At 36.2% G+C, this 60,948-nt stretch overlaps 1 protein-coding gene across 1 annotated transcript; it reads right to left on the reverse strand.

Annotated features, from left to right (window-relative positions):
• Positions 1–13,073: 13,073 nt before the first annotated feature.
• LOC106064795 (prestin-like) lies at positions 13,074–43,048 on the reverse strand. Its single transcript, XM_056044113.1, has 3 exons — positions 42,786–43,048; positions 17,111–17,287; positions 13,074–16,264 (listed from the first exon to the last, which is right to left on the reverse strand). The coding sequence occupies exons 2-3, from the start codon at positions 17,204–17,206 to the stop codon at positions 13,736–13,738; spliced, it is 2,625 nt and encodes an 874-aa protein (XP_055900088.1). The 5' UTR covers positions 17,207–17,287; positions 42,786–43,048; the 3' UTR covers positions 13,074–13,735.
• Positions 43,049–60,948: the final 17,900 nt, after the last annotated feature.

Genomic DNA, 60,948 nt, shown 5'->3' on the forward strand with positions numbered 1-60,948 from the left:
GTTTTGATTTCTATAAACGACATATATACATACATACATACATACATACATACATACATACATACATACATACATACATACATACATACATACATACATACATACATGCATACATACATACATACATGCATACATACATACATACATACATACATGCATACATACATACATACATACATACATGCATACATACATACATACATACATACATACATGCATGCATACATACATACATACATACATGCATACATACATACATACATACATACATGCATACATACATAAATACATACGTACATACTCTTTACAGTCTACGATATATATTACATTTTTAGGTTGACATCTTTAGCGAACGTCCCGATTCTGTACGATGTATATGTGATCAAAAAAATTTATGTTCCTCTTGATGGCTTACTTTAAATGTTTTTCATATGTACGCCCATGGATGATTTCTAAATCTTACTGACTTGGTAGTCTTGTTTCTATTCACACACAAAATAGAGCAGTGAGATTCATAACAAACGAATATTCACATTTGACTAGAGTAACACCTTTAGTAAAAATCACTAAATTAATAAAAACCTTCTGGAGAGAAGATTCAAAAGTAAATTACCAATTATACATAAAACACTGAACCAAAATCTTCAAATACAAAAACTAAATCAAATAAAATACTTCGAAAGACGCAAAGCTGAAGGCACATTCCTCGTCCCATATGCTAGGACAAATTTTTACAAATGCTTCTTCTTTCCAAGTGCTATTACAGCATGAAATGGGTCGCCTGAGCCAGCCAGGAAAACCAATGACTAAGCAGAATTTAAGTCATTGATTAACATGCATGACTAGATGCATGAATAGTAGGATATAATCATCTTCTTTTTTGAATTGATAATAGAGATATATAAGATGAGAAGCTAAGATTCAATGAATATGTTAAAGAGATGTAATATCTCTGGTATATAAGATAAGAAGATAAGATTCAATAAATATGTTAAAGAGATGTAACTCTTCTTGTTTGTTGGGATATGACTGTACGTGATTATTGTCACGACACGCTCTCCGCCGATGTAATACATTTTCCTTATAAATTAGAATCAATCAATGACGACTAATTGATTAGATAATCGGTTAATATTTCTTTTTATTGGTTTACATGTTGTCACCGACTAATTGTTTGGTTTACATGTTGTCACCGACTAATTGTTTGGTTTACATGGTGTCACCGACTCATTGTTTGGTTTACATGTTGTCACCGACTAATTGTTTGGTTTACATGTTGTCACCGACTCATTGTTTGGTTTACATGTTGTCACCGACTCATTGTTTGGTTTACATGTTGTCACCGACTCATTGTTTGGTTTACATGTTGTCACCGACTCATTGTTTGGTTTACATGTTGTCACCGACTAATTGTTTGGTTTACATGTTGTCACCGACTAATTGTTTGGTTTACATGTTGTCACCGACTAATTGTTTGGTTTACATGTTGTCACCGACTAATTGTTTGGTTTACATGTTGTCACCGACTAATTGTTTGGTTTACATGTTGTCACCGACTCATTGTTTGGTTTACATGGTGTCACCGACTAATTGTTTGGTTTACATGGTGTCACCGACTAATTGTTTGGTTTACATGTTGTCACCGACTCATTGTTTGGTTTACATGTTGTCACCGACTAATTGTTTGGTTTACATGTTGTCACCGACTCATTGTTTGGTTTACATGGTGTCACCGACTAATTGTTTGGTTTACATGGTGTCACCGACTAATTGTTTGGTTTACATGTTGTCACCGACTAATTGTTTGGTTTACATGTTGTCACCGACTCATTGTTTGGTTTACATGTTGTCACCGACTAATTGAAGGGGGTTTAAATGTTGTCACCGACTCATTGTTTGGTTTACATGGTGTCACCGACTAATTGTTTGGTTTACATGTTGTCACCGACTAATTGTTTGGTTTACATGGTGTCACCGACTAATTGTTTGGTTTACATGGTGTCACCGACTAATTGTTTGGTTTACATGTTGTCACCGACTAATTGTTTGGTTTACATGTTGTCACCAACTCATTGTTTGGTTTACATGTTGTCACCGACTAATTGTTTGGTTTACATGTTGTCACCGACTAATTGTTTGGTTTACATGTTGTCACCAACTCATTGTTTGGTTTACATGTTGTCACCGACTCATTGTTTGGTTTACATGTTGTCACCGACTCATTGTTTGGTTTACATGTTGTCACCGACTAATTGTTTGGTTTACATGTTGTCACCGACTAATTGTTTGGTTTACATGTTGTCACCGACTAATTGTTTGGTTTACATGTTGTCACCGACTAATTGTTTGGTTTACATGTTGTCACCGACTCATTGTTTGGTTTACATGTTGTCACCGACTAATTGTTTGGTTTACATGTTGTCACCGACTCATTGTTTGGTTTACATGGTGTCACCGACTAATTGTTTGGTTTACATGGTGTCACCGACTAATTGTTTGGTTTACATGTTGTCACCGACTAATTGTTTGGTTTACATGTTGTCACCGACTCATTGTTTGGTTTACATGTTGTCACCGACTAATTGAAGGGGGTTTAAATGTTGTCACCGACTCATTGTTTGGTTTACATGGTGTCACCGACTAATTGTTTGGTTTACATGTTGTCACCGACTAATTGAAGGGGGTTTAAATGTTGTCACCGACTCATTGTTTGGTTTACATGGTGTCACCGACTAATTGTTTGGTTTACATGGTGTCACCGACTAATTGTTTGGTTTACATGGTGTCACCGACTAATTGTTTGGTTTACATGTTGTCACCGACTAATTGTTTGGTTTACATGTTGTCACCAACTCATTGTTTGGTTTACATGTTGTCACCGACTCATTGTTTGGTTTACATGTTGTCACCGACTAATTGTTTGGTAAAGTTTCAATTTGATCCAAGAATAGAAAGTGGGAGAAACAACGTGTTCAAGACTTTGAGCTGAGACACAGAGTGACTTGACTGAACAAGATTAGTCTAACTCTTATTTATGGACGTCTTATCGTTCCCAAACCCAAATAACATCCATAAAATTAGCAAAATAGTTTCAATACCACATGGAAATAGACCGGTGTGTCGCCCATGAGTCTCTCTGACATCTATTCATCATCTCATCCAGACCTAACCACATAAAAATACTCTCTGCTTACATTTATTCCCGGTCAATAAAAAAAAACGAACCTTAAAAAGTTTGGATGATTCTTTACATATTCCGAAGGCATTTGCATTATAATGCAGTTATATATTGTTGTTACAAATGAACAGTGATAGGTAGAGTTTACTACGTGTGACCCCAGCGAGATGACACAGCAGCGAGTGTTCTCTGGAATCTACGCGTATAAACAAAGACAGGATGTGACGTTTTCTCATGTGTTGTTCCAGAAGATACTAGCAGTGTTTGTGCAACTTTGGAGGAGCGATTAAGGACTCTATATAAGCTAGATAGAAAGTTAATGTGAAAGTCAGTCGTGAGTCAGTCGTGAGTCAGTCGTCGTTACTGTTGTCTACTGTGCGAGACAGTAGAAGAGAGATGTGTACGACTCGATGCAAGTTAACTAGGGTAGAGTTAACTGGAGTGGACTACTGTCGTTAAAGTCTATACAGCGAACTACAGTGGACTTGAGCCGTTACAGTCGATACAGTCGATGTAAGACGTGTACGGCTCTGATTCGGTAGACTTGAGTACGACTTGGTTCAGCTTTGGGATACCTGGAGCGACACTGGGAAGTGTGTCGTTGGTCTGTTCTGTGGAATACGGCTCGATGCAAGTTGAGAAGAGATGAATTGCAACGAAGTGAAGAGATTAATTGCAACGAAGTATAGCTAACTGTAAACTGACAGATATTGTACAGTCTTCTACGCTACATGTTACAGTGACGAATTGTTAGAGTTAATAGTCAATAAAGTTATATGAAGCTGAAAGTTTAGTGGTCAAGTTCTTTGCACTGTTTTTATTTGTGTGCCTACTAGTACATTTAGCCAGAAAATTCAGAAATACGTAACATTGTGATAAAGATGTCGTGCATTTCAAATAACCCAGTCTACAAGATTTTCTTTCTAATGCAAATTAGCTAGACCACATAAACTACATATTTATTATATTTAATTTTGTATTAAAGTAAGATCATCTGGGCAATTATAAGGAATGTTTTTAAAATAACCATTAAAAAGTGGTTTCCTATTATTAAAAATAATAAAATAAATCGGAAATGCCTGTAAATTTGAGAAGAAGAAAAAAGATATTAATAGGAGTAGATACAAAGTGCCTGTAGAAAAGCTGCCATAAATAAAGAATGGGTCCATGATAAGACCACACGGCAAGGTAGAGACTCGTTATGAAGATGTCCTTTAGTTTCTGAACAGATGATGTCCCTGTAATCGTTGACCATCAAACAAACAAAAGACCCCTTTCCCCCATGTACAGCAAGGTCTGTTAAAAAAATATTTGAATTAATTTAAAATACCTCTTGACCATCTGAACTATGAATGGACCCTGCTTTTAATCACTTGGCTGTGCAACATTTAGCTCCTCCGCTATTCAGGGGGAATAATCCTAGAGGGATTCTGGGCACGGCGTTGCCTAAATTGTGCCGATGTGCCAAAACCCCAAAATATTAAATATCAAAATACCTCTTGTCAAAGCACAATGACAAGAGACTGAAAGTCTAATATTTATAAACATGAATTGTTCCTTGTGAGTTACACACATACAGACACAACTCCCCTTATCTTTCTGACTACTGTACTCTTTCCTAGGCGATAGCTGGACATGCCGAGGATGAAAGAAGAATTCAAGCCTTTGAGAGTGAATGGTACAGAAACATGCTGGGTATCAGGTACCAGGAAAAGAATACTGCTAAGATTCGAGAGCATAGCTTGCTTGGTCCTAGTGTAAGACAAGACTCCCTGCCAAAAGTCATCCTTCAAGACACTGTGGAAGGTGCAGGAAGAGATGTCCAATTAAAAGCTGGCTGGACGACGTAATTCATGATGGACCGGCCTCTCTCTTGATATCCTACCAAGAACAGCTGCTGACCATGAAAGTCGCGGGGGACTTGGTTCTGTAAACTATCACAATACCGCAACAGCGAATGTCAAGTGCCAGTTGATGTTAATGATGATGATATGATAAACTCTTATTAGAGTCCCCGCCTTGTGTCTGTATGCACGTGTACCAAATATAACAATAATTATCGAGCATAATTTGATACATTATAAAAATAGATTCTTATTACAATCTTATAATAGTTTTCTGTATCACAATAAAACACACGCGATTTATACAGACAGTATTAAAGGCTCTATGCTTATACACACGTTGTTATATAGGGACACTATTAAAAGCTCTATTAGCTCTATTAGTATAAGCCTGAACTTCTGATGGCGTCATTCATACATTCATCATCTTCAGACGTACACCATCAACATGTAACGGTTCAAAGTATCCTCTCCTTTCATGTAGTTAACATCTAAGTCTGTCACAACACAGTGGTGATATGTCGTCTTACTTCTGAAGACGTCTGTTTACTGTGCCTACACCAATCCTTTGTGTAAGTATCTATAATTAACCTACCGAAGTCTCCTGATCTATATTTATATGAAAAAGACGGCTTGGGATTTAGTTCTCACATTAGTAGTCCAGAAGAGTGACTGAGTGGTAGAGCGCTTAGCTTCCGAACAGGGGGTCCTGGGTTCGAATCCTGGGGAAGACTGGGATCTCTAATTTCAGGACCAGCTCTGATGGGTACCTGACATTACAAAATTCAGATATGGTTGTTACGGTTCCATGCTTTAAGTAATGGCAGAGATTGAAATGTTACTTCAGTGTTCAATGGGTGTAAAATAACCTGAATAAGATTTCATGGATCTCAAGATCCAAATGTTTGTTTTTAAATCAGGTGGAAGTTAGGTATGAATATTAGATTGTGTTGGCAAAGTTTAGATTGTGTTAAAAAGTTCAGATAATGTTGAAAAAAGTTTAGATTGTGTTAGAAAAGCTTAGTTATTGTTGGAAAAGCTTAGATTGTGTTGATAAGGTTTAGCTTATGTTGGAAAAGTTAATATTTTGTTGAAAAAACTTAGATTGTGTTGGAAAGTTTATATTGTATATGGTGAGAACCAAGCAGCCACATAAGCATGTTTATATTTATACAATCTGATTTGTAGAAAGGTAAGGTATTGAGGTTGGTCCCAATGCGAACCCAGTTGACTAATGAACCCCAACCCTGAAGAAAATACATGAACGTTTTGTTTTATTTTTGCTTTTCGTTTGTGCATTAATGGATAATCTAAACTGTATCCTTTGAGCTCCATGACCATTACATTGGTATTATATTACGTACCCATCTTCCTCTCAATTCAATTTAAAATTCATATCGAAGAATAGGTCAGCAATCTTAAAATCACAAATAAAATAAATTAGCAAATATAAATTTATTAAGATGGAACCTGTTGTAGAGTTTCAAATCCACCCCTGACTCAATTTTCTCTGAACAGTTCTAGGCCTAGTTGTGATTAACCACTCAGTGGTTTCCTTATCAGCTTTTTCCCACATAGTTTCTTTCTTAAAGTGGTGTCTCAATTGGGTCTCTTGATCAAGTGTGCATCTTTATAGGACGAAGTCAACATTATTCGAAGACATCCTACAAGGGCGTGTTTTCCTGGTTCCATTTTTATACCGAAATTCAAAAAGGAAGTCTTGTCTTATCTTATATGATACAGACGTTACTTTAAAAAGAAGATGATTACGTCCTACGCGTCAAGCATTTAGTCATACATAAGTCTTCAATGAGACTCGAGCTCGACACCTTCTCTTTTGGTATATTCCGAAGCAGTAGCTGCTTGGTCGAGATGTAGGCACTTACAGTGGAAGCGTGGAAAACTATAAACGGGTTAAGAAGGCCATGTTCATTTAAACTCCAAAACAATTTAAATAGGTGAAGGTCTACTATACCACAGAAACAAAACAAACGAATAGTCTACCTTATACCAATCAATACTGTCGTTTATACGTTAATTAAAGTTTTATTTTTACGACAACACTTTTCAAAGTGATGTGTCACTTGTTTCATAACAAAACATGAGGTGCAGTTTTATAATAAGGTGTAAACTCCAGCCCCCCCCACCCTTTTACCCATTTTTTAATGTGGTTTTTCTCAATGGCCGCCCCTGCAGAGTAAAAGTAAACAGGCCGTAGTGTCACCCCAAAGTGGTAAGATATCTCGTCAATCCTCCTAATTATGCAAGCACTGGGTGACTTGTGCAGCTTTTCCCGCCCTGCCCCACCAACCACCCACCTCTCGCCTGTTTCTGACGTGAAGCCAAAGTAAATAGACGCCCCTGACTCAAACCGCTAGACTCATATTTAAATAGGGGAAGAGGATGACGGGACGGGTGTCATAGGCCAGCTGCGAGAGTAGGGAAGGGGAAAAAAAAGGGGGGGCAGTGACGTATCAAAACATAATCACGTGATTCGAGGCTTTTTAAGTGGGCTCTACGTAACGAGCTGAGATGCAGGAGACACAGCGGAGTAGAATAACAAGGTGTGGCCCCTCACAGGGGTGTCAATTAGTGTTTGTGTGTGTGTGTGTGTATATACATCGCATGCTTGATTGTGTCAGTCAACAAAGGGTCGATAGTGATGTGCATTGGCATCAACACACACTCACACGGATGCTACTGTCACAGATACACACACACATCTATGACAAATACTATCTTTGTAGTTTACAGATGTTTCCTGCTGGTAGAGGACTGTCACGTGGATGCCCAGATATTCTGATTTCATGAAAAATAGAAAATGAGAGCATGTGAGATTTAAGCCCGGCTGTCGTGCCAACGGTTTGAAGAGCATACGACTCAATCATTCGTGGAATTCTTCTTCTTCCTTTTGTTCTCATTTTACTTGTCGGAGGGTTCAGATCCCTAATCCAATATCTGAAAAGAACCGCGGTTTCCAGATCAGGCAGTTCTTCGTATAGTTTTTCTTCTATAGGAGGATTTTGAGGCCAGAGTCTTGTTCGGGCCTCCTCATATAGTTTGCAGCTTTGAAGGACATGGTCAGCATTCTCTGGTGATGCTCTACAAGGGCAGGTTACGCTCGTCTCTACTTTAATCTTAAGGAACATATGTTGTCTGATTCTGTCGTGTTTGTATGGTGTGTGTACCATTATGTGTTGATCTGCCCAGATAGCTTATAATACGTGATGTCGAGATACTGATTTAAAGAGTGAACTCAAAACTGAAATCTTCTTTTAAATAAATACAAAGCTTTGATTCTGAAACTAGGAATCACGTTGATAATATACCTACTACATAAATGTACTAAACTATTTAATTCACATTCTTTAACTCTAGTCGTCCCTCTCCACCAACTGAATATATCCGTCATTTAAATGCTACCTTTTGCCCCTTTCCTTGTTAAGTCAAAACTATTTTTAGAGCCTATGGAAAAACCTTCATTGTATTACATGACCTTGTCATTACTCGTCAACAACATACAACCACGACCTTGCGTTGCAGAAATACAATTTAAAAATAAACTCAACACAATAGCTTCACGTTACGTGACAATATTGAAATTAAAATTAGCTAGTATTTATTCATTTAAAAACGGCTTCGAAAAAAATATGAAAAAAACAACATGATAGCTAGGACGTACTATTTGCTAGACCTTAATTTCAACTGTGGACTGTGTTCTTCTGAACGAATGTAACTACATAAACTCCTTCTACTTCAAGCCAAATTTAATATCAACCAAACTAAACCAAGTTATTATGAATGCTCTGTTAAGTTAGCATTGCTCTGCCCCTCTCTCAAACGTCTGTTCTTTTCATCGTTGCGCCGCCTCTGCAAGAAGTATAGGTTTAAGCGTCCAGAATTTCACCAGCTCATTGTCAAGTGAACAGGCAACTATGCAGGCGGCTACGTTTCTTTGAAGCCTAACTGAAAGTCAACTAACGTTTCCCGTCAATGTTTCCGTTGGTCTACCCCAGGCATTGAATGGTTAACAAAGGGGAGAGAGAGAGAGCGCGAAAGAGAGAGAGAGAGAGAGAGAGAGAGATTAAGAGTGCTACAGAAAAAAAGAGTGACATATAGATTGAAAGAGAGAGAGAATGTGAAAGGAAAGCTAGCGAAGAAGAAGAGAGAGAGAGAGAAAGAAAGAAAGAGAGAGAGAGAAAGAAAGAAAGAGAGAGAGAGAAAGAGAGTGAGAGAGAAAGAGAGAAAGAGAGAGAGAGCGTATGTGTATGGTCGGCGATTTTCAACATTTCACATTTAGTTTTGTTTTGTAAGTGGCCGACGCTATGGGTTTTGTGGTTCATTGTCTGTCAAAAACTATTTAAAAAAAAATAATCCATTGAAATTTCAGTATCAACGTCTCCATGTATTATTCTAAAAATTGTTCTATAAGCTACATTTAGGTTATCTAAAAATGAACTTTTTTGTTTTGTTTTAATTAAATATGCTAAATGTCTTTCTTTCTTTTTCATTTAAAAAAAAAAAACGATTACAAATAATAGAATAGTTTCATTCTCTACAGCATTGATGTACAACAGCATTGTTAGGAGCATTCATCAAATTGATTGTTCTTTGAACACTTGTATCCACATTGATTTCTTCTAAGCATTTAAATAATAATAATGGGAGTAAGTATATATACCTAATGTTCCTTGAGGTTAAATTATTATTATTATAGCTTTTATATAGCGCTACTTTCATGCTTATAGCATGCTCAGCATGCTTTTGGTCCAATCTCATTATGTTTACCAGTGGGGGGAGGGGGTATCTAGGAGTTGGTTTGCTGTGCTGCCTTAAGGCACAACTCTGCTCGAGTCGGGTGTCGAACCTCGAGCCCCCTTAGCCAAGCCATGCCAAGTTCAAGCGCACTTGCCTCTCGACCACGCTTCCCACAATAAATCACGAAGAGACTGATAAAAATGGTTATAGACAATTAGATAACTAAAAATAAGATACCACAGATATATCTTTAAGTGTGTTGAAAGATTTAGTATGATTATTTTTATTTTGTTCTGCAACTACGATAAACTTCACACTAGCCAACATACTAACCACTGTGCCAGGGAAGTGCTTTTGAAAATAGAAGGTTTTGTAGTTACCTATTGTTATTTTCAAATTTATAGCAGCCACATTAGTCAAGTAAAATGACTTTCCCTTGTTTGATACCAAACAAAATAATTAATTACGTATAGTTTATTAACTAATTGTTTATTGTTGCTGTTTTTTTTTTGTTATGTTTATTTATTCTTGTCTTGTCGGGTAAAAGAAAATAACTATGCAAAGTTTCAGCTTCATTCGAGATTGGGTGTGTAAAAAATAACGCGTTCAAACGTTTTACCAAACAGACAGAGAGAGTCAAAAAGAAATCCACCATATCAACGCCACTCGTTGATCAGGAAACATGAATAGGACCAAGATGCCTGTGTAGTCGCTGAATGAACTTTCTATGTTGTGTCTGTTGTATTTATGTGTATGTTTCTGTTGTGTTGTCTTTATATGAGAAAAGAGTCCTTGTAATGACAACAAATTTCCATAAGGATCAATAAAGAAGTCTTAGTCTTATTCTTAGACTTAGTCTTGATATAAGCTTTGTAAAAAGATTGAAGTCGTATACTTGTCAGCTCCAGATAAAACCTACTCGGATCCAAACATCACTCTAAATGGAAAGGAAACAAATGCAGTGGATACATTCAATCTACATCAGCAGCAAATTTTCCAGAAACGGAAACATCGATAGTAAAATCTACTTGCGAATCGCCAGGGCAGTTGCACCGTGCATCCAGTGGTAGACTGTCTTAAAATGCTTGGAATAGATGAACCTTTAAGCTAGATAGGGATCTATCGAGCTGCCATCCTCCCCACATTGCTCTGTGCCTCAGAAACCTGGACAGTATTTAGAAGACATGAAGAAAAAAACAACTGAATCCCTTCCAAAACTGTGTGCTACAGAATAATACTGAATGAAGACAAAATACCTGACACTAAAGTCCTTCGCAGAGCGGGCATGTAAAGCATCCACGCAATCTTGGTGTAGTCTCTGTTGCGTTGGGGAGGTCACGTATGCAAAATGGAAGACTCCCACGTACCTATAAGACTCCTTTATGTTCAGTTAGGGAAAGGGAAGCGATCACAAGTTGGGCAAAGAAAGCGCTCCAGGCAATCAAGGCAACCCAACACACGCTTCAGCTGGACTAACCCGCGCCCATTGCGCAGCCGAACATTCCTGGCTCAAGTGGGTTTCACCAGCAACAACAGGAAGCACAAAAGCCCAAAGCATAGCTCTCAGCCCCCCCCCCCCCAGGATAACATAAGTGTCATCGAAACACGATGGACGAACTATAGATAGATAGTGTCTCGTAGCTGGAGTATATTCTTACAACGATCTACCTATAAACCAGTGATTCCCAAACTGTGTTTCTGCAGAACCTTAGTGTTCCAAGAGGCCTAACTAGGTGTTGAACGAAGCACTGCAATATTGAACTAGTTGGTCACCATGGGAAATAAGCCAAGTGTTCCGCTAAATGCTCTGAATGTGAGGAGTTTTTGAAACACTAGAGTAGATGAATCAGATTATAAGGTAACAGTAACACTATTATACAGCTGTAAACAAAGAAAGTCAACATGTTTTAAATATCAAAATATAATTTATTTTATTCTGATTTAATAAATAATTTCCCCTGCCCAAACATGTCACAATTTGTGTAAACTATATAAAGTAAACATTTGTTACATAACATAATGCTGAACACTATTATTAAAACGAAACATATTCACATAATTCGAACAATCAAATACATACTTTTAAACCAGGACTCACGGGGACTAAGAGGGAAAAGGGAAGTAAGTATTAAATGTTTAATACATATTCTATCACTTGATTATGCATAGGTATCGTCCCTTTCTTTACATTTATCTCTGCTCTGAAAGGTGAGCAGTACAAATCAGCTATGAGAGGTTATATCGTAGCTATATTTGAATACAATAAAAAAAAATCCAATAAAATTTTTTTCAGTGTCATATTTTAAATGAGGTTTCAAAAGGAAGCAGCTGATTGGATACCTGGTTTTTAAATGTAATTTTGCATTGTGACGAGTATAAATATATGCAGAGCCATTGTTACCTATTCTGCAACGACGGCGTTGCTCGCAGGCGGCAACAACCATTGCGATGGCCCTGGATATTTAATACTGAATGTATACTTTCTCTATAATGAGGTTTAAGATGTTTTTGCATTAGCGGATCAATACATGATTTTGAAAAGCCTTACTATGTTGCACTTTAGAAATGGACTTTTGCTGTGTGATTTCCTGAATGGTTGTCACTATTTTGTAGGACTCGGAAATGTGTAAAAAAAAAAACTTTTAAAGTTTTTAAAATACTGATTTAGACTCTACCTTGACGATAAACACAATTATTTACAATTATTTGTAACATATGTTATTGAAAAAAAAACATGCAAATTTCCCTTTTAAAACCTTGTGGACTATAGGGCAGATGATGTAAAGGTCATCTGTTTCTGTGGCCTACGGTTAACGAGGGTGTCATGTAGCCAGCACAACGACCTACAGCCTTAACTTTTCCCCAACTTATGTCAGGTACCCATTAGAGCTGGATGGACCCAAAGATCCCGAAATTAAAGATCCCAGTATTCACCAGTATTTATCAGGATTCGAACCCAAGGCCTCCCTGGCTCAGAAGCCGATAGTCAGCAGAAAACAATGTTAATGAACTCAAATAATTACAATTTTATGTAAAATAGATGGACATGTTTAGAAGTATAAAACAACAGAATAATTGTGTCAATTAAAAAAACATGACTAGTTTATACCATATATGAAATATATTTTAACAATTTTAACTTGTTTCTTACCATAACTTGACTAGCAATAAATGTATGTACTTTATATTTTCAACATTTTTAAATTGTCTAAATTAAAAAAAAAGCACAAATAAAAAACAAATATGAATTATTATACTTTTTATTGCCCAATTCATCATAACTATTTTTAAAAAAATATTTACTATTACTTTTATCACTGTTAACGAATATTGTATTAATTAAAATAATAAACACCTTGATCAGAAAATATCATACTTATAGCATGCAAATAGCGAAATGGTGTAATCTCATTTGTGGACTAGTGGGGGCAGAGGTGTTCTTAGACAACGATTTTACTCCTGCCTTTGGGCGGTGCAATATTTTAGAGCACCACCAATCAGGCCGTGACATATATTATGCTATAACAACAACACAACCACTGCACAACAAATGTTATCACATTTTAGTCATCTCTAATAAAAAAAAATACAATTTTAATAACGTATAATTCAAATTTTTTAACAGCGCGGAAGAAACAATATGAAGGAACTATTCTCATTTCCGAATGTACTAGATGGTACCCTATCTGGTAGTTATCTCCACCGCCGCGTTATAGGCCTACCTAATGTTACATTCCTCAATATAAACAGTACGCATATAACGCAGTTGTAGTTACCCTTTCCCTGAATAAATAAATATTTAGATATTTAATTCTCAATAAGTAAAAACTATTTCTTTTTAAATCCCACATATAATTTAAAGGTAGATAATAAAGTAAAATTATTTTAAAATTTTGTAACTATGGTAAAAAAAAGAGTAGTCTCGCTTTAAAACTAAAATAAGAGTAAATCCCATTTAAATTTTAGTAATGTAAGAGTCTTCTGTTGCTTCTTCATCAGAGAAATCTTCCAGGGCTTCAGCCGCCAAAGGTAAAGTACGCAAAGGCTTAGCGACTGCTATGGCGTCGTGCAGGTCTATGAACAGATTGTCGCGTGGAATCTTTTCGAAGGCTCCCGCGTGCTCCAAAGCTCTGCGCATGTCAGCTGAGCACCCCGCAAGGAAAACCTTGATGTTGACGTGACCGTATTCCGTGAAGATATGTCCCAGAACGTTGGCTCCCGAGGCGTCGATGTAGTTGATGGTAGTGCAGTCGATGATGATGTGGTGAATCTTGCGCATCTGCCGCAGAGCGTCGTCCGTGAAAAGTTCGTCGCCATCCTCGGGATCTTCCTCAAATTCATCAAAGTTGATCGAGATGGTTGACATTCGTCTGCTGGGGCTAATAGAGGTGTTGCTGTTATTGTCTGGCTTGATTGATACTTTTTCCGGAGTAGTAGGAGATGAGTTAAACCCATTGGTCTGTGAGGGAATGCCTAGGTCTCCATTACTCAAATTTGTTTCCTTTTCTTCTTCTTCTAAAATAGAAAACTTGGGTTTCTCCATATTCGGTAAGGAAACTCTGCGTTTGCGCTCAGCTTGAGCGCTGTCGGCACTGACTAGTTTGGGGATGCTGGTTCGCTCTAGGTCAGTCAGTGGGCTGAGTGGAAATTTGTTCAAACTACTGGACGAGTTCTGGGATGCGAGTCCCGGGTCTCCCATCATGATAGAGTTCCTTCTCTGTTCTGGAGGTAGACCTTGTGCGATTCGTTCATTGTTGTCCTGCATTATCCTCTTTTCTCTTTTCTTTAGTCCCTTCAATAGTTTCCGAGGGTTAACCGTGCAACGGTACAATAAATTTCGGAAAATTTCCGCCGTTGCAAAATATAAAGACGACTGAAACCGGAAAATTTTGATGCCTGGAATTTCCGAGGAGTCTTGATACTTCTTATGCTCCACAAAGCAAGGATCACTTTTCGTGTAGCCAACCTTGTAGCCTCTAGCGAACTGTGTTTGGAAAACGACGGTCACCAAGGAAACTCCCACGCCTATAAACAGGCCCAGATCGATGTCGAGAAAGGTAGTTCCGAAAAATGTGAAGAACCAGATCACAAAGTCAAACTTATTGATTCGCCAATATTTTCTGCCATCAAAGATTTGAATAAAAAGTCCTTTGAGAGCGATGAAGACGATTGCTGCAAGCACGGCTTTGGGGAGCTCCTCAAACAAGCGAGAAACGATTAGAATCACCAGAAGCATAAGCAAAGAACTGAAGATCCCACTGATTGTGGTCTTAGCATTCATACTGCTGGCGACCATTGAACGCGGAGGAGCCACTGCAGAAGGAAAGCAGTTAAAGAAGGCACTGACTGCGTTGCACATCCCGTAGGAAAGCATCTCTTGATTGTCGTTCAGCTCGTAGTTGTGCTTCTTTGCGCAGACTTTACCCATAGCGATGGTGTTGGCAAATATGAGTATAGCCAGAATGAAACAATCAGCCAAGTAATTAGACGTCAGCTTCAGACCCTCAACAGGTACACTGGGAGGAGGAATGGTTGTTGGGATTTTACCGACGACATCGACTCCGTAGTTGACACGGAAATCTCCGAAGTAGGACGACATCGTTCCGAAGATGACGACGAAGAGTTCGATGGGAATCGGTGCAAAAAGTTTGTGTTTAAACCGCTCATTGACGCAGTCTTTTACTAACAATATGACCACGCAGCATATGATTGAGCACAAAATCGCCGCCACGTTGGAGAGTGTGATGTTTTTACACACTTCTATGAACGTGACCACAACCTTATAAGACCCGCTCGCCCGAGCAATTTTCAGCCCCAGCATTGCTGGGAGCTGGCTGATTGCGATGTGAACTGCAGCCGCCGAGGTGAACGCCACAAAGAAAGACTCCGACAGGTAGGCCGTGATGAAGCCAAGCTTGAGAAATCCCATGGCTATCATCATAATGCCCGTGATGAGAGTTATCGCCATGGAGAGATTTTCTTTGAAGTCCAAATACTCGGGGACTTCGTCCAGCGTGGTGGCGTTGTTCGTCTGGTTCATAATCCACGGCCTGGACGCCGCCCACGCGTGGCCTTCCCTGTCAATGGTTGCTGCAGCAAGTATGGATATCACTGCGCTCGTACCCATGGAAATATGAGCAGAAGTACCGAAGATTGTGTAGATGATGACAGGCCAAAGAGAAGTAAACAAACCATTTTCAATTTTCACAGAGGTCAGCTGGCCGAAAGCCAATGCTTGCGGGATGTGGACGATGCCTATTGTAAAGCCTGCCAGGACGTCAGAGAAGAGATTTTCTTTCACTTTGTAGTATCTGATGTACTTGATAATGGGTACGTACATGGAGAGTAGCTTCCAGGTCCTGCGTTTGGAGCAGTAAATATTCTCTTTGATCTTCTGAGTGATTGGTTTCTTTTCGAGATCAACTTTTTTCAAATGGAGCTCGTCAAAGGCTAACTGTGTGAACGGCGCCCTGGCTACCAGAACCTGGCAATGAAGAGTAAAGGATAAAACATTACATAACTTAAACAATGTTTAGTACTGTATGTTTTATTGCTCTTATTCTAATTTGTATCTTTTCCACATGCATTGAATTCATTGAAAAAGAAATACATGCTCTATTTGAAGATCATTTAGAGCTAGACGAAGAAGATCATTTAGAGCTAGACGAATTAGAGTCTGTAAAGAAATCTTATTTACAAGTTACATTTCAAATTTACTGACATTTTTTTTCTTATTTTTTGAGTAGAGAAAGTTAATTAAAATTTCAATAAGTTTGCCGTTAATCCAGATATGGCTTCTTATTTCTTATATATTGTATACATTAGCAGCGAAAATGCGTTGACCTCAGCTCTTGGAAAACAGCGAGCACATGGAAAAATGACTAACTACAGAGCAAGTGTCACCTTTGACTATGATGTAAAGGGCTCTCTAAAAATGTTCTCCACGATATTTATTGGCGTCCCCGTTTTCATTGTTGTCACTACTTACGTTAAAAAGAATATAAATTATTACGTTGATTTCTCTTGCACTGATTTCGGTGGAAATGTTTTTGTTTATCGGCCAGAATGAGGAGAAATCCTAGATTCAAAGGTGTGAAATACGCACAAGAATTGCATACCTCAGTCCTTACTTAAAATATAATGTTCTTTACATATTTTATGTGCTTAGCAATTAGCTATTTATATATGATTCATATGTCAGACTAAAAGTTCAGATGCCAAGACATAAGTAGATTTCATACACGCTGAAGTATATTATTGTGACGTAAGAGAAAGGAACTTGCAACTTTTTGATAAACACTAAGACAAACAAGTTGAACCCCCCACTGACCTGGGTTCCCCCACCAGCCACGGTGGGCGCAGAGAAACGGCGTCGCTTTTGCCCCATGTACACAGGCTGGTATTTCTCAGTGTCCTCACCACTCATGATGGTCGATAGCTGGTAGGTTGCCTCCTTATTTGGACACGACTATCGTGGACTGACTCTTGAATAGTGAATAGCAGGAACCTGGAGTAGAATAAAATTAAACGATATTATCTATGTATATATATATATAATTCTCTTCATGGCCTAACCATGCCTTACACCACGATAAAGTCATGGAAAATAACTCTTTTTATTTCTGCAAGTCGGACTAGAGTTACCCCACGTAACTTTCGAGGCGACAGAGAGCACGGCTCAGAAAAAAAAAGGGGGAGGGGAGAACAAGTAATACATATAATTTTATTTCTGACTTTTTATACATTTAAAAGAAACAAATTATAGCAAGATCCGAAACAATTTTAGGGTGTATGAAATCTGGGTTTGCTTAAAGAAGCAATAAAAACACGAGACAAAAATGAATATTGGAATTTCAAACTCTAGCCCATTCCTTAGCACCCCCCTCACAGCAACGCCCATTCCCACCTTCTATCTTCTGGACACATTTTCTGACTAATAGGAAGCTGGCGTTTCTATAAAGACATTAAGAGCAATATTAGAACATACAGGAAATATTTAGCACAAGTTAAATTGTTTCCAAAAAAAATTCAAAAACTTTTTTTTAACAAATATGCATACTATATATAAACAATAAGAAAAGAGACATTACATTTACAAATGCACATAAATGTAATCAGTATAACATGAAGTGTATTTTCATTAATGTCTTTTAAAAGGTTGGTACCTCTCTTTCTAGGATTTCCAGTTACCTGTCTATATCAATATTATTCTTTGTTTCGTGGGGAAAAACGCTCCTAAGGAGGTCAATGCAAGCGCTATAAAGACTCGCAAAAGGTTCCTTCAATAAATGCGATATCGACATTCACGGCTGGGAAGCACTAGCTCTCGATTGCTCCTCATGGCGTGAAGCTGTGAGCCTCGGAGTCTCAAGATTTGAAGCAAGAAGAGTGGCAAGGGTGAAAGAGCGCCGAACCAACAAAAAACTGAGAGAAGAAGCAGGCCAATCTGCAACCGACCAAACCCACCCATTCCGCTTATGCGGCCGGCTTTTTAAAGCGAGGATTGGACTTTACAGTCATCTTCGAGTCCATAGGAAATGAGAAATGTGCTCAATTACGAATGAGAAGCTATATCCTTTGCTTCATGGGGATTATAAATATTGAATCTTATCTTATCTTATATATTACAGACGTTACTTCAAAAAAGAAGATAAGATATAGACATGCCTAAAAGATAATACTTTAAACATTTATAGCCCATTATAAATATAAAATTATAATAAATATATAATCATAATAAATATATAATCATAATCTTCTTTAATAGAAGAATTAGAAAATCGGACTTCACAGAAATTAATTATAATATTCTACAAAACTTATTTTTCTATTTTGTCTTTTTTTTTTCTCTAACTGTCGAGTTCTTCTATTAACATTAGGACAAAGCAAGTAATTAGAATAAATTTTCTAGAATAGGTAAATGGCCTTATCAGACATTTTTAATGTAATTTGTAAATCACTAATCATAGTCTTTCTTAATTGAATCATTTATAAGTGTTTCCAATTTTTATTTAGTTGTTGAAAATGAAGAATAAGATAGACGTGTGCTAAGTAACAATACGCGTTGTATTTATTACGAGAATGAAACTTACTTAAGCTAAAATTGATAATAGTAAGCTTCATGTTGACACGAATGCAAAAAGTGTGTGTGTATATATATATATATATATATATATATATATATATATATATATATGAAGTGGAGTGGATATCTTTTTAGAAAACACCGGCCACCCCGATATCCACGTGACCCTTCACCCTAGATGGCACCTTGTGTCCGCGCATGACAAGGCAGACCAACGTGGGCACTGTCCATTCGACCGGCATCTCGTATCGCTGTAATGTCCGTATGTTACTGGACCTAAGTCGTCTCCACTCCCTTTTGTGCTTGGTTCTACACCATGTGTTCACGTATGGCTGCAGGTCTTTAGTGTATAGTAAAGTTTGGAATCGTCCTACGAGTTGCCTTTCATCATTTAGAATTTAGTTGTCTTCTGTGCCAAACCCACTACATATATATATATATAAAGTAAACAAAAATACAACTATTTACTTGTTCTCGAATGTTAAGGTACTTGGTTACCTGTATAAAAAAAATCTCTCGTCACAGGTAAGAAGACACTGGTTTAACTTAAACGGACGTTGTTAATAGCAGCCTCACATAATCAACTCTAGATTAGAAACTACATTGAGTTACGCTTTTATATCCTTCATTAAATATTCATCTTTTTATACATACTTATATGCATATATGTATATATACACACATAAAGCGACTCCGCCCATATATAAAAAAAAATGCCAGATGTCCTAAGCGTAAAGCCATCTTACAGTTTTATTTAACCTAGTTTTAGCGTTGCAGGTATTTCTTACCAACACATGAACCAAAAATAAAAAACATGACCATCTGTTTGTTCTTTCAAGTATCCAAACCGGACATGAAGATGGACATTTATTAAAGAAAGGGGAGATGGTTTTTTTTTTCTTCTGGAAGTAAAAAGATTACATCAGACGTGTAGTTGTTAAAGAAAAGACGAACACGTTTAGTGTCTGGTGAAAGTGTGTTGTTGACTACTGTGTGTTAATTAGAGCGCGTAGACAAACAGTGTGTAGACCAAACTCAATTAAAATACTAGGAGTGATATATATATATATTTATATATAATATGTATTTGCTACGAAAATATCTTTTCTTCTCTGCCTAATTAAAGAATGTTAAGATGGAAATTGCTGGAAGGTTTTCGAGCGTCAAACTGGAGAAATGATAAATAAAACAAGAAGAAAAAATATTTAAAAAAAAAAAAGCTTCTACGAAGTGTAATTGTGTCAATTAGTTTTCATTAGTCATGTAATTAAATTTGTAATAAATCTAGACCAACAACAATAAATCTGTGCGATTAATAATATTTTTACCAATTGTGTTTGTTTAGCGCTATTTCATGCTTTTAGATTTCTCACTACGCTATGATAAAACCACTTCTCTTGACCAGCTAGACAAATGGTTTGGGGGAAGAGAAAGAAATGGTAGCGACATGGATTCGAACCTGTGCCTATTAATTTATGACTAAAGAAGATTGTATAAATATATATTGTTTGATACAATTAAGAGCTATAAAGGGAACTAATTTAGCTTATACCACCACTTCTGTCAAGTACAATTTCTTTCCCTTGTTCGAGATACCAAACAAAATAAGTAATAATCAATAACTAATAGGCTAATTTCTTTGTTATTGATTCTTGTGTTGTCAGGTAAAAGAAATAATTGTGCAACAGTTCAGGTTGATCAGCTGAGTGAGTTGATATGAAATAAATTAAAGGTCCCCTTTCTATAAGGCAGATGATGTAAAGGTCATCTGTTTCTGTTGGCCACGGTTATCGAGGGTGTCATGTGGCCAGCACAACGACCAAGCGCCTCTACTTTCCCCAATATTGTCAATACAGCTGGGTGGAGTCAGAGGCGCCAAAAGATCTCCCAGTCTTCTCCAGGATTCGAACCCCGGTTAGGAAGCCAAGCGCTTTACCTCTCAGCTACCGCGCCTCCGAATTGATATAACATTTGTAATTTTGTTATCATGAGAGCCCAAATTTCATATCAATAATTAAATACAAACTTCTAATTATGTCTATGTAAGTTTGTTTGTTGAATGTTGTACATGTGCACATGAAAGGCAGTGGGCAGGTTAAGAACCCGGGACCACTTAGACGACCGAATTACACTGCAAGGCGCATACCGTACGAGCAGGCAGACATTATACAGATCACATTTCCGACTCTGTGTGTCTTTTTTTTTTTTTTAAGCTGGTCTTTTACCTTTCAAAATAATATTTCTGGTTCTAGTTCTGGTTGTAATGTCCTTCATGTTGGTGTGTTGTTTTTGGTCTGTCCACGTTTTTATTCAAATGTGGAGCTCGCCAAAAATATCAAATATACAGAATAGCAAGAACGAAAAAAAAAAACGGAAATCAATCTGTAAAAATGTTCATTACATTTCTTTAGATCACTGGGCCTCTAATATCACTGCAAAATACTCAATTATTTACTGCTGAGGACAAACCGAATGAGAACTTATACCGGTAGAAAACGGTTATGTCTGCGTTAGATTTGGTAAAATAAGTAGATCATAATATTGCTTTTTATTTTATTTTTTGAGTTATTTTAAAAATGTATTTTAAAAAACGTAACCAGTATCTAAATAATCAAGTTGTAAAGAGTAGCAGAATTCTGTGATAAACTTTAACTTGAAGGCGAAATAGACGCACAAATCTGTATTAAAATAACAACACACTGTATTAAAATAACAAAGTAAAATAAAAATGGTTTGGCAGAAACAACAGAAACAAATAAACATATAAAGAAACAAAAAAACAACATAGTACGCTTAGGTATGTTTAATTAAAAAATGCTTTTCTTAAGGAGTCTACTTATACACACACACACACACACACACACGCGCGAGCGCGCACACGCACTCACACATACTCTCTCTCTCTCTCTCTCTTTCTCTAATATGTCAGGGTGATGATCTATGAAACACGCAGCCTGTCTCTTGTCTTACCAGATTGTCGCAAGACGTCTGCTTTGCTTAAGTTTTTTAAAACTTTGCGGTCACATCTGAGGACATCGTCTGCACAAAACGTGTAACTCTTTTGTTTATGTCAACTTTCTGTCTGACAAATGTACAAGCACACCCTCAGTAACAGGGGGGATGGTAGGAGGGGGGCGAGCACATTCTTTTAGTGCACTATCTCTATTGTTTTTTTGTTTTTTTTTCGAAATCTTGAAATACTTCTATGATTTCTTTCTTTTTAACGTGGTGGAATTTGTGACAGAGGAGCTGAAACCGCTGGACTAGGTCTTGGCTAACTTACAAGATCTAATTCGAATCCAAACTGGAGCAGAGCAGTGTTTGCTGAGTGCCTAAATACAGCACGGAAACTTTCTCACAGATACCACCCAAGAGATTGGATCATTACGCTCTGAGCATGCTATAGTCATGAAAGATGCGCTACATATATAAGCAATCATTTTTAAAAGAAGTGGGTTATTTTTCTATGTTAAAAAATTAAAACACGGCAAATTGTTAAAATAGGCTTCTCCCGCCTCTCTGTGGACCGAAAAGCTTTAGTTGGCATGTGTGAATTCCGAGAAAATGTCCAGGTTTTTCACTCTTTCTATGCTAAAAAGGAGAGGGGTGGGGAATGCATATCAAAACGGCTGTTTCTTTATGAAAAAAACATAGAGAGATAATAGAAAGGAACAGAGCACTGTTCATTGAATCCATACACTTTGATCAAACCAGCACTTGTATTTTACTAAAGGAGAAAAGTAGTCAGCTTTTATTGAAATTTGTTTATTCCAGAAGCTTTCACAAAGGCTGGCTGGACGCACTTTTGAGACTGAAGTGCACAGACAGACCCGTGCAATAGCATAACCAGCTGGCTGCTACAATTCTCCTTCCCCGGTCCTTGGACCACTATCGTAAGCATGTATAGACTACAAGTAAGGGCAATAGTGGCTCATGTCATGGTACTAAGAAACTTTAAACAGTCTTTTTTTTTTATTCGCTAGCCTACTTCAAAATAAGCCACAATTTTATTTCACATAAGGCTGCCTCAGTAAGTAATATTTCACATAAGGCTGCCTCAGTAAGTAATATTTTACATAAGGCTGCCTCAGTAAGTAATATTTCACATAAGGCTGCCTCAGTAAGTAATATTTCACATAAGGCTGCCTCAGTAAGTAATATTTCACATAAGGCTGCCTCAGTAAGTAAGTGATTGACTCCCCTCACTTAAAAACTGGATATATTATTAATTACCCGGATGTGTGACCCCTTTTCAGCCGCTTGCACAAACCATGAACAAAAAAGGGCAGAGAAAAGAGATTTAATGCAAACCCCGCTATTATATACCGTACTCTCCACAACTTAAAGAAACTATAAAGTTTATCAGGGTCCAGACAAACGAGCAACATTGTTGATCTAACTATTGCCCAATGAGTTTTTAAACAATGACTTTCCAAAATGTTTAACAGACGTGGCCTTGCCTCGGAAAGTGCGGGGCCTAACCCTAACCCTAACCCGCAATATTATGCTTACAACTTCCATGGTAAAAGGTTTCTACAATATTGAGTAACAACTTGTTTAGGAGAATGGCTTTCTAATTAACCCATCACAATGTGTTTCAACCTATAGAGTTATAGTACGCTATATAAGAATGAGTTGCAAAGGCCCGCATGTTTGCATGTAGAAAAAGAGTCTTAAAAAGGCGCGGGTCCTTGGGTGAACAGACCTAAAAGTCGCAGAGGTAGCTAAGTACTTTAATTACTAAAAACGTATCCTATTTTAATTAAAGCAAAATATTTGTTTAAAATCCTTTAAAAAAAGCTTATCTAGAGGTGAAGAATACCGCCCTCAAAACAATATATATCAATAATGTACAAGTTATTTCGCTTATTCGAAATCAAACAAAATAATTAATTACCAATAATTAATTGACTAATTGTTTTTTTTATTGATTCTTATTTTTATTAGGTACAATAAATCATTGTTTAAAATAAGTAAATACGTGATCGAAGAATGTGGGAAGGAGAAAAAGCATTAACATTTTTTTAATGGGACTAGACCCAACAAATTTATCCATATATATGTAAATTCTGAAGGATTAGTTTCCCTTGTTGGTAACAGAAAAAAATAATTAATTACCAGTTTTTAATTCACTAATTAATTGTTTTTGTTTTTTTTTATGTCCTATGTCTATGAATAATTGTACGAAGTTTCAACTTGATTAGATAATGGGTGTGGGAGAAATAACGTGGACACACTTTTTACAAGACAGACAGACAGATGTACAGACAGACAGAGTGAGTTGATATGAGCTTTGTAAAAAAGGGTGTTCATATTAAAATTGTCTTTGTCTAGATACTTTTTAGGAATATTTTAAAACTTTTTGTGGCGTTAAAAGTTTCAAATTTTAATAACCCCAACCCCCCACTCCTCACCCACGTCGGAAAAAAAAAAACACACCACTTCCTTCCAAGTACACCGGACGGCGCAAAGATTTCCTGTACTTTGTCACCGATAAGGTTTCCGTCAGATGTTGGTGACAGTTAAAATCGTAAAATGTGTTTGTTTTTCCTTCATCACTCCTAAGATAGATTTAAAGAAAAAAATATTTTTGCCCTGATAAGCCCCGCCCCCTTCCCCATAATTATGTTTTAATTTTAAACCAGAGTGAGATATACAATAATCTACATGGTTTGAATTCTAATTGCAGTACTGTTTACTCTTTAAGTGTCCGGTTTTTTTGTGTTTTTTTTTATATTGAAAATAATCATTATTATAAAGTATGTATTTAATGTAAGTTTAAAGGATATAGCACAGTCTGAAAAAAAATATTATAAGTACCTTGAATAAAGAGAACCATTATTAATTAATAATCACTAATTAATTAACTACTTTTTATTTATATTCATGTTTCGATACTAGAAATGAATAATTATTCAAAGTTTGAACTTATCTGAGAAGTGGGAGAAATAACGTGTTCAAAATTTGAACAAAACAGACGGATAGAAAGACAGACCGATAAAGTTATTTGATATAAGCTTTGTAAAAACTACTCTCTCTCTGTTCCCTACATTTCTCTCTCATCTCTCTTTTTCTTTCTTTTGATCTCTCTCTCTCTCTCTCTCTCTCTCTCTCTATATATATATATATATATATATATATATATATTATATATTTGTGTTTATGTGGATGTGTGAGTGAATGCATATATTTATATGTATATATATATCGTATGATCACCTGAAGAAACTAATAAGTAGCGTCCTCTCCTTATTTAGGTTTACATATGCAAGCGAACAATCTTTTTCAAACATGAATTTTATTAATTGTAAAAATTGAAAACTTGTAACCGTCCCCAAAACATACAAACCTAACTTCTCGTAACTTTCCAAAGAAATGAAAGTCCATTGTTTTACGTTCAGAAAATATTTATAACATCTAAAGATACCTTTCATTATTTATCGTGTCATATTTTCAAATAAATATTATCTTGTTAATAACTAAGGTCCTAAGTTCTATTTAATGTACAGTTAGTTAAACTAAGACATTAGCAAAGGTGAGCTGGATATAGTAATTCTAATTCTAATGAATTTCATACAATCTTTTTAAGTAAAGCAAAGTAAGTAAGTAAACACTTCCACTTTCAGACCTTGTGGTCTTTAGTACACATGATGTAAAGGTCATCTGTTTTTGTTTTTTTTTGTGGTCTAAGGTTAACGAGGGTGTCATATGTCCAGCACAACGACCAAACGCTTTTACTTTTCCACAACAAATGTCATTAGAGCTAGGTGGATCAAGAGACACCCAAAGATCCCGAAATTAAAAACCCCTGTCTTTACCAGGATTCGAACCCTCGACCCTCGGTTCGGAAGATAAGCGCTTAACCGCTAAGCCACCGAGGTTTAAGCAATGTTAAAAAAAGATAATCGCTCTTGGAATTAACTCTTTCGGATGACGAAATAGGCGGCCACTATGTTAAAAGTATAGTGTAGCTGTCGCCATTCATTACACTATTGATTCTTTTAAGGGTACCCGAGTAAAGTCACTTACATATGTAATAATTATAAATATAAATATATACAACATATGTAGACTTAGACTTAGACTTAGACATGGTGTTGGCATTGGAGTTTGATTTTGTCGGTTCTATGTTTGAGTTCAGGGGTGGCCAACCTTTTGTTTCCGTGCGCCATTTGTTCCTCTTCTAATGCAGATGCGCCACACAAACTTATAAACCCTTTTATACCTTTGAAATTGGATACTTTGGAAATAGTTGGCAGTTTTATGTACCCTATATAATCGTTTCTTTCAAAATCATAAACATTGATGATAGTTTGGGCACAGGTAGCAGCTGTAGAGGAAGGGAGTTCACACATACAGATTAAATTTTAATCTATTGACATTTCTGAATTAGCATTGAACATTTTAAGGATTATTTCTGAATATACGACTTATTCAATATGAACACTGTTGATGCTTTAAATTAAAAAAAAAAGGTTGGATAGTCGCTTCCTGGACTGGTGTTTGTGTATTATTTTCTGACAGTGATATAAATGTGTGCTTTATTTTGATATTAAAAAGTTTTTGGTATTCATTGACAGTTGGAGTTAGAGTTGAAGTATATTGCGTATTAATTGTTCTTATTTGTGAGTAATTTGTAATTGAGTATTGAAGTAACCCCTAGGAGCCTAAGGAGTCATGTCGAGTCAAGCTAAGAAATGAACCCTGACAAAAGTCACAATCTCAATTTTGTTTTCGATTATTTTCATGGATAGAAATGTTTGCTTGAATCTGTTACTGGCTAGTGTTCAACTACCTCTACCAATCATTGGCGGTGCTCCATCACTGCAGACACGAAAAGAGTTTATTCAAATTTAATTGATAATTTTCTAAACATGAGTCTGCTTTCTAAAATATGTTGGGCTCTCTTAATTTGTTTTACGAAGTGAATCAGGGTTCAAAGATGTTTTGATCATTATCCATTCCTCTTATAAAATGCTTAACTGGGCAACATCACAAATACCAGCAGCTTTGTTTAAGGAAACCGAAAAAAAAAAGAGCATGCTCAGATAGATCGTGAGAAAGTTCCTCAATGTGCTTTGTGTTTGCATTCAGAGAGCGATTTTATTGGATATTTTTGTTTTTCAAAACTTTGATCACATTTGGTACAAGACAAGGACGATCTCGTAGGACGCTTCAAGTATTCCTTCTTTCACAACTTCTCTTAAAGAGAATTCGCATCTTTTTTTCTTCACCACACGAAAATGAGAGTCGGAAGAACCTAGGGTTGACTTGTTTTATATTACAATCGATAAGGTTGTAAGGTTGTCAGGTTTCAGTGTAACTAAACTGTAGCCAATAAAGCATTCCTGTAGTTTTTTTTTTTTTTTTATTCATGTAATGAAAAACACATTTCTACCAAATATAAGTTTATTCAATTATAGTAAAATAAGACAGAAAAAGCACATATGTATCGTTTGTAGACTTTAGACATTTGTTTGAAATTAAAGCAATGTAATAAGTTAAATATCTGTGGTAGAAGTCAAAGTGATGTAAACGAGTTGATACCTAATATACTTAAAGGGACATAAGCTCAATAATTTAAAAAAAAAGTAAGGTCTTTGGTTACAGACCTGATTACTAGTAATTTGAAAATCAGAAGCAACATTCTTCACCACATTTCGTGTTCTGGGTTTGGGGCTTATCTGACATCATACTAGCTAGTGAATTACATTCCTTTGGTCTATTCATTTTGTACGGCTAGACATTTTGTGTCTGTGTATCATCTCTGGGGTGTAGTGCGCCACTTGTTAGCTTGCAATTAGCTACCTTTGGCGCATGCGTCATATGTTGGCCACCCCTGTTCACTTGCGTATCCGAAGGTGGGGGGTGGGGGGGTAGGGGCGATTTCCCCCCCCCCTCACTCGGCAGACTCCCCCACCCGAAGGGTTAGGGTTTGGAAAAAAAATCGCCACCCCACTCCAAAGTTCTGGATCCACCATTGCCCCTGTTTTAGTTAAGTTTTAATTTTTATCAAAGTATTACAGTCATCCTTTTTTAGACTTTAAATGCGAAATGTTAAAATCACAAATTAGAAAATAAAAACTGCCTTTGGTCTAAAGAAAACGGCTCTTAATATCACTCTAATGCTTTGTGACGCCTTTTTAGCGGCCCCCGAAAGGGGAATAGACACTATTAATTTTGTTTTTGTGTGGTCTATCCGTCTATTGCGTCAGTCCAATTTAGATCTCAGAAACTAGAAGAGAAAATGAAAATAGCACATCATGATATTTTAGATCATACAAAGTTCTAATGCAACGGCTACTTTTTTTCTTTTCCGAAACTAAACCATTTTATTTTTTTTTAAATTATATATGCAAGCAGATTTTTCAAAACAAATACATCACTTTTAAATGAAAAACTTCAGTGGAGGTACGTTTTTTTTTATTTAATTGATGAACTTCTTCATTAATAACTTAAGCTCCATTCATAGATTCGCACATTGGTAAAAACAAAAAACAAATTGCATTTAATGTCATAATGGAAAAAGTGTCAATAGATCATTATATTTTCCAAAAAAACAAATTGCATTTAATGTCATAATGGAAAAAGTGTCAATAGATCATTATATTTTCCTTTTATTAACTAACTTAGGGACGCAGATTTATTCATTATGTAAACAGTAGTATCACAAGAAGAAGAAGAGGCAGACAGAAAAAGCGATGGGAGGACAACATTAAAGAATGGACAGGCCTGCCATTGAGAGAGGTTCTGAACAAGGCAAAAAAAAGGGAGGAATGGAGAAAGACGGTCGACAAATCTTGCCTGGTGCACCAACGGTCCAACAGACTAAGGGATAGGTAAAGGTAAAGGTAAAAAGTATCACATTAAGTTACACGAAGAAGCTATTGTCTTTTAAAAAAAAAGGATTTGTAGCGGCCCCCGAAAGGGGAAAAGACGCTATTAGTTTTGTGCGAAATGTCTGTCCGTCTGTCCCGTTTAAATCTCGTAAACTAGAAAAGATATTGAAAATCCGACATACAATATTTTAGATCATTCAAAGTTCTGATGCAAAGGCTACTTTTTTTTTCTGAAAGCGAAAAATCTAATTTTTAAAATCAGTTATGCAAGCGGTAAAGCGGTTGGCTTCCGAACCGGGGTCCCGGGTTCGAATCCTGGTGAAGACTGGGATTTTCAGCTTTGGAATCGTTGGGCGCCTCTGAGTCCACTTAGCTCTAATGGGTACCTGACATTAGTTGGGAGAAGTAAAGGCGGTTGGTCGTTGTGCTGGCTACTTAACCGTAGGCCACAAAAACAGATGAACTTTACATCATCTGCCCTATAGACCACAAGGTCTGAAAGGGGAACTAGTTAGTCCAGGTTCACATCTAACTTTACTTTCACCTTCACCTATCCTTTGATCTGCGGGACCGTTGGGGCACTACGCAAGATCTGTTAACCTTCTTTCTCCATTCTTATCTCTCATTTGTCTTTGATATGATTTCATTCGGATGTTCTTTCTGAAAATATTGAAGCCTGCCTGGGTGGACTACTTCGGGGGCCGATTTTGAGCTTGTGTTTCCACACAGTACAGTAATCACACAGATTTATATACTTTGAAATCAAATGAAGAGCAAAGCCAAGTGAAAGTCATACTACATGAATAAAAGTTCTACACTTAGACATCACGCTTCCCTAGGGATCGTCAGCAAGATCTAACCGTGTCACCTCCTGCCTGAAGCTAAAGGATAAACTAAATGTCATGCTAGTAGATCAGCCCAAAACAAAAAAAAAAGAAATAGAAAAGACCGCACTGTAAGTTTAGATTAATGTCCATACATCTGTTGTTAACTTTACCGTGATATCTTGGTTCACTGATCTCATCCTGTAGCTCCTTCCAGGATCCTGTTGAGTAATGAGCTACTTCAATTCCAAAAATAACCTAGTTTGACATGTGAAACTTATGACCACTTGATTAAAATACCGACAATTCACTTCTATCTTTAAATGTAATTATTATTAGGATTAGCTATGCCAACTATAAGCTCAGACTTTGTGTCCTCTGCCCTAACTAAGACTAATCACGACAATGTCACCTATCTTGCATCTTGGATGGCTGCCTGGTCGTCCGGTTTGCGCGATGCATTGTCGTTAGGACTTATCGGTGGTTCTGGGATCAAACCCTGCCCGCTCCCATTCCCCTGTCGTCCTGTGGGAGGTTTGGACTAGGAAGTAAATTATCAGCAACTCTGAAGGAACATCCAAAACATGTCAAACATTTTACATCATTTACAACCAATAGCTAATATCTTCCCACCCTCACCATAGAAACACACACACTTACACTCTATAACAAGTAATCATTACAATTTGATTTTTTTGATACAAAAGAGAAAAAGAAGCTTAAGAAACATCTTTCAGAACTAGATAAGAAGTCTTAATAGCACGACAGAAGTAATTTAAGGATCTGGCACGGGCCCCGCAATTTTCATATAGCATATCACTATCTGTCATGGCTCTTGTCACAGGCTTGAAAAGGTGTAGGACTTAAAGGGTAAACATATTTAGTGTATCGTTCGATTGACGAATCAGAGACACATTAGAGTGAAGATGTGAATTTCAATTTGTTAAAACATTAATTACTGGTAGATCTATATCACGTCTCAAGTCCAATCTTTATATGTCATGCGTAAACGTCAAATTGATTAGAATTGTTTTAAGAGGAAGTTTGTTCAAGTTATTTAGAGTTCCATCATTTAAATAGAATACGCCTACGTCGATTGAGTTATACAAATTGTTTAGAATTACAAATCAGCGCCTGAACATTAACACTGACGAGTCAAATGAGCAATAACGTCTTTTAATAACTTACTCGATGTTTTTGGAGTCTACAACAACAAAAAAAAACAACACAAAAACTTTCAGTTTAATCATTATTATTAGTATTAGTAGTAGTAGTATATATTTTGTAACAAGGTGTTGTTGTTTAGCACTGTGTCGAGTTCAGCCTCTGCAATCATAGAAATGTTAAATATCTGGTTTAAAGCTGCCAAGAATTGCTATTTTTAGAATTACTTGCACTAAATATATACTTCACGGAAGTCTTTTTTTTTATTATTAAAAAAGGACTCCTGTCTAAAAATAGATTTTTTTCAGTCATTTCAAATTTTTGAAACCGATCCTCATTTTAGTTTACGATAAAAACCAAAGCTTCGTGTCCAGTCTTGAAAAGTGGGAAACTCTTTACCTTGTCAGGTGTCACTAGTGTGTCTGCCTTTCATCCCTTTACACTTGACAACGCGATCGTCTGACATTAATTGTTAGTAGGAAATTGTGTAAAATCTCTGAGGCTCGTGGATTTAAGCCTTGCCTAACTGCTAAATGTAGTTCCGTTTATTTTTCTTCCACGGTTCAGTTGGGACCTAACCCTAGTTTTTACTCAAAGATGAATACATAGTAAGATCCTGTAACTACTAATACTATCTAAATCTGTAATTATATTGAGGTACTATTACCCTTTTTTAATTAATCTTCAATAGCAACGTTAGTTGAACGAATGGAAAAACTAATGTTGAAAAAAAAAAAACGTTACAAAGAAAGTTTGGGTGGAAACACAAACTCCAAAATGGCCCCCGAAGTGGTCCACCAGGCAGGTAAAAATGCAGATTTTAATATTTCAGAAAGAATATCAGAATAAAATTTTATCGTAGGCAAATTACAGAGAAGAATGAAGAAAGAAGGTTGACAGATCTTGTGTGGTGCCCTAAAGGTTGAGAGACCAAAGGATAGGTGAAAGTGAAAGAGAAGTTTGATGTGAACCTGGCCTAACTAATGGTTATAATGATATTCTAATTGATCTTATTGTTCCTTAAAAAGGTCAATCTCTTATTCAAAATCTCAAAAAAAAAAAAAGAAAACAACACATTTTGGTAAAAAACAAAACAAGATTACAAAGAGTTTGTGTGGGAACACAAACTCAAAATCGGCCACCGAAGTGGTCCACCCAGGCAGGTAAAAAGGCAGGTTTCAATATTGTCAGAACATACATGAGAATGAAATTCTATCAAAGACAAAAATGGAGAAAAAAGGTTTACAGAATGTGAATGTGAAGTTAGATGTGAACCTGGCCTACCCGATGTCTATAATGAATATCTAATTGCTCTAATTGTTTTGTAAAGGGCCAATCTCTTATTCCTCGAGAAAAAAACTTTTCCGTAAAAAAAAAATCCTTCCGTTAAGTGTACTATAGCTATAGAGTGGCGCTGCAATACACGCGATAATATGAAAAACTACTTATTAATTGTTGTTTTAAATTATGTCCAACTTATATGCATACTAAATAGATTTTTTCTCTTTAAAAAAAGTAAACATTTTTTGTGTAAATGTAGTAGTTAGTATAACAGAACTTACTAAACTTAGCAATACAAATTGGAAAAAAAAATTTTGACAAAAAAAAAGAAATAAAACCGTTTGCATAAATGTTCTACAAATATGGTATATTTTTGTATCCCCTACTAAAGAGCCTCCTGTGTTTGTTTCTATTAATAGTAAATAGTTGTAAAAATGGTGTATTTTTATGAAAAAAACTGCTTGCATAAATGATTTTAAAAAAAAAGCTTATTTATTTTTGCTTACAGAAAAGAAAAAAGTAGCCGTTGCATCAGAACTTTGAATGGTCTAAAATAGTGTTTCCCAAACTTTTTCCTTAACAGAACACTTCGAACATTCTTAGAATTTAGCGGAACACTTTGCATATTTTTTAGCGGGATTATTTCACGTTTCTGCCTACTATTTAATTATTACAGTAGTTCGTGGAACACCTCTTCAGGCATTGTGGAACACTAGGGCTCCGAGAAACACTTTGGGAAACACTGGTCTAAAATATTATGATGTCGGATTTTCACTATCTTTTCTAGTTTATGAGATCTAAACGGGACGGACGGACGGACAGTCATTCCACATAATAGCGTCTTTCCCCTTTTCGCGGGCCGCTAACAATATTCTCCCTTTGCTTTAGTTCAGTCTTTTGTGCTGTCATGTAAGCGCTGAGATTCACGAGATAATATGAAAAACTACTAATTAATTTTTGTTTTAAGTTTATGTTCCACTTATATGCTTACTAAATTTTTTTGTTCTTTTTTAAAATAAAAGCAATTATTTTTTATTTTTTATTTTTTTGCAAATGTAGTAGTTAGTATTACAGAATTTTTTAAAGCAATACAATTGTAAAAAAAATGTTGACAAAAAATATAAAACAGTTTGCAAAAAATTTATAAAAACTATGGTAAATGTTTGGTACCCTTACATAAAAGCTTCCCGTGTTTGTTACTATTAATAGTGAATAGTTGTAAAAAATGTGTATTTTTATGAAAAAACTGCTTGCATAATTAATTTAAAATATTAAATTTCGCTTGCATTAAAGGAAAAAAAGTAGCCGTTGAATAAGAACTTTGAATGGTCTAAAATATGATGTCAGATTTTCAATATCTTTTCTAGTTTACGAGATCTAAATGGGACGGACGAACGGAATGACGGACGGACAGTCAGACCCCACAAAACTAATAGTGTCTTTTTCCTTTTCTGGGCCGCTAAGAAAATGAGAAGAGAAAAATATGGAGAGAGACATTGAGACAAAGCTAAAGAGGAAGGGTGTGACAGTGAGAAAGAAATTTAGAGAAAAAGAGTCACAGTGAGAAAGATAGAGTAAGGATCCAGAAAAAAAAAGAGAGAGAGAGAAGAGACAGAGAGTAAGAGAGACAGAGAGACATTGAGAAAAGGGGGAAAAAAGGAAAAAGTCAGAACGGCTAGAGAAAAAGAGAAAAAAAAAAGAGACAGATTGAAGGAAAGACAGAGATAGAGAGAGAAACTAAGATAGTGAAAGAGATATAGAGAAGACAAAGAAAGAGAGAAATAGAGCGGTAAAGACAGAAAAAAAGAAAAAAAAGAAGGAAGTTGTGAGTCAGGCGGAGAGAGAGAGAGAGAGAGAAAGAGATAATGAAGGATCAATAAATAGAAAGATTTTTTTGAAGCACATTTCAATTGACAAATCGTGCAGGTTTCAATATTTTCAGAACGAATATCAGAATGAAGTTCTATCAAAGGCAAATGACAGAGAAGAATAGAGAAAGAAGGTTGACAGATCTTGTGTGGTGCCCCAACGGTCCAGCAGACCAAGAGATAGGTGAAAGTGAAGGTGAAGTTAGATTTGAACCTGGCCTAACTATCATATAACGATTATCTAATTGATCTAATTGTTTTGTAAATTGTCAATCTCTTATTCTAAGCCTAAAAAAAAAAAAAAGTTACGAAGAAAAAAAATAAATCCTTTAGTTAAGTGTCTTGGCTCTGATAGTCACACTACAGTTCACGCTACAATATAAAAAAACAAATATCAATTTTTGTTTTAAAAGTGAGGGTGAAGTTAGATGTGAACCTGGCTTAACTGAATTCATATAATAATTATTTTATTGATCTAATTATTTTTATAGGGTCAATCTCTTACTCAAAGCCTCATAAAAAAAATATTTTGTAAAAAAAAAAATCATTAGTTACTAATTTGTTGGCTGTGAAGTTCACGCGATAATATGAAAAACTACTTATTAATTTTTGTCCATATATATGCATATTAACTAGATTTTTTATCTTTGAAAAAAATTTAACCATTTTTGGTGAATATAGTAAAAATTCACCAAAAATGGTTTAAATTTTTGGTGAATATAGTACCGGAGGAATTCCAGCTACCCGTCGCCTCAGCGTGGCCCTCCGGTGGAAACGTCTAGTGGGTGGAGACTAGATAGGCTAAGTATGAGTAGCGAACCAGGCCCGGCCGGGCTTCCTTGGGTGAGCTTTTTTTTTCTCTCACTCGGGGTTGGGATGGAAAGAACGCCCGGAACCCAGTCCAAAAAATCCGACACGCCGTTCCACATGGGGGCCGTCATCAGTGAACCCGTGGCTGGAGTTGCGGTCCCTGCACGGAACAGTGGCGGTTACAGTATAGGAATATGAGACAAGCTCCCCGCAGTCAGCACTGTTCTCGACCACTTATAGCGAGTGGGGTCCAGGAACGGGGACGGTACGCTATGTACCCGGCACGGCCCGGTTTTGCCCAAACCCTAACCCTCGTGACATCGCGTCGAAAAGAGAACGTGAAATGCTCTTCCACTCTCTCTTTACAGACAAAATAAACAAATACTATTCGACCTAGCACCGGGGTCGGCAACCTGCCACATGCGACTCTTTGGATGTGAGGCTGCGGCTCTTTAGTTCAATACGCAAATATTATTTATTTTATTTAAAAAAATTTAAAATAGTTCTGAATCGTTTAACGAGGATTAAGCAGCCTTATACTCTCGAATGACGCCGTTGTCTGGGGTTTTATGTAGGTTTTAATTCGACGCAAGACGAAACACATCTTCACCACGTGCTTTGTCTGTGACGTATAGTTTGTTGTTTCAAGTAAATGAATTCGAAGCTAATGATCTTCTCGAAGTCAAAGCTAGAAGCAATTAACAAGTAATGCTAATCTGGCAAGATTTGCTGTACCAATAGAAATTGCAGAAAAAGGCAAACCATTTTCAGATAGTGAATATGTCAAAGACTGCTTTGCTTCCTGCGTGCATCTGAAGAACTGTTTATTGATTTAAAAAAAAAAGAAACCTTAAAAAAAAAGGTTTTCCACTATCCGCTAAACAGTACACGATAGAATAGTTAAAATATCTTTAAATGTAATATATTTGCAGGTGGAAAATATTCACATTTCTTCTGCCTTATCACTTGCTAGTCTTGCGATATAAAATACACGGCACAAGTTGCCCATTTTGTCAGGTATGTGTCTTCCCAAGGTCCAAAAGAAGTTCTTCTAGGATTGCTACACTCATGACAATTTCAAGGGGAAGATAGAGCGAATGCCGTGTAAAAATGCAAATAAGATCTAGTTAAATATAAATAGCAACTGATGGAGCCAAAAGTTTGACAGGAAAAAAAAGGAGCCTCAACGATTCTTCGGAGAAAAATGTCTAAAGCAGTATCGCGATAAAATCAGTGCAACCTTTGACACGAATTACTTCAGCTAATAAAAGAATCAAAGATGAATTTCTTGACAGATTTGAGCAATTCAAAACCAACAAAACCATTCTAGAATTCTTGATAAATCCTGTCAACACAAATAGTAACAAAATCTACGTAGAGCAACTGGAAATTGATACTGGGTCTCTAGAAATGCAATTGATCGATTTAAAAAGTAAAGCTTTGTGGGGTGGAAAATTTACAGTCAAAAAGCAAATTGGAAAAGTTGGATGTCCAGAAATGTATGTAACAAAAGTGACAACGTTAAAAGAAATGTCTCGAGCTGAGGCACTTAGTCTATATTCGACGCCTGGAATAGTCTTCAGAATGCTACAATGAGGTGAAGTTGTCATTTGAAGTACTGACTATCTTCAGATCGACATATTCGTACGACCACGTGTTTTCTTGCGTGAATATCATTAAAACTAAAGTAACAAGCCAACTAACAATCGAAAACTTAGAGTCGTGTTTGAAACTAAAAACAAGTTATGAGGTAAAAGTATCTAAACTTTCTAAACCTAATATGTTGTGAAAAACACATATAAAACACATATTACTATATTCTTTTTTTATTTATTTTTGTAATAAAAAAATCAATTGAGCGACTACTACTTATGTTTTTTTTTTATTTTTTTTATTATTATAGCTTTTATATAGCGCTACTTTCATGCCTCTGCACGAGTCGGGTGTCGAACCTCGAGCCCCCTTCTAGATAGCCAAGCCAAGCATAGTTTAAGCGCACTTGGCCTCTCGAGCACGCTTCCCACGCTTGTTGGCAAGAAAAAATGTGTGGCTCTTTAAAATATTTAAAATTTTGTAAATTGTAATTTTTGGCTCTTTCAACTCAAAAGGTTGCCGACCCCTGACCTAGCATATGCCTCGATTTTGCAGGGCCAGCCTTGGGCCACTGCAACCTATGTGACCGCCGAGGGCCACGCACTTTCATCGACCCCACGATAATCCTAGGTGTAATTTATTAAACCATTTTATAACTTCTAACAGATTTTCCTCGGCCCCCTGATTTACCAGGAGCTCCTGGAAATTTCCTGAAATTGCAAAATATACGAAAAAGTCCTGGAAATCTCCGGAAATTATTAAAATCTTAAAAAAAAACCTAATAAAAATCTCCTGAAATATAGACAACATTGTCGTTTTGGGGTGTCATTTAATATAGAAATCGCCAATCCTACGCCCGATTAAAAAGAAAAAGGCATTATAAAATACCCGTAATTTTTGAATCTGGTGATATAAACTAATGAAGAATTACTTGAAGTCAACAATTCCCGGTTAAGTTTGGCCCTGCTACTTAGTGACGGGTGAATACTACTTGTTTTCCCCCCCCCCCTTTTTTTTTTTAGTCGCTAAAGTTACGTGGGGTAACTCTAGTAGGACTTTCAGAAATAAAAGTGTGATCATTCCATGATCTTCCATGTGATCTTTCCATGACTTCTTGGTGGTGCATGGAACAATTGAGCCAAGAAGAAAATAATATATTTAGATAATGTAGGTCTATAACTCTTGCAAGCATTTTGAAATGTAGATCTTTGACAGAGTTTTTATTATTATTATCATTCGATATATGACCATTTTCTTTTGATATACACTTTCTTTCTACTTTATTTTACATTCTTTGACATTTTCACTCTCATAGCATTTTTATACCTGCATCCTGCATGTGTATTTTTTTCTACTCTAGAAGTATGACCGCACTTCTTATGTATTTTTACAGATATAAGCCACCACCCCATGCTTCCCCACATTTTATTATAAAAGGAAGAAAGTAAAAGTTGAATTGTCAGTAATAAAACGCTTATTAAGCATTCAGGCCTTGTAATAAGGAAAGCGGAAACGCTAAGCTAGAAGATCCACTCATGGTGTAGGCGTGAATAGGAGCCCCAGATTATTTCTACCACTCAGACACATGTAAAATATTGGGACTCAAGAACAGAAAGACGTGGAAAGGAGGAAAAGGTCCCCCAAGACTGTCTGTGTGTGTGTGGCGTGTGTATGGGTGTGTTGGGGAGAGCGTAGAGAGCTCGACTACTTCCGTCAAGTTGTGTCAAGTAAAAAATATAATTAGGAATTAGCTCCCCTCCTCTTAACGCTAGAGTAAAAACTAAAGACTTAAATTCAACGTGGACAACATTCTTGTCATGCTTGACGAAATATATATATATATATTGCTTAATAAAATGTTTTTTTTTCAAGAAATGACATTTTGAGGTAAAAGTCAACAACTAATGTGCCGTATTTAAGTTCAGCCTGTCTGGGCTTCTTCACTCATATTCGTACAATAATCTGTGTTGCCTTTAAATGTCCCTTGCCGAGTTGAGAGTCAATGACTTTAAGGCTTCACAGACTGCCATGGTCTCCGCATCAAAACTGCAAACACTACCACATGGTCCAAAGATTTTGACAAAACCCTACCACATGGTCCAAAGATTTTGACAAAACCCTACCACATGGTCCAAAGATTTTGACAAAACCCTACCACATGGTCCAAAGATTTTGACAAAACCCTACCACATGGTCCAAAGATTTTGACAAAACCCTACCACATGGTCCAAAGATTTTGACAAAACCCTACCACATGGTCCAAAGATTTTGACAAAACCCTACCACATGGTCCAAAGATTTTGACTGAGTAAGAGCCAAGAAAGTCGATGTAGGCTCCATAGACTGCTCTTCCAGAATCTATTGATGCCGACCCATCAGTGTATGCAAAAATAGCACTGGGCTTGAAGGCATTAATGGTCTCCAATGCTAGAATTTAAAGGTCGTTAGATGAACGACTTAGCTTAGTGGCATTAGGGTTTACTAGTTTTAAGCGTATGACTGGGGTCGTTGGGCGACACCAAGGGGGAAGGGGATGAAAACGTTGAATGTTTTGTCGGTTGGTGGAGAGGCCAGCTTTATCAGATAGTCTAGTGGCATGATGCATGTATCTGAATACGTCTTCTGCATCTCCAACCATCCACTAGTTTTCTGGCTGGGAGGTATTCATCCAGCCTTTTATACTGCTCAAAGCAAGTCAGTACTGATCTTTCCCTCCTAAGGTTTAGTGGACCTACATAAGCCATTATTTCAGCCGCATTCACTGGACTTGTCCTAAAGGTTCCACAGACAAATCTTAGTGCTTGGGACTGTATTTTATCAAGTTGTTCAAGAGCAGTCCTAGAGCAATAAATTTGCACAGGTAGGCTGTTGTCTATCTGTGATCAGACTGTCCCCAGATACAGTGATCTCAGCATGTCTGCTCGGGCTCCCCACTTCGTGGATACCAGCTTCCGCACAATGCAAAGTTTCCCTGAGGCCTTTCTTACAACATCCTGGATGTGCTCACACATTTTTATTTTTTCGATCTTAAGATACACAAAGGTACTTGGGTAGCTTTTCCATGCTGAGAGCATTATCTATAGGATGAGCTTATGTACGAAACGATATGTCTCACAAGATTGTATATATATAAAAAAGTCTTTTTAACCCTTTAACTACAGTGATTGAAGCTTATAGTTTGTCTGCTGACTCTGACAACACGGTAATAGAAAGTGAAAACAATATTGATGTCCCTCAATCTGACATTTTTAACTTAATCTTTTTTATGTAGTTCGGCGCTCAGTAAATGTTCCATTTGATAGCTACGACAAGATGAATGTTAAACAAGAAAAACAGAAAAAAAAAATACTTAAAAAAAAATTATATTAAGTGTTAAGTAAACTCTAAAGTTCCCCTTTCAGACCTTGCGATCTATAGGGCAGATGATGTAAAGGTTGTCGGTTTCTATGGCCAACGGTTAATGAGAATGGTGTCGTGTAGCCAGCACAACGACCAACCGCTTTTACTTTTCCCAACTCAAGTCAGGTATCTATTAGAGTTGGGCGCCTAGAAAATCCCGATTTCAAAATCCCAGTCTTCAGCAACATTCGCGCCCAGGACCCCAGGTTAGGAAACCAAGCGCTAGGCCACTCAAGCACTGCTCCTCCCTTTCCACCTATATTGAGTGTAATTGTATCAATTAGTTTGGACCAGTTGAGAAGTTTTTAACCCCATAGACCTAGACATAAAAATCTGTGCGATAGGAATATTTTTACCCATTGTATTTATTTAGCTTTTAGATTTCTCAATGCGCTGCGATCCTATCACGTGACTGGACCAGTTGGGAAAGGGGAAGGGATGAATGGGTAACTTGGTCAATGTTTACATGGTATTTTTGAATATGCATAAAAATGTTCACTCAGGGCTCAAGAATCCCCAAGGGGACAAATTCCTTTTATACCACCACGTCTTTCAAGTACGATTTCATCCCTTGTTCAAGATACCAAACTAAATAATTACCAATAGCTAATTAACAAATTCCCCGTTGCCGGGAAGGAGAGGAAACTTTGTCTGATAATCTTTTTGCCTGCCCCAAACTTGCTGATCACAGACTCGACAGGTCTTTGAAACCAAAACATCTCGACCTGTATGTGACATGCAACAGTCGTCCCCACACTTTCATGGGCCTCGCTCAAATTCTAGGTGTAAATGATTTAATAAACCATTATAGCGTATATTACAGGGCACCGCATTTGTTAGTGTCGGCCATGTGACACGTATGCATTACGCAAAACAGCAAGGTTTCTGTCCAGGGTCTTTGCAAGAGAGAATTTGAGCCTCTCAAGTCCTTACTCAAACGAAGTTAGATGATGATGAATTAACAAATGGGTTAATTTTTATTGATTCTTGTGTTGTCGAGTAAAAGAAATAATTGTACACAATTTCAGCTTGATCCCAGATTGAGTGTGGGGGAGATTACGTGTACACATTTTTATCAGACAAACTGATAGAGTGAGTTGATATAAGCTTTGTAAAAATGTTTCCACGCTAAGATTCAAAGCAATCATTTGCGGAAAACAAAATACAAACAAACAAGGCAGGATTTAAGTGAGTGGAGGTTCCGCGGTAGGATTTTTTGTGTAGACCCCTATAATTTAATTAAATACTTTTATTAATAATAATATTTATATTTAATAGCACCCCTCGAAATTTGGATATTTTTAAAATCTCGATTGTAGGAACACTTGGCTTGTGGAATCCCCTGTTTAGTAACCACTCCTTCCCTCTCTTAAATCCGGCCCTGCTAACAAATATTATCCTGATTGTTATTTTTTTGAATGTTGGAAGAAGTTTTAAAATTGTTAGTTGACTTTTTTTCCCCACAACTGATAAAAGCAGTAAAAATTACGATTCATGATCAATACGGTCCATCACAGGAGCGCCGAGTCTTGCAAAATCTTTTTATACCATAAAGTTTCAGAAGAATGGAAGAATTTCTAAAATTTAGAAGGAGGCGATTTGTTCTCACAAAACATTGGAACACGTGTACTTTTAAATGCACATGAATGTCAATAAGTGTAATATACAATAAAAAAAGAAACCAATTCAAAGTGTATCACGTTAGATTAAATCGAAATGAGTATAATGAGGTGGGATCAGATCCGATCTCATCGAATCGGATCGGATTTAATAGGATCACTTTATCATCTATTCATTTAGATGTTATTTCTAAATTAATTTCGATACATTTATGTTTGACCTTTTATAGTGTGGTTGGGTAGAGCGTAGTGCTAACAACTCGAATGCCATGGGTTTAATCCCCATACATCCCTTTTCTGTTTACTTTTCAATGACTAATAAAATTGCTGTGTGCCTTTTATTTGAACATAAAATAGGAATTTTAAAAAAGTTTTTTTTTTAAATAGCAGTCATGAAAAATACTGATGGAAATGAGGAAATGGCTCATTGGAGGATCAATGGTGATAATTGTCATTTCAAATATATTATTTTACAATACAACTATATGTTAGACTGAGCATACACCTATATTTAAAAAAAAAGGGGAGGGGGAGGAGTGAAATCGTTCGAATCTCCTAATCACATCACATACTTGTATTTTCTAGTCAGATTCAAACGTACACCAAGAACAGACAGACTTGATTCTACGTGCGTCGAGCAGAAAACATTTCATAAACGTCACAATTTTAAAGGAATTGTCTCCTCTTTGCTTGCCGTACCGTCCCGTTCTAAAAGCAGGGGAGGTCACCCCATCTTTGTTGAAAGACGATGATTAAGTTTTCTTCCAATGAGTTTGAAACTTGTAAAAGTTGAGGTGACAAAACATTGACAAGGAAAGAAAACAAACAAATATAAAGCTGTTTTAAACTATTTACACAGATTTGGGGATTTCTCGAAAAATCTACGCCCGCCCTCACCTTCCGAAACTGGAAAGTCAAAGAGTTGGGAAGAGGGATTCAACACTCCACCCCACCCCCACCTGACCCTTAGTCCCTGGATGTGCCAGTGACCAGGAAGTAGAATGCCATGACTGCACAACAACAAAATGTAAGGCAGTGTCAGGACAGTGGAGCACTATCAAGGATAAAACTATTAGACCCCTACTATCTAGGTAATAGGACTCACGACAAGCGCTTTACAAAGGTAAATCAAAATATTAAATGACAGATGTAAACATGATTTTGTTTTATTCAAGTATACTAAATAATGCAAGCAATAGAAGACAACGGCAGGGTATCAATTTTAAGCCAGTAAGATTGTGTGTAGAATAAGAGAGTTACCTATGCAACAATATCATTGCTTTGTCAGTCTATAAAATTTAGTAGATCTATATAAAAAAATGTAATCTTAATATTTCGATTGTCAAAACATATTTGTAATTATTTATTTTATGATTTATTACATACTAGCAAAGATGCATTCCGTGCATTTATATTGAAAGGTACAGAAATCCGATAAAACTGAACAAAACTGCTTACAAAAATAGAGTCTGTTTTACTTTTATTATGTTAACAAACTTCATAAAAAGTTAAGGTCTACTCACCTTTCAAAACCAACAATCAACAATTCGCTTCCTTCCGTCAATACTGTATCATGAAACCCTGTCAGGATATGAGGAATCCGCGACGCTACAGTGCACCCCCTACTACATAGAGTCCAAGAAGTAAACAGAAAAAGGGCATTACTACATTTATTTGTTGCGGTCTTCAACCGGGCACCCAGCGCCACAGGAGACATAAGTAAAACTTAGGCACTCTTACCCTTTTTATCACTAGCTTCCTCGCCATGTCATTCTAGATGTCAGATGTCGTTAATCAAGGCTAGTCTGTCTCCTTTACCTTAGCCCTAAATCCTATTTGTTCATTCCTTCCCCACTGGCTGGCTATAAACAGACAATGGCAAAGGGTCACGAAAATAAACTCCATATATATATATATATATATATATATATATATATATATATATATATATATATATATATATATATATATATATATAAGATTTAATCCGATTCCCGTTATTTAAAACCTTTATTTAACTATCATAATATCTTAAGGACCCCCCACCCAAAAAAAAAAAAATACACGAAAATAGCAGTAACAAGAATATATTTAAAAAATGACTATTATTTCAATGTCTGCATAAGGAGTCCTATTTTACCTCGGCTAACTAGGTATTATTGTTAACTTCTTCAGTGAGAACTCTTGAGTACAATAATATTATTTAATATAAACGTGGACAAATAAAGATCGCTTTTCTACAATGTATTCTCCCGACTCTCCTGCTGTGTAAGATGTAATAGGCCTAGCTGTTCAGGGGCTCTCAATCCTTGCAAGTCTTTGTTTGCGCCTGAATATCAGGAAAAAAAAAAGAAAATAGGTTAACTCCCATTGGGACACGCTTATGTTTTGAAAAAGAAAAAAAAGGGGGGGGGGGGAAACCAGGCCTACTCAACCCCAGCACTTTCTGCTTTAAAAAAAAAACAAATCACACCCACACTAGAAGACCAGGACTTGGATGTATTGTAGAATACACTGTAATTACTCAGTCCGTGTTCATAAGACCATTATTTTCATTCATACTTTATGACATAATACTGTACTATTAGTAAGGGATATATTACAGGTATCAACATTGTTATAATCTAGAAGACGACAAATATTACCGCCGTGAGAAAATAAAGGGGCAGGGGAGGAAACACAAGCAGAAGTGTAGTCCCAACATTAGAGGACTTGGTGGATGAGTGGTAGAACGCCTTGCCTAATGGCCGAGTGATCTCGGGTTGCATCTAGGTGATTTTGAATTTCGAGATTTTAAGGACGCATCGAGTACACCCACTGTATTACATTAGTTGAATGGTCATTTTACTGGCCACCTGACCCCTCGTTAACCGTCTGCCTTTGAAACAAGCCCTATTGTTCGCAAGTTATTGGCCTTACTTTACTAGTCCTAACGATAAATAGCCATTTTGAAATATGTATAAGTATACTGATCACATGCATGAAGCGAAACACATCTTCATTTACTATCTTTCTGTATATATTTTATACATTAAAGGTTAAGGCGAGCTCATAAGTAATCTATGTCTGGGGCCCTTCTTAAAACTTTCATCAGATTATTTAAAGAATCATAGATACAAAGTGTCGTTTTATAACATTTATTCATGCTGTTTTCTTATTTCTAAAAGGGAATATATAAAAGAAAAGGAATAATTTATTTGAAATAGCGTGGTAAACGAATACTACCGGATGTCGCTTATGTAGCAACAGTGGCGTCACTAAGGTCAGAGTCACCCGGTGCGGTTAGTTTTGGGTGTCCTCCCCCCTTTTTTTATTTGGCCATTAACTCCCCCCGCCGAAAATGCAGTAAAACTATCGTTGGTTTTATTCTTTTTGTTGAACCATACTAAACAGAAGGAAATACCACCATTCACTGAATGTGTCATACAAGTGTCAAATGATTGTCAATTCTGTTTTAACATTTTGTTGTTAATGTCATTTTTGCAATACGTATAGTATAATAAAACATTGTTTTTAGAAACAGACCGAACATCGACTAAATAAATTTGTTTTTTTTAATCAGATACTAATGAAGTTTAGCTTAACTAAAACTGTTTTAGATTCTAAATCAAAAATTGTAGTTTATTAGTATTAAGAGTATTAGTATTGTAGAATTAAGATGTTAGGAAGCTAAGATGTTAAGGAGCTATAATGCTATGGGGCTAAAGTTTTAGGGAGCTAAGATATAAATGAGCTAAAAGATGTTAGGGAGCTAAGTTTTTAGGGAGGTAAGATGCTAGGGAGCTAAGATATAAGTGAGCTACACGATGTTAGGGAGCTAAAAGATTTTAGGGAGCTAAGATATAAGTGAGCTAGAAGATTAGGGAGCTAAGATGTCAGGGAGCTATGATATAAGTGAGCTAAAAGATGTTAGGAAGCTAAAGTTTTAGTGAGCTAAGATGTTAGGGAGCTAAGATATAAGTGAGCTAAAAGATGTTAGGGAGCTAAGATGTTAGGGAGCTAAGATATAAGTGAGCTAAAAGATGTTAGGAGCTAAGATGTTAGGGAGCTAAGATATAAGTGAGCTAAAAGGTGTTAGGGAGCTAAGGATTTAGGAGCTAAGATGTTAGGGAGCTAAGATAAAACTGAGCTAAAAGATGGTAGGGAGCTAATATGTTAGGGAGCTTAGATCATCTCTAAAGGAACGTCTTAAACTTATTAAAAAAAGAGACAAGAACTTAATCAACAAGTTCAAGGGAAGTAACTTTAATCAAAATGTGAAATCTGAAGAATAGAGTTGACTAAATACTAAACGATCCCTAAACCAGTGTTTCCCAATCTGTGTTCCGCGGAACCCTAGTGTTCCGCAAGTTCTGAATATGTGTTCCGCGAACTACTGGAATATTCAACTTGTAGGCCAAAACGTTGATTAATACCTCTAAAAAATATGCAAAAAGTTCCGTTAAATACTCAGAACGTGAGAAGTGTCCCGTTAATAGTGCAGTCTGGGAAACACTGCCCTAAACAATCACATTTGTATTTTTCTTATCAAACACAACAAAACAAAACCACATTGCAATTCGCATCAATTCTATAACCAATAGACGTGATCTATTCTCTTGATGTCAGGTACTTGGCAGAGTGTACTTTGAGTCTAGACAGTATTTACTGTTAACAACCCATTAATTACAACTAAAGAGCTCTTCAACTTCAAGAGGGCCAAATGTTTGTTTACATTGTTTCAAGACACAAACAGAAAGATTTATCCTTTTTGTGAGTGTGTGGTGACGTTTAGTCTTGATGCTGAAAGATGGCAGAATTCGTGGGACTGGTTCTCAATTAAACTGTAATATACAACTTTCTTTTAAAGTCAAAATAATAATTTTAAAAATCGTAAACGAATTGAATATATCGGTTAAAAATAAAACAAAAAACAAACAAAATAAATAAAAAATCTTAAAAAAAATAAAAAATAAAAATAAATCCTTGTATAATGGAAAGAACTCCGCACTTACAACTACATCTCTCAAAATGTAGATATTTTTCTTGTTCAATATTATTTCAAAATAATTAATTATCAATAATTAATTGAATAAATCGTTTATTGTTTCTATTCATGTATTTTTAGGTTTAAGAAATAATTGTTTAAAGTTTTAACTTGATCCGAGAATGGGTGAAGGAGAAATAATGTGATCAATTATGTAAGGGGAGAAAGCCTACATATTTAGCCATATCTGTGAATACTTAAGGATTAGTTTCCCTTGTTGATATAAAACCAAATAATTAATTACCAGTAATTAATTGACTAATGGATTTTTTAAAAATTGATGCATGTCCTGTCTACAACGTGTAAATCGTGGGAGCGTTAACAAGTACAAACTTTTTACCAGACATATACAGTGTGTTGATATAAGCTTCGCAATAAAACAAGTCAGGTTTTTTCAAGATTTTCACGTTTAAAAAAAAAAAAACCAACTTATCCACTAAATATGTCGTCATCATTTTTCGCTCTGTTTTTCACAATTCCATTTTTTTCCTTATCTTCTTTGATTGTAAACTTCTAAGGCAGAGTCTAATTGATTAGAATAAGGATCCCCAAACAAGGGCCGTGAGCCATTTCCGGTCCGTGAACCATTATCGGCCCATGAAGCGGTTTCATACGGCCTTTCGATACTTCTACCAAAAATGCATTATAAAGTCGCAATCAATCAGTTTTTTCAACTCAGTTCTTATGTGATGATGCTGACTTAAGGGAAACTCCGATAGTTCTGACCACTATTTATATCAAAATGTGCTTCTATTTTCAGAAAATGAATCTAGTATTCTTTTAATTTTATTTTCAATAATAAGTTAGCATTTTTTTCAGCGCATCCAAAACTGTAAGATTCTCACTGGGTTTCTATTTAACTTCACACAAACCTATCTATGTAATCTATTGACTTGTTATATAAAGGAAAACCATACAGTAAAGTTTACAATCTTTGTGAAAATAAACCACTGGATATATATAACAAACACTATCGCTTGGTTGTCTTGTCATGACCAGCTACACGTAGCCAAGGCTAGCCTTACAAACTGACCAGTTTGTTAGAATTAGTCAGACACACGATCTATTTACTATTTGGGACAGGGAGGGGTGCAGATTAAAATGTTTTTTTTTTCTCGAGTTGGTTATCCTAATGCTTATAATCTATATATCTCGTAAGTATGAAGCGATAGGATTGATTAGATCTAGATTCGCTTATAGTAGTGTTGAGGAAGTGACGTATGCCTAACCCTAAAAACACAATCTCAAAGACACTCGTTTTTATTTTATATGTCAAGAATTTATTGTCTAATTTATTAAAAATAAATGTTTCTAAGCATTTAAATAAAAACAAATGGTAAAATGTTTACCATTACAACTTTTACGCAGAAATTAAATGTCAATAATTCAATTTGAAAAAATATCGGAGTTTCCCATAAACTCCTCTCGGCACTGTCTACATCCCCTAAACAGGGCCTCAATGTTTTGTTAGAGTACACTAGGTTTATAATATCTTCCGTAATTTTAGTTTTTTTTTTCTGTTCATTTTTTGTTATTCTATTTTAATAGGGGCCACCAAATTTACTTCACCTAGGGCCTCCAATTATTCAAAGCCGGCCAGCCCTAAAAACTTCGCACAAAGTTCCATTCAGTCTATTAAGGGATTTCCTAATAAATTGCAAAATATAAATACACATAAAATATTATTAGGACACGTATGGCCTATGTTTTTGCAATATTATATTATAAGAAAACATATTTCATGCCCAATATTATAGTGTAAGGAAGTAAAGACATTTTTCTCTTGTGCAATATTATTTTTTAAGAACATATATACCATGTGCAATATAATAATATATTATTAGGACATTTCAACTCAAGAAAACCTGGAAACTAGAACAGACGCAAAATAGAGAGGTGATATTCATAACAAAAGAATATTTGCATTTGATTAGTGTAACACAATTAGTAAAATCACTAAATTTAGAAACAATTCAGAACAGATGACTAAACAGTTAACTAAAGCAATAACATTTGAAACACTGAACCATAATTAACAAATTAAGAAAATACCTAATAAAATACTTAGAAAGACACAAAGATAAAGTTACAATTCTTTTTCCATATACTAGGATAAATTTGTAGTGGAGGGTTACTAATCCATAATGAAATTGCAACTAGGGATGGGTTGCCTGGGCATTGATTTGTTTTTACAAAAACACTTACAATAGTCTATTAGTGATACTCAAAGCTATTGAGATGTTTCGGAAGGAACGTTACAGGTTAAATCAGATTTTCAATAGATTTTAAAGTTTTTTGTTTTATGTAAACATGACGGACAGACCGACCAAAATACAAAACGCATAAAAATAAGCGTCCTTTATCCTGATGAAGACAAAAAATAAATAAAATCTGATTTTTTAAAACTTTTTGTATGAACTAGTTTAGTACCATCAGTTACTGCTGCTTGTCACGCTACTGCACGAAAGTCACTGCATAAAAAAATCCATTTAAAAAAAAAGGTGCTTGATATTTACATACAAAGTGCGTTTTAATTTTAGCAGCTAGTTGACCAGAAAAAAAAACAACTTTAACCAATATTTATATTTGTTGTGAACATCTCTTGTACATTTATCTGTATACTCTATTTAGCGATACTGAAAATACACAAAAAAATTATATTTCCTTGTTAACATATTTTAACATCGTCTCCCTTACATTTATGTATTGTTTTAGAATTGGTGTATTTTTATGAAAAAATCGCTTGCATAATTAATTTGATAAACTAAACGTAGCCGTTGCACCTAAACTTTGCAAGCCGCATCGCATGGTGAAATAATATTTTTCATTTCTTTTCTACTTTTTGAGATCTGATTGTGACAGACGGACATTTTGCACAAACCTAATAGCGGCTTTTCCCCTTACGGGGTCCGCTAAAAATTTGACACCAACAATTAGTTACATTAAAAAGAACGACTTACTTCTATGCATATCCCATCATCATTATCATACCAGACATTCTCTTTTTTCTCTCTCTTTCTCTCACTTTCTCTCTCAGTCTCTTTCTATTTCTATCGCTTTCTCTTTTCTTTATTTTCTTTTTCTATCTCGATCATTTTCTTTAATTCTCTCTCTCTGTCATTGTCTCATTCCTTCTCTGACTCTCTGGTCTGCCAACCACCACCGACCCCTCCCCAAAAAAAAAAAAAAAGGTGTGGTTAAATCGCATTTACACATCGTACCTGCGCCAGGTGAGCCAATAACCTCACAACGACCTTGCCACGTAACTCAGATACAAGTCACCTTCCCACATTTACATAAATCCCGTTTCCTTCCGGGTCACGCTTCAAACGATGTCCTAACAACGTCCTCACGTGTCCTCTTGGGAAAGTGGAGACAGGTTTAAATGTTTTTTGTTTTTTAAATTGGACATTTCAATATAGGTATGAATAAATGCAGAGATCCTCTTTACATATATATCTTTCTCTCTCTTTTATAAGACAATAATAGTGTTGACAGTTGCAGATTGACAACGTTATTATTAATCCTAATATCTTTAAAAAAAAACACACTCATTTAAAAACAGCTTCAGTTCTGAGGAAATAATACATAATTACACATACATGGACATGTATCTACTCATGATTAAGTTCTTTTCTTTATGCACCATATTTTGGATTAATCACTCACATATTATTCATAAGTTTAGAAACACTAGAAATGAGACATGGCCCTTTTGTCCCAAAACCTCTTTCGTATATTGCTTACTAGGAAAGGTTCAAACATTTCTACTAGTTCGAGTAATTCAAAGAAACAGCCATCGTGAGAAGAAACACAGGTTTACTTGTCTCCTCTGAGAGTTAACTCTATCTCTCCGTAATTATTGTCCTTGATCTGACGGAATTATTCATTTGCTCATTTGAAGTTCATTTAAGAATAAACTTCAATAACTTTGTAATCCAAAAAAAATATTTTTGACATAGAATTAAATGGCAATCCATGCTATTCTTATATAAAACAAAATAATGTTTATAACACAAACAAGAAAATAATTTAATGTGGTCAAATAAACGATGGTATCATCAATTAGGAGAGAAAGAGTTAAGCCACGCTCTTCCGTCCGTGGTCTAGCAAGGTATCAGTGTGTCTGTTGTCTTTGCTATCGGTGTCTTGTATCTCTTTTGTGATGGTAAAATCCCAAAATCCTGACACAAAGGGTGATTCTTTATTTCGAGGATCTTGTTAGCTTTTTTATAGATGTTTGTCTCAAACAACTGCCCAAATGGGGTTTGTATTTTGCCAATGATTTTGCTAGCAGCATTTAGGATTCTATAAAGAAAGTTTATTTTTATTTTTAATGCTCAGATTGCCATACCAGGCAGTGATATTGAAACTTAAAATATTGCAGATGTGAGCGTGATAAAACATAGCCAAGGCCTTTTCGCTAACATTAAACGAGGACAGTTTTCTTAGTAATCGTAATCTTTGCTGCCCTTTTTTACTGATATAATCAGTATTTGCAGTAAAATTTAGTTTATTGTCTAGGATAGTACCAAGGTATTTAAAGGTTTGCACAATTTCAATAGTCTCTCCAGCTACAGAAACAATATCATTTTCCTTCTTGTCCCTACGAAAATCGATTATCATTTCTTTGTTTTTTTTTTACAATTAATAATAAAAAATTATCTTTACAGTATTTTTCAATGTGTTCTATTTCTTTGAAATACTCTGAGAGCAGGGCAAGAAGAGCCGCATCATCAGCGAATTTTGTAAAGGAGCAACAAGAACTATCGGATTGAAAATCATTGGTGTACAAAATGAACCACAATGGCGATGTCACAGCCCCCTGGGGCGCCCCTGTGTTAACTATGCGTTCATTAGAAATAACATTGTTTACCCTAACCCTCTAAGCTCTCTGGGTCAAAAATTCATTAGCCCATAGTATTATGTATGGACTAATCTTCAACGCTTTCATCTTTTCAATGAGTAAATGAAGTTGTATAGTGTTAAAAGCTGATGAGAAATCAATAAAGAGCAATCTTACATAAGTGTTCGGTAAGTCCAGATGTTTGTAGACACAGTTTAAAATAATTAGGATGGCATCGTCTACACATTTACCATTTTTGGTAAGCAAATTGTAAAGGGTCTAACTTATTACAAAGATCATTCAGAAGAAACATAAGTACAATTGTGCAAAGTTTCAACCTGACTCAAGAATGGGACGTGGGAGAAATAACGTGTTCCAACTTTCTACCAGACAGAGAAAACAGAGTAGGTTAATATAAGCTTTGTACAAAAATAAAGATTAATAATGCATTGCTTTCAATTAAAATAGGAGAATTTTTTTGGTTTTATCTAGTAGAAGATTACATGGCCAAGAAAACACAAAAGACAAAACCTTAAATTACATGTTTTCACAACAATTAATGTTAACCACTAGCGGATCCAGAACTTTGGAATGGGGGGGGGGCGATTTTTTTCAAAACCCTAACCCTAACGCCCAGTAAACCCTAACCCTACGCATAAACGTGCATACAGCGCGCGCGCGCACACACACACACACACGCACACACATATATATATATATATATATATATAAATATGAGAATAAAAAAGCAGCATTTCTCAACCTTCGGCGAAAAACAAAACAACTGGGGCAGCGCTATAAAGTTCTCTGGTGAAGTTCGGGGCGAAGCCCCGACGCTATAAGCGTTTTCTTGCTTTTTTCACTGCAGAAACGCATTCTCCTGACAAGTACAGCTCATTATTCATCAATGGAGTTCGGGGCGAAGCCCCGACGCCATAAGCGTTTTCTTGCTTTTTTGACTGCAGATACGCATTCTCCTGACAAGTACAGCTCATTCTTCACAATGTAGTTCGGGGCAAAGCCCCGACGCCAAAAGCGTTTTCTTGCTTTTTTCACTGCAGAAACGCATTCTCCTGACAAGTACAGCTCATTATTCATCAATGTAGTTCGGGGCAAAGCCCCGACGCCAAAAGCGTTTTCTTGCATTCTTCTCTGCAGAAACGCATTCTCCTGACATCTACAACTCATTACCCATAAATGAAGTTTGGGGCGAAGCCCCGACGCCAAAAGCGTTTTCTTGCATTCTTCTCTGCAGAAACGCATTCTCCTGACATCTTCAACTCATCACCCATAAATGAAGTTCGGGGCGAAGCCCCGACGCCTAAAGCGTTTTCTTGCATTCTTCACTGCAGAAACGCATTCTCCTGACCTGAAGCTTATTATTCATACTATTAAAATACGACCTTTCGAATAATGTTGTACTTGAAAAATATTCTAATTTGAATTTATAGACCCATAATACATTGCAAATAAAACCGATTTGTTCCTTGAAAAGATAGGATACCCCACGTATTTAGATTTTTGCTTTGAGGATCGCCGCCGAAAAAGAACTTATTCGATAAATAGTATTCAAGAAAACTCTAGCATAAATTGTGAGTTTTAGTCCCAAATTTATTTAGCTACAAAAATATCAGATTGAGTAAAGGTTGGGAAAAGGCGACTATGAAAACGTTATTTGAGTTTAGAACTTATCTCAATCCTGACTCTTATACTGAAAAATTTCGTTTGAATTCTAACTTTTCCAATGCAAAGTCTTTCTTAAAATACTTATGATAACTTCATGTGAAATTACAAAAACTCTGTCTGGAAATGGGAATGGCGGTAGAGTGAAAACGATTAATCCTCGCTCCTTTACTAATTTCTGCTAAAGATTGCATTTGGCATTTAAGAATAGGTATGAGGCGACTCGATATAAGAATTTAATTTATAGTATATATAAATTATATTAGTGACAGATTTTTTAAATTTTGTAATTTCTTAACTATAATACAAAAAGAAAAAGTATTGATTTGTCCGATGGGGGAAATGCGATTGCATGTATCGCCCCTCCCACCTGGTACAACCCTTTTTCATTTAAATTTACTAATGATACAATTTGAGATTAGAGTGTGGTACGACATATTTACAATGGGTCACATATCAATACGTAGTTTATATTATATAGATATTCAACTAATTTTATTCACAAACTATGATTCACCACAAAAATAGGACCGCCCCCCCAGCACTCAGAGGGCTAGAGTGGGGAGGGCAGTACATGCAATCGCCCCCCCCCCTCACCCCACCGAATCGGCCAAAATACCAGAAAGGGAGCGACATAATATAAAATTTTTATATTAATTCAACTAATTTTGTTCACAAACTATGATTTCTCAATAAAAACGGACCGCCCCCCCCACTCAAAGGGTTTAGGTGGGAAGGGCAGAAGAGGTATTCGTCCCCTCCCCCCACCAATCGGCAAACAGGGAACGACATAATATAAAGATCGGTTAAAATATCAATAACAAGTTACAAGGATATAAATATTTAATTGATTTTGTTAGCAGGCTGTGATTTCTACCAATAAATTGGACCGCCCCCCCCACTCGAAAGTTAAGTGGGGGGGGGGGGCGGGATTGATACCATCGCCCCCTCCCGACCCCACCAAATCGGCCAAGATACTAGAGGGGGGGCGAAATAATCTAAAAATAGGTTGAAATATAAATAATTAGTATATATTTTTAACATAAGTGTAACAACACTAGTGCCAGATGTGACAACATTTTGGTGGTATGATGTGTTGTTATGCCGGGGATTTTACTTGAATTCAGTAGTTAACAAAATGACGATCTAGACTCACAAATTAACGATTCTTTGATAAAACAAAACTCTGGAACTTTAATAAATACAACGTAAGTACAGTTTATGTACAAATTACAAATCAATGAATATGGAACATATTACAAAGGCTTTTCAAACAGAGCTCCTAGAAACGTGACTAGCTACAAGAACATTATTTTATCGACTGACTTTACTTTCTTACTACCGCCAATTCTCTGGCGCTAACTCTTTTCAAAAATGTCTTTGTTTAAATTCAAATCAACCAATAGATTTCAAACATACTAATTATGTCCCTTGGGTAAATCCTGACTTGAATGTCAAGTGTCTAAATTTGAGGATTAAATCCCGAGACTCATGTCGAGGGCTTATATTACTTTCAAAAGTGAAATGTACAAACAATTCTATAATGTAATCTGTGACATATTACCCCCCTCTCCATTTAGCATTTGTATGGTAATAGAAATGCTCATATGTATTAAAATGATTTAAATATACACAAAATACCATACATGAAACTATAGAAAAATGGTTGAGGTAACATATGACAAGATAAAGTCAACTTGGAGATAACAACAATAATAGAAAAATGTAAATGCAGTGAATAAAATTATTGATGATTTTGAATACCTGTCTCACTATTCAAGTGGTTATGAAAATGAGACAATGCTTGTCATGAACAATATCAAAAGTTGTACAAAGTATAATACTTGGATAAATTAAATCTTGAATTGAATGAGTTACTTCTCTTCATGGTGCTTCATGATAAAATTAAAATATGACATTATAACTCATTTGGTTAGTACTAATGTGAAAATGTGTACATGGAAAAATATATTGCATATGAAAAATTGACATAGAAAAAAATGATGTATACATGACAATCTTCTGAAAAAATAATACTCAATGTGAAATAAATCTCAACATGTGTGAAGCAATGAAAAATTCCAATTGTCTGTCATGTATCTGTACTATTATAATAGGATATATGCAATAATATTCGACCTGAAATAAAATGCTCATGATTTAAAAATTAAAATGTCTGATGCATGTCATATGCAAAGATGCTGAAACATAATAAACAAAGTATCTTGAATGAGTGACCTTCCTCAGTGGGTTGCTTGGTGCTGAAATAAATATAACATCTGATATAGAACTCCTGTGGAAAAAGTGAGTAAACAAATTAATTGATTAAGTACAACTGAATACTGTTCTTCCTTGACGAGTATGAATGATAATGGATCAAGTGACACTACATATGCTATAGTACATATGTAAAGTAGAAATGTTAAGTTCGAAACCCTTCTGAATTGCCGACATGGATGTGCATTTTCTAAACTTGAAGAAAAGGTCTTTCAGTTTATGAAGCTGTTGACTCCATGTCATAATGATCTCAAAGATAATGTCTGATTGAACCGCGTTTGAGTTTGGTGAAAATAAGAACTGTCCGAAACCAAAACTCAATTTTCTGGTTGATGAACTTTGACGCTGTAGAACAATGATAGCAGAATGCTTTGCATTAGAATGTTCAATAGAGCAATGTTGAAGAAGTTCATTTGTTCCTTTCTGAAGAAAAGTTGCCCCTTGAGTAGAAGGAGGATGAAACTTGGTGTTGTCAATGTTGTTGCTCTCTGAGTTGTTTTCAAATTGCAGTACTGGAAATGTTTCAGAAACACCGGTAAAGAAATCTGCATGGTCTGGAAACACTTTAGCGTCCTTCGCTTTCTGTAGTGCTATGTCATCCAGAGTGATGACCTTGGGAATGTCAATTTGATTTGATGCTGGTAATGAAACATCTATCTCAGGAATGGGTGTTGATGATGTTTCTTCTTCTTCCTCAGGAATAGTTGCTAAGCTTGTAAAATGTTCAACTTCTGCTTTGATGTCTTCATTATCTGTTTCATGGTAATGTTCAAACATATGAACATGAAATACTTTGGTAACCTTGTTGACATTGATTTCATAAAGCAGGTTGGAAATCTTTCTGGTGATGGTAAATGGACCTTGCCATTTGTAGAATAGCTTGTTACTCCAATCTGGTAACAGTAAATTGATTTGATCTCCTTGAGCAAAATATCTTGATTTCATGTGTTCATGTAATATTCTTTGACTTCCAATGTTCATGGTTGTAATGGCTTCTTGAGTTGACTCACATTCTTTCAAATGAGGAATACTTGTATGAGTGGTAGAGTCAGATTGAATAGTTTCACTTTTGTCTGGTATAGCCAAAGTTGATTGAATATAAGTATCTGCTTCTGGTTCATGAGACTTGTCTTGATTGTAGCAAAAATATTCAATGCATATCATAGTATTTGATGCAGATGTAGTCTTATTCAAGTCTTGATGTATGAAGTCATCATGTGTGAAATATGACTTGTCTTGATGGACTTCAGTTTGACCAGTTAGAGTTTTTGTATCATTGCTAGAGACTCTGGGCATGTCGTCAAATTCGGACGTGTCGTTTTCATCTTCTTCTGGTATGACTGCAAGACATGAAATGGCTCTTTCATTTTGTTCTTCAAAGTTCAACAATGGACATTCGGGAATTGGAGGTGGACTTATGACCGGTAGGGATGGGCTTGATGTAACTGGGGGTGTCCATGTTGAGTGTTCTTGATTGTTGCTGGCTACTGGACTAGTAACTGGTTCTGTTGTATTCTGCATAGCTTGAGTAACTGAGGTAGCCGTGTGATTATTTTGGCTAACTTGTTCAGGTGCCAAACGTTCTTGTTGTCTGGACATGGATCTTGTCATTACTGCCAAACATTTTTGACCTTGCTCTATGGCGTTTGTACATTCAGCAAGTTCTTGAGGAGTGCATTCTTTAACTCCTTCTATGTTTCCAATGATTAGGTCCACTGGTAGATTGGGTGTTACTAATGCTTTTGTTTGACCACTGAAGAATGGTGTAGTAACATAAATGATGGCTTCAGGTAACTTGCTGACAGTTCCGTTGAATGCAGTGACTTGGACGTGGTTGCCTGTGAAACGGTTTGCGTGTACGAAGCGTTCATGTACTAATGTGGACGTGCTTCCGGTGTCACGAAGAACTTCCACCTTCTTGTCTCCTACAAAGCCTGGATAAAACTTGAGACCATTGGACTTTGCAATGACTGTCATAGTTGAGTGCTCATTGTAATAGCTTCTGTTTGGCATATATTGTGGTCTGGAGTCCTGTGAATGACTTCTGTAGCGAGGTTTGTTGTTATCTGGTTTATTGTTTCCAGGTGCTTTGTTGAGATTGTATTGCTCTCTATTGCTGTATCTTTGAGTTGGTGATGTGGGTCTATCAAAATTTTGATTTTTGGAGACTGCCTGTTTTTTCCAACATTCATGAGTTTGGTGACCCTTTTTATGACAATATGAACATTCTGTGGTTCTGCTGCGGCATTGAGACGTGAAATGCCCTAGTTTATGACATTTGTTGCATTTGACTTTGTCATCTGACTTATATCTTGCATTTTTGTCTTGAGCAAAGCAGACAAAATTTTCTTCAACAGATGGTTTGACTGACTTGTTTGGATAGGCTGCTCTATATTGTCTGATGATCTTGGTTAATGTCTGGATATCAGTAGGATTTCTCTCTATAATGTAGGATTGAATATCTTCTGAGTGAGCATGGGTGATGTTGTCGATAATAATATGTTGACGAAGAGCTTGGTAACTTTCTTCTATTTTTGCCATGGATACCCATCTATCAAACCACATTGACATATTAGCTACAAAAATTTGAGGATCATCATTTTGCTGTGGCCTTTCATTATAGAATTTCTTTCTATAGTTGGCTGAAGTTGCTCCGTATTGGCGCAGTAGAGCTTCCTTGATATCAGAGTAAGTGCTGCGTTCATTGATGGACAGTTGTGAGCAAATGTTGACAGCTTTGCCAGTCAAAAGGGTGAGGAGTGAGCTCGACCAATGTGCTTCAGGTAGACCGGATGTTGTAGCTATTTCTTCAAATCTTATGAGATACGAGTCCATATTGTCAATGTTTTCGTTGAAAGCCGATATTTTGTTCATTAATCTGTATTTGTCAAACATACTTGAGTGACTTTGAATTGGAATGCTTTCTTTATTTTGCCTTTCGAATTCCATTTTTTCTTTTTCATGTTGTCTTTGCTTTTCGGCGTCTTGCCTTTGTTTTTCAGATTCTTGCTCTTGATATTCTTTTTCTTCTTGTCTCTCTGCCCACTGCCACTGGTCTGACTTTGGGATTTGCTTTTCTTTGGCTAATTCTACCAATTCGAAGAATCGTTGTGTTCTAGCACTGGAAGCCATATTTAATTTTTTTGTTAGTTTCTTGTATTGGAGCAAAATGTTCGATATCTGGATTTTGGCTTTATCTCAGATATAATAAAATAGATCTAGTGACAAAGTTCTTGAAGCCTCAATTTGCTAATAAATTCTTGACAGTAGACTTGTAGTTACTGGAGTCGTATGATTGATATATAGATCTATTGAGCCGATGTACTTTTTACTGGTTTAACAGTTGGTTAAATCTGGTCTTCTGTTTACTTTGTGCTGCACAAATGATTATTTACTTCTTTATAATGCCAGTTATTTGATTTACTGGTCTTTTTTATAATGCCAGTTATTTGATTTACTGGTCTTTTTTATAATGCCAGTTATTTGATTTACTGGTCTTTTTTATAATGCCAGTTATTTGATTTACTGGTCTTTTATATTGCCAGTTATTTGCTTTACTGGTCTTTTTTATACTGCCAGTTATTTGCTTTACTGGTCTTTTATATTGCCAGTTATTATGTATATTGGTCTTATTCCTTTTGCCAATTACATATATTAATAGATTTCGTGAGTTAGACGTAACTCTAACGAAAATCTTTATAAAAGAATTATCGATAACCAACTGACCTGTTAAACACAGAAATTCTGTTAAATAAGAATGAAGTTCCTTTGAAGAGTTTAGAAATTGGTCCCAGATCTTGAATAAATTTCGTTAAAAGTTGTCCATGAACTTTTATTTGTCGGAGAGTGCCAATGTAACAACACTTGTGCCAGATGTGACAACATTTTGGTGGTATGATGTGTTGTTATGCCGGGGATTTTACTTGAATTCAGTAGTTAACAAAATGACGATCTAGACTCACAAATTAACGATTCTTTGATAAAACAAAACTCTGGAACTTTAATAAATACAACGTAAGTACAGTTTATGTACAAATTACAAATCAATGAATATGGAACATATTACAAAGGCTTTTCAAACAGAGCTCCTAGAAACGTGACTAGCTACAAGAACATTATTTTATCGACTGACTTTACTTTCTTACTACCGCCAATTCTCTGGCGCTAACTCTTTTCAAAAATGTCTTTGTTTAAATTCAAATCAACCAATAGATTTCAAACATACTAATTATGTCCCTTGGGTAAATCCTGACTTGAATGTCAAGTGTCTAAATTTGAGGATTAAATCCCGAGACTCATGTCGAGGGCTTATATTACTTTCAAAAGTGAAATGTACAAACAATTCTATAATGTAATCTGTGACAATAAGTAATAAATTCGTATACAAATTGTGTGAATCCTATACTAAAGTTCGCCCCTACCGCCCCCCCCCTGGATCCGCCAGTGATGTTAACATTGTTCAGAAATTGTTCAAACTTGATGATCATTAGGTGTCTATTGTCCTCTGGTGTAGGCACATGTACTTACACATGTGTTACATATGCCAAACAATAACCAAGTCCTTGAAATCAGGATTCTTTCGAAAGGAACTGTCTTTAGTTTCTATGGAAGCCCAAATAATTCCGAAAAACATAGTGCTAATTGTTTTTCTTGGTGCGTTTACCAACTACAAGCATGAATTCCTATTGGAACTGTTTTTATGTACAACAAAGTGTACTTAGAGCTGGGCTAATCAATGCAAACAAATGTTCCTGTACATCACTCAGTCATTATCACGTTGTGTATAAATCATGTGTCCTGCGCCATTGCATACAGGCTGAAAGGTCCAAAGGAACTTTATTACCATGACCGCTTTTTTCCAAATCACTTGTAGAGAAACCTCCCCATGTTGACAGACCGGCACCGGTTTCCAGATGTTAACTTGTCATAAAAAAAAGTTTGAGGCTAAACAACATCGCACTGACCTCACAAGGAAGTTAGTGGACTGGATATAAGTTGATTAGGATTTCTAGTATGTCTGTTCTGGCGATAATGAAATACCGAAACTACCAATCTCCACCAGTTGACTTTGAGAGGTCCTAGAGATCTGTTAGAATCACCACAGACTAAAAGGATGAAATATATATCTGTAAGAAATCATTTATTTAAAAAGTGTCAAATTAATCTACACGTGCCTCACCAACCTTGATTGTCATCATCATCATCTTCAAACTCCATTAGAGTGAGGGCTTGAGAGGCTCAAATCCTCTCTAGCAAAAGCCCTGGACAGAAACCCTGCTGTCTTGCGTAGTGCATAAATGTCGCCATACAGGTCGAGAATTTTGGGTTTCCCAGACCTGTCGAGACGGAGATCAGCAAGTCTGGGGCAGTCAAACAGAATATGAGGCACGGTTTCCTCTTCGTCCCCGCAGCGGGGGCACCGTGAATCAAAATTTGGCCATAGTCGCGAGAAATATGAGCTAACAGGACAGTGGTCTGTCCTGCACTGTGCTATAATAGCTTGCCCAGGCCTGGACAGCCTCCACCACGGGGAGGTGCGGTCAGGGCGCCTCATGCGCTCCTAGACTCCACGGGCTTTTTGGGACTTGTCCCAGCACTCAAACCACTTTTTCATTTCTGTTTTTTGTATTATAGATAGGGCTTGATGAACGCTTACAGCCTGATCAGTGGGTGGAAATTGCCCTCACTGGTGGGCCAAAGAGTCTGCAATTGTATTGCCAGTCACACCTATGTGACTCGGTACCCACTGCATTATTACAGGGGTGCCATAGCGTTATTTAATGTTATGTGAAGCCATGATGACAGTATTGATATTGGGGGGCCATGGTCCGAGGCTTTGCAAAGCCTGTAGTAC

The sequence above is a fragment of the Biomphalaria glabrata genome, chromosome 10 (assembly GCF_947242115.1).
Source record: "Biomphalaria glabrata chromosome 10, xgBioGlab47.1, whole genome shotgun sequence".
Classification (NCBI taxonomy): Eukaryota; Metazoa; Mollusca; class Gastropoda; family Planorbidae; genus Biomphalaria; species Biomphalaria glabrata.

Excerpts from the sequence above, each read along its gene's own strand:
- LOC106064795 (XM_056044113.1), bottom strand. The coding sequence starts at position 17,206 with ATGAGTGGTGAGGACACTGAGAAATACCAGCCTGTGTACATGGGGCAA. Across the intron at positions 16,265-17,110 it reads TGGCTGGTGGGGGAACCCAG|GTTCTGGTAGCCAGGGCGCC; the intron begins GTCAGTGGGGGG and ends CTTCATTGCCAG.